General features: G+C 41.4%; 1 protein-coding gene across 4 annotated transcripts; it reads right to left on the minus strand.

The window, feature by feature from the left end:
• Window positions 1-16,561: 16,561 nt before the first annotated feature.
• On the minus strand, window positions 16,562-28,323 carry LOC100135231 (uncharacterized loc100135231). 4 transcript variants are annotated; one of them, XM_012964255.3, is made up of 5 exons: window positions 28,144-28,323; window positions 24,384-24,606; window positions 22,282-22,433; window positions 18,593-18,649; window positions 16,562-17,635 (listed from the first exon to the last, which is right to left on the minus strand). In XM_012964255.3, the coding sequence occupies exons 2-5, from the start codon at window positions 24,536-24,538 to the stop codon at window positions 16,956-16,958; spliced, it is 1,044 nt and encodes a 347-aa protein (XP_012819709.1). In that variant the 5' UTR covers window positions 24,539-24,606; window positions 28,144-28,323; the 3' UTR covers window positions 16,562-16,955. The 4 variants fall into 4 exon arrangements, with proteins under 4 accessions (XP_012819709.1, XP_017950019.1, XP_012819710.1 ...); XM_018094530.2 differs by having other exon boundaries at window positions 24,384-24,625; XM_012964256.3 differs by lacking the exon at window positions 18,593-18,649 and having other exon boundaries at window positions 28,144-28,320.
• Window positions 28,324-53,287: the final 24,964 nt, after the last annotated feature.

The following is a 53,287-nucleotide window of genomic DNA, read 5'->3' on the forward strand; positions in this document are numbered from 1 at the left end:
GGGAGTATACTTTAATAGGTAAATCTGTTGGTTAAGTATTCATTCTGGAGGTATACAGTATATACCTCTCTCAATGGTATCTAAATGTGGCCATACACGTTAAGATCCGCTCGCTTGGCCAAGTAAATGCTGTCCCTGATCCAACTAAATTTTTTAACCTGCCCCATTGATATCTGCCCGATTTCAGGCCAGATGTTGGTCGGGCAGGCCCGTCGTTTGTGCCCCCTACATGGGCTAATAAGCTCCTGAATCGGCAGCTACAATCGGCCCGTGTATGGCCACCTTTAGAAAAATCATTATACCACTGCAAATCATTCTAAAACATGCCTAGTATCCTTTACATACAAGGGGAATCTAAATGGCTGTAGATATACATGTAGAAATAGAGAAAGTTCCTCATAAAGCGGTGGGATCTCTCTCACCAGTGGGATGGCATGTGCGTCACTTCAGTTTCCTGAAGTCGTCCGAAGTTTTCTTGTGAGGCAACTTCGGGCAACTTCAGAAAACTGAAGCGATGCGTATGCCACAGGTCTTGAAGGTCTTGTGAATACTTAGAAAAAGGACTCAAATTTAGATAAGAGCCTAATTTGTGCTGCTGTCTAGTTCACATTAGGGCTATGACACACAGAGCTACTTGTAGCCACATGTCCCTGTGTTTCAAATAGGGGTGGGCATGTTCTAATGGTCCCTGTCAGAATCACAGTAGAAGGGGGATAGCCAAGCACAGCCCTGCAGTCACACAAGCAAAGACAAGCTTCAGTTCCCTATCTGGTCAATATCTTCCTTAGCTGCTGATTGGTTCCTATTCTACAGAGCAGTTGTGCTAAGTGCCACCAGCACCCCTGCAATAGCCTGGAAAGTAGCAGGACTGGATTTCACCTGTGCATGCGTGTGTGTGTATGTGTGAGAGAATTGCTAGGAAGCCACGCCTACTCCCTCCTCCCCTCAGCCTGTGCATGGCTCCACAGGAGAAACAGGATCCATAAAAGGGAAAGCAGGTGCACTGCATGCTGCCCACTTGACCTTTTTTGATAGGGAGCTCTATTGGCTGGTCAAGTGGGCAGCATGTCACCCCTAAAACTTTGCCACTCTAGGCCTGGGCTTTGTGGCCTTTCCAAAAATCCAGTCCTGCAAAGGAGGCAGCAGAAAGTGGAACAGATGGATGGGACTAATAGGATTTTTGGGGAAATTTTCAATAAATCAGCCTGAAACATATTTTTAAGCACATTCCTTATATATACAGTATTTAAAAGAGTATAATGCACTAGCATATTTCTTTTACACAATATGCCTAATTAAAGGAGAAGAAAAGGTACAATCACAGTGGGGTGCCAAAATGTTAGGCACCCTCCAGTGATTGTGATCACTTTCCCGATACCCCGGGCTGGTGACTCTGCCAGAGATCCTCTTTCTCCTGTCTTCTTTCCTCATGATCCCGGTCTGACGAACGAGCACTAAAGTGAAAAAGTGGCTTTTATGTAAAGGTTTGGATTTTCCCTCTACATCTGCAAGCGGTGCAAAGACAGAGAAGGAAGAGGATCAGTCGCTCTCAGGTACCCCAGGCTGCTAACAGAAAAAACATTTATCAAAGTGATAGGCAAGGGGGTGCCTAAAATCACTATTAATCACTATTAACCCAGCTGTTATACTTGAGACCCAGTAAAACCCAGCAGACCAAGACCCAGCAGGGCATGTGTTACAGATCACTCTTTCCTCGGGTGGGTTCTTGCTTTCTGTTGAAGAAAGGGTTTATCACACTGTATCTCCGCCATTAACCAGATTCTCCAAATAAACCTGGGTATCGGTGGTTTTTTTAAAACTCTTATGAACTCTTAATTGAACAGATGATGCACATTAGAAATAGTGAGTGCTGAGTTTGATTATACAATATTAATAAGTAAATGCATCAAATACTTTCTAAACAATTGTTACTCACACAGTTTCAGATAGTGTTCACAAAACCCCCAAGGCAAAGCTCACAGTGGTGTATTACTCCAGGAATCTATTCCTAAGCCTAACTGCTTTTAGTACCTATACCGGCAACATTAACACCGCAGGGTGCTAACCCTTGCTGGCTTCCTCACTGGAACCTCTGGCTGCAACTACCCTAATCCTGCCTCTCACTTCTAGAGTGAGCTGTTACAAAACTAACTTGGCACTTTACCATCTGGAACCTACCTTATTTCCAGGCCCTCTGGCACCACAATACTCCCTCCAGGAAGTGGGCAGAACAAAAGAGTCAGAGAACCACTTGGTACCTTTTCTCATGAGAATTCTAAATTGTTATTTCAAACACCAGTGTCTCCTTAAAGAGATAGTTATACAAATACATTTTACATATAGAGTACTTATCCCATTTTATACCCATACTATCTTTCCTGTACATTGTTCAGCCTTTCAGATGTACATTCATGTTACTGTACATTGTTCAGCCTTTCAGATATACAGTTATGTTACTATAAAATGCCCACCAGAACATGCCTCAAAGAACATTCTTTACTGCAAAATCATTACATTCTCTACAGTTCTAGCCAGACAGTGGCAGAGGATTGCTTGCATATAAGCTAGTGTGGCTGCTCCCTCCACCTCATGCTGAATTAAAAAATCCAGTGAGAGTTGCAGAGCTCAGTGTGGCCAGGGGCAGACCAGCCCAGTCCTTACCATCTGATATTTGTCAGGTGGTAAGTAAAGGGCCCTGTTGCAGCCTGCATCTGCCATCACTCCCTAATTGTCTCAATGATGTACAAGTTAGGGGGCGGGGGATGCCTACATGCCTCCAACCACTTATGAATACAGTGCTGCCATACACAGGAAAGAAGAGAGGATTCAGAGACACACAAGCATTCTCTTTGATTGTGTAAGTAAAATTCTTTGCACCGGGGGAGGTTAGAACTAGCGGTATTTAACCATAATCGATTCCCTCTTTCAGGTGTCATAACATTGGAAGGAGAGGACATTAGGAGATATGCGTGTAGAAAGAAAGGTAAAAACTAAGTAAGCTTTATCAGAAAGGTAATGTAAATACAGCCATAAGCACTCACAGAAACGCTGCACTGACTTCTCTGTCAAAAGATGTCTCTATGTCTGTAATTCCCTTAGGAATGTGGATCTGAGCCAATCAGCAGGAAGCTGACTCATAGGGAGAGATTTACTAATCCACGAATCTGAGGGAAAAAATCGGATTGGAAATAAAAATGTTGCCGTCTTTTCGTTTACCGCAACTTTTTCGTTGCTGCCACAACTTTATCGTATTTTGCGCGTCTATTTTGTCGCCATCTTTTCATATTGAGCGATTGTAAACAGCGGAAAAAATAATCCGATTTTTTCGCTACGCCGACGAAAAACTCGCGGAAAATATACAAAACAGTTGCGACGGCAACAAAAAAGTCGCGGAACATACGAAAAAGTCGCGACGGCGATGAAAAAGTCGCCAAAATACTGATCATTATGAAAAAAACGCATTCGGACCCTTCGTGGATTAGTAAATCTCCCCCATAGTCTAACTAACTGAGCATGTTCACTTGGTCTGGGCGTCTGTGCAGGAGTGAGGCATTATGGGAACTTTCTTTACACAGCTCAGCGTTTTTTCTTCCTGTTTGGCTTCTGATCATCTGAACAGGTGAAATATGGGGAGACTATTGAGACAACTGAAGGTATGCCTGCAGCTTGAGATTAACTCTTTATTAGCCTTTCCTTCTCCTTTAAACCAAAAATTGTAAGTAGGATACATGAGTGTATGGTAGCCGCTTTTACCATTGGTATTTTTACTATTGTGAGCACAATTTCTTTCAGATACATCCTAAAAAAGAAACACTGTACATCAGAGAGCATGCTAAGATTTTGTATTGTTATTAAACACAGGTAATGCTGCATTTGTGGCATTGACTGCAGGTCCACAGGATGATTTTATCCATTTTTGCCCAGTTTTCCTATTCATAAATTACCCATTATGACTTTTTGCTTGCTAAAGTAGAGAACAACTGATAACATATTGCATAATCACCCATAACTTGCAAGCTCCTTCCACTTGCCAGATCTTACAGGCAATAAATATGACAGTACGAAAATCCATCCAGGGTCTGACCCTCACTTGTTCATTGCATTATTGGGGTAATTGATAAAAGACTTGCCCCTCTTTCTTGAGATATAAAATAGACCTGTGTAACCTAATCTACCTAAGCATACTATATTTTAATGCTACCTTACAATTGCAGATTCTGCAGTCCTAACTGGAGTAGCTATATATTCCTTTTTGTTTTTCTACCTATATATATTCTACCTCTACATAATTTTAGGTCAGATTACTTTTCTGCATTTAAATGTATATCATGTCATAAAAGCTCTTTCATTTCTGCATTGAATCAATTTTTGAACAACATTGTGCTTTATGTATAATTCATACAAATATGAGCCTAGAAATGCTTTGCTTAGCAATTTTTTAAATAAAGCTTCAATTTAGAGAGATACACTTTTAAAGATGTAAATGTTCATATGGGCTCAGAATACTTATAAAGAGATGAAGGAAGATCACTGTTTCAGCAATATGAAAATTAAATATAATTTATTATTTACTAAAAATGCTTTCTTCTACCTTTGAAGGAAACCACAGCAGATCCGTATTTTGTATATTATCTGCCTGGCACAAAACTCACCAGTAAAGGAGGGTAGGATTCAGCCTAGCAAAAGCAAACATTAACTAATTAAATGCCTCAATTCACTGAAAATATTCTGTATTTTTTGTTAAGCACTTTGTGCTACTGAGAAGCATATAATTACTTCATTACAGGCCTCCTATAGCATCAAAAGAAATTTAATAAGAAGCTCCATTACTAAAGAAATGAATAGCATTCATTTGCATTGACATAGCAATTACTCCTATCAGGGGACAATAAAAATGTTCTGTTTGCAGCAGAAGTCCCGGTTTTCATTCTACGGGTACTGTTTTTGAATGCTTCTGTGTCATTTGAGCACACTTAGTTTGTTGTACAGGAACATGTAAAAAAGGTATTAATTCAGTGTCTGAGCCATTATTTTAAGCTGTGCTGTAGATAATATGCATGACTTCTACAATGTATAATTAGGACCCTCTAAAGCAGGGTTCTGGGAATAGCACGAGTAGACCTGGGCAGTTTTATGAACCTGTAAGTGAATCAATGTTATTTATCATTTATGTGATTTGCAGGATTGCTTTAACAATGAAACAAAAACATGTATTTAAGAATTATGCTTAAAATATTTATATAAGGGGTGCTAGAGCACAACTTCTAATATTTGTAGATTGTAAGCTCTTTTGGGCAGGGCCCTCTTCACCTCTTGTATCGGTTATTGAGTGCTTTATATGTTACTCTGTATGTCCAATGTATGTAACCCACTTACTGTACAGCGCTGCGGAATATGTTGGCGCTTTATAAATAAATGTTAATGTAATGGCCACTTCATAGAAGAGCTTCAAACCGACTGGGCACAAATAAAAGGGAATCCCTACATAGTGAATAGGAAATAGCTGCAGAAGTTTCTACAGATACCTCAGCATAGATTTACACAGTCAACCGTGGCTTCACTATGCTCCATTTCAAGTCCCACAGACCTAGGCATTGCGCGGCCCTGCAAAAATACAGGTAAAGTACATTCTCCTCCACGTCTACTAAAAAAAAGAGGAGAAGTAATGAATGGCAACATACCAAAGGGGTTAGTATGGGACAAAGAGCAGGCCTAATCGATGTGACGTAGAAACTGCATATAAAAACTTTGAGCCACGTCACTTGCACCTATGGTCTACCTAACGCTTATCTATAGTACTTACGGATGGTAATCTTACAATATAAAAGCAGAGATACTAAAAACTTAAAGCCTTTTGACCTAGCGGATTGGAGCCTATACAGGCCTATATTTTATCAAAGCCTTCTTATTTGGTGCAACCTCTGCAGACTGTATGCCTATTGTATAAAATTCTGAAGCTGCCTGCGACTAGTCTTGAGCTCCTTGCAGTGCGCCTTACCAGCAAGGAGCAATATTTTGATTTCCACACTCAATGCCATTTTAAATGTTAAAAAAAGCCTATTAAGGTTCTACATAACCAGAAGGAACTGGGAACAAAAACACTTACAGCAATTAGGGTATAAATTTAACAACCTATGAACAACTGCACTTACACCTATACAAATGGGTAAACTCTCCAAACCACAATCTTCACATTTATCAAGCCAGACACCTATCTGGCTAAAATGGCTCAACAACCATCTCAGGATCTAGACTCATCCTCTGAGATGAAAACTCAGAACATCATGAACCACCGCAACCTTTATCTTGAGGCTACTTCAGACAAAATTATGAAGTCGATTTCCAAAGAGATTCAGGAATTAGGCAAAGAACCAAGGCCCTGGAAAATAAAATGGACAATGTGATCACAGTCCTAGACGGACATGAATCGGATATCAACAAACTGATTGAACAGGTAACAGAAAAACTGGACGACTTAAAAAATTGTTATTGCAGATCCAATCTTTGCATTTTCGGCCTTTTAGAAACATAGAAAAATTTGGAACGAGATATTAAGGACCTGTTCCAACTTATAGCTCCAGAAATTCCACTCCAGAGGCTTGAAATGGACAGAGTCAACCGCTCACTGGGCAAACCAATTCAATTAGCCCTTCCGCTAGATATAATAGTGAAGCTACATTATTTTCAAACTAAAGAACAACCATTGAGAGCATCTTGTGAAATGGACCAAATACTATTCCAAGGACACTCCTTACAAATATTCATGGACTTAGCTCCTCAGACAATACAAAAACACTGAGCCCTTATTCTTTTTTTTGTATTCAACTCTTATTTCGTGGTATCAAATACATGCATTTACATTTTCATAAACATATATAAATGCTTTATCCATTTTGCTTCGCATTCTTGTTCATTTGTTACATAAATAACATTATGCTTAACATTTGTTTTGGTTCACTTATATAAAATTGTATCTTTCTGAGCCCTTATTCTTATCTATCCTACAACAAGTTAACATCCGCTACAGATGGGGATTTCCATTTCGCCTACTTTTTACCTATAAAAGCAGACAACACTCAGCAACTACTTAAACGGAGGCCATGGAAATACTACAGAGGCTACAACAGTCCCTAAAGAACAGCAATCCCCAATCACCTCCTAAAGCATATCGACTTCACCATCGCTGACCCCATTATTGAACCACCGAAGGACACCCAATGCCTCACGTTTAACCCACTCACCAAAACCGGACTGAGAATCTCACAGAGCAAAGATAATATGGACATTGTTCAGTCATTAACAGGGATTTTGAGATCCCCCCCCCACCGCCCATTCTGGTCTTAACATATCAACACAAAGTGGTTACCACTTGTTTCTGCATAATGCTACTTGGGGACTAGGACCTCCATTCAGAATAAGTTTAGCTATTTGCAAACGTAGTGTTTCGTAAACATTTAGCTTTCTTTTTTAGATGTTATGTTTTTGTTAAATTTTGTTATTATGATGACAGCAACTGTGGATGAATACCAGAGAGAGGCTTCTCTCTTTCAGATTGTGTGGCTCTGGGGCGGGAAAGTGACTCATGTAAGTATATTACATAATCTATTGTTTCCCTTCTCTGCATGGCTAACCATCTAAAGCTTGTTTCCCATAACGTACAAAGCTTCAACTACACAAATGCTCAAAGGCATTTATCTTTTATAAGTCCACTCACTTCAGGAGACTCATTTCTCCTTAACATCAAGCTCAAAATATCTGTCTATATCTATTTTCCCAACTCACGATTTGTTTTGACAAAGGCCCAGTCTGGGTAGCCACAAGCTTTCAGTGCTCCTCTGTGATGTTTGCGTTCCTTGTCCTTGGACTCTGTATTGGTTGTCACACTTTCCGCCCTGTGGTGTAGAGTTCTAATAACAGGATCACGCAACACCCTCCCCACTGCTTTGAACTGAACTAGACATCCTGCTTTCCCTATCCATTGAAAAACAAATGCAATGGTCTATCTAGTATAATTAAATCTAAAGCAACTGGACTTGTTGAGTAATCATTGAAGACATTTCACTACTCATCCGAGCAGCTTCTTCAGTTCAACTGACTGGTATGGGAAGTCCTCAGCATATGTACTCTTCCACTAATCCAATCACAATGGCACTTTGTAACTCTTTAGAAAGGTGACATCTGAAACTCACAGAGGTGTGAATGCTGTGGAGTTACTTTAAAAGGATTACCAAAGTATCATGCAACTCATCCAAACAGGTGTTACTTGTTAGAGTTGCATGAATGGATGTGTGAAGAGTTCTGAAACTGCCGGGGTACAGATGTTAGAACAGCATTTTTATGTAGCAGACAGATGGTGTGGAATGCCCCCGCCTCTATTTAGTGATGGTTTCTCCACTCTAACATGCATAGCCTCTTTTACACCTCTTTCAAACCAGCGGTCTTCTTTGTCCAAAATTTGGACGTTGCTATTTTCAAAGGAGTGTCTCTTGTCTTTTAGGTGTAGAAATACAGCAGAGTCCTGGCCTGTAAAGTTCGCCCTCCTATGTTGAGCCATTCGCTTAGAGAGCAGTTGCTTTTTATCCCAGATGTAAAGGTCTGTGCACTCCTCGCTTCACTGGACTGCGTATACAACATTAATTTGTTTTTCCTTTGGTATTGGATCCTTTGGGTGTACAAGTTTTTGTCTCAGTGTGTTGCTAAGTTTGAAAAACACAGGGATGTGGTGTTTGTTGAAAATTCTCATGTGTTTTTTAGACACTCCTGCTACATATGGGATGACTATATTGTGCCTACTCTCTGTCTCTGACGGTTATTCCTTTTGGTGTTCCTGCTGGGTTTAGTTGCTGTTGTTTTGCCAAAAGTGCAGTCTGTGTAGCCACAAGCTTTCAGTGCTCCTCTGTGATGTTCGCGTTCCTTGTCCTTGGACTCTGTATTGGTTGTCACACTTTCCGCCCTGTGGTTTAGAGTTCTAATGACACTTAGTTTGTGTTCCATCGGATGGTGGGGATTAAACAACAGATATTGATCCGTATGAGTGGCTTTCCTGTATACTTCTGTTTTCATGTTACCCCCCTGGATGGATATCAAACATCCCAAAAATGCAAGTTTGTTCTCATGGACATCCTCCCTTTTGAACTTGATGTTATTGTCCATTGAGTTAATGTGTTCTGAAAACCGCTGCTTGGGTCTCTCCTTAAAGGATCATATGTATTGCTATCCCTGAGTAGCTTAGTCATTTTGCAGTGATAGTCAGATATGTTGAGCACAACTGTGCATCGTCCTTTATCTGCTGGCAGGATAGTGATTTTCGGGTCCTTACTAAGAGATGTGAGAGCTCTCCTCTCTTGTGTAGCAAGGCTGGGGGGGGGGGTGTTCTGGCACTTGACAAGGCAGCTGACACTTTTAGTCAGAGTAAAACGTCAAGTCCAGTGGCTTTAGATTTAATTATACTAGATATACCATGACCTGGACGAATAAAAATCTTCATAGTCAAATGCAATGTCTGAAACAAAAATTCTATGCCCAAAGCAATAAAATAGGAACTGTCTTCGCAAAGAAACTTAACCAATTAACACATAACACCCCCCACTGATTAAAATTCAAACCAAAACAGGAAAAATAGCAAGCAACCCACACAATATACTTAAAGAATTTGCCACATATTATTCTTCATTATATGCCAAACCTAAAACCTTTCCTATAACTTTAGCACACAGACGCCTCTCCTCTTTACATCCCCCTAAACCAGAGGTCGGGAACCTTTTTGGCTGAGAGAGCCATAAACACCACATATTTTAAAATGTAGTTCCGTGAGAGCCATACAATATGTTTGGCCATGGGTGCTATGGGGCAAGGTAGGGCGGGTCTCAAGGATGCCGATGCGATGCAGAGGAGGGCGTGGCCTGCGCTCGGCGGATAGAAGACGTGTTCTAAGTCTTAAAACTTCTTTCCAAAATTTTGGCAACACGACTCAACAGGATTCTCCCTGAATTGATAGACCTAGATCAAAACATGCTTGTCCCTAAAAGACAAGCCTCAGACAATATTAGACAATTAATACATTATTTAAATAACTCAAACCAGCAAGGGATGTTATTGTCTATCGATATACACAAAGCATTTGATTCCATCTCTTGGGATTATTTATACTACATATTGAAGTGGGGTTTCAGACCATCTTTGAATTTAACACTTTAAAAAAATTTTTTATCTCCTAAGGCACTACCCAAATGGGACCCATATATGGCTGAACCCATTAACATTGAAAGAACCACCAGACAGGGTTGCCCTCTTTCCCCTATATTATTCACTCTAGCGATAGAACTCCTAGTGAAAATGTCAATTTAAATGGAGAACTTCCTTTATCCATTATTTGGACATAGACACCTCTACCCAGACTTACACTTAATATAAACATAATTATCCGCAGTTGTGGAAAATGGCAAGAGACTCTACAACACTGGTCAAAAATGGACTTATCCTGGTCCCTACTCCTGAAGATAATGTATTTCTATAGCGTATTACTGATCTCCATTCCAACTGCAGATCTGAAAGCCATGCAGAGAAGGATACTCCAATTTATTTGGGCACATAAACACCTCAGGACCACTCAACAGACCATGTACAGATCCAAACAACAAAGCAGCTTGGTAGTTCCCATCCTCCAACATTACTACACTGCAGCACAATTAGTCCCCTTTATCCATCTACACGTCTAAATGGGTAGATATGTATATGTGCTTTGTTATGGACCTCATACAGTATGCTCACCATCCAGACATTATAGAGCCTTAGATGTCCCACTCTCTAACTATACTCCCAGCAGCTTCAATCCTGGAAAACCCCCTGTTTTCCCCGGATTGTCACATAAAGTGTTTAACTGGTGAGCAAAAACATATATCGATTTATTTATCACTATTACTCATTAAAGGGTTTAAAATCTTGACCTGGTTTCTAGATAAGCACAACCCGCCAAACCAAGAAATCTTTCGGTTCCAGCAACTCATCCACTTTATCCAATCAATAAATAGAAATACCCTTCCCACCACCCCAACCTATTTCGAATCAATTTGCATCAAATATCCATTCTCAAAGGGCATAATCTCGAAATTATACAAACAGCTTCTCAAACAGGTAATAAAGCTCCCCTATCCTATACTTTGCCATGGAAGGATCTCAATACTAATATAACAGATGAAACCTGGTCCCAAATTTGAGAATCCACAGTACATTGTTCCAGAAATATCTCCCTCATGGAAACCTCCATAAGGTTCTCATGCGTTGGTATATGGTTCCATCACGTCCACACAAAAAAAATATTCAGTAAAACTGCTTCAGGAAATGCAGTCAACCTGTAACCATGCTACATATTTGGTGGTCCTGTCCAAAGGTACAGCGATTTTGGACAAGAACATACAATGTAATATACTCAGCAACACAAATAAACTTGAGAAAGGATATCCAGCTTTACTGAATAAAAAAATACAAAATATTAACAGCTCTACTAGAACATTAATAACTTTTTTCTTAGCCGCTAAGATAACCATTGCAAGATTTTGGTCCATTGCATGTGCATAATGATCAATGAAAGACTGCCAAGCATATTAAATGCTAAATATGGAATGTTTATTAAAACATGGGAACCTTGGTACATTTATGCTTTTCCAAATTCCACACATTTATTATTACTGAAATAACAGGTCTATAAATTTCATATGTATACAATAATCATAGATTGTAATATTATGCTGTACATGATAACTGACTAGACAAGCCCATGTCTGAAATCTTTGTAAACAGTCATTTAGTTGATTTCCCCATCCCTTCTTTCTATCTTATACTCGACTCTCTGAATTTTTCTTTCTTCTCCCGTCATTTCCCCAAGGACATTGCATTTCAATATACCTATTTGTAAAATGTCCATCCAGTTTAATATGAAAACCAATAAAAAATAATTGAAAAAAAAAAATATTTATACAAGTACTAACACATTTGACTAGTTCATTGATTAGAAAACACATTACGTTTTCATTATTTTGGTTTTCTTCTCAATTCAGTGTGTATTATACCTGCCCATTCTCATTTTCAAAGGGACAGTATATACCTATATGCACTTAACATTATCAAAATATATTGACCCTATCCTGAAAACAGGACATTGTTAATAACCTGTGCCTTTTCTCCTTTGAATGGCTGCCCCCATGGCTACACAGCAGCTTACTTATATAAACTATAGTAGTCTTTCGGGGGCAAACACACCAGTTGTACCAGGGCAGGGTAACAGTACATTATATTGTTATACCTTCTATACACTTACATTTTTGTGTTGGGTTGAAAACCCCAACATACTGTTCTTCAACTTTGGCTTATTCTTCCGCTTCTTCTTATTCTTAGCGCCCCCCATTTTTTAAACGCTACTCCTCCTACAGTTTTAGGGGTACAACACCCAAACGCGCAACACTTCTTCACCCTATAGCGGAGCAGGTTGTTTGTGCTTTTCTAAGTGATCCCACTCCCTGTCTTTTTGTGACGCCGCTCCGAACCCCCCAAGTTTCCCATTGACTTTGACAGGGAAGATTTCAAACTGCTGCCACCCTTACAGCTTTGAAGCTACACCCCCCAAAGTTGAACAACATAATAATGGGGTCACCCAGAATGAAACAGCGACATTTGTTGGATGACCCCAAAGTGGGAGGGGCCAACAACAGCCAATCAAATTTTACCCATTGACTTAAATGGGGAAATTGAAACTGCTGCCAATCTTACAGCTTTGAGGCTCCACTCCCCAAACTTGAATCACACAGTCATGGGGTCAGCCTGAATGAAAATATGATGATTGCTGGATGCCCAAAAGTGGGGGGAGCTGTGAACAGCCAATCAGATTTTATTTATTGACTTGGTGGAAACCCAACCTGTTTTGCATGGTAAGGCACCAGGTAACTGTGTTTCAAGGTAAGAAAAAGTGGGCAGAGCCACCAACAGCCAATCAGAGTTTACCTATTGACTTTCAATGGGGAAATCCAACCTGCTGCCATTCTCACAAAATTAACACCAGGGTCCCCAAACTTTTCACAGTTGGTCACTAGGGGACTGCAGTTTTAGTTTTTAAACATGGACAGAGCCACCAACAACCAATCAGATTTCACCTGTTGATTTTTATTGGTTTGTTGCCAGGGTTCCCAAACTTTGCATAGTCAGACACTGGGTGACTACGCATTTAAAGGAACAGTAACGCCAAAAAATAAAAGAGCTTTAAAGTAATAAAAATATAATGCATTGTTGCCTTGCACTGGTAAAACTGGTGTGTTTGCTACAGTAACACTACTATAATTTATATAATAAGCTGCTGTGTAGCCACGGGGGCAGCCATTCAAGCTGGAAGAAAGGAGAAAAGGCACAGGTTATATAGCAGATAAAAGATAAGCTCTGTAGAATATAATAGTGTTTTATCTGTTATCTGCTAAGTGCCTGTGTGCCTTTTCTCCTTTGAATGGCTGCCTCCATGGCTACACAGCAGCTTATTTATATAAATTATAGTAGACTTTCTGAAGTAAACACACAACTTTTACCAGTGCAGGGCAGCAGCACATTATATTTTAGTTACTTTTATACACTTTTATTTTTTGGTGTAACTGTTCCTTTAAGGTTTTTTGTATTTTTGTAAGTGGGTGGAGCCACCAACAGCCAATCAGATTTTACCTATTGACTTTTAATGGGGAAATTAAACCTGCTGCCATTCTCACAGAATTAACACCAGGGTCCCCAAACTTTTTACATTTGGTCACTAGAGGACTGCAGCTTTAGTTTTGAAAAAGTGGGCGGGTCACCAACAGCCAATCAGATTTCACCTTTTGAATTTTATTGGTTTGATGCCAGGGTTCGCAAACTTTGCAAAGTGACTGCGTGACATCGTACTCAAGGTTAGAAAAAGTGGGCGGGGCTTCCAAAAGCCAATCACATTTCTTTCATTGTTTTCAGTGGGGAAATTTTAACTGCTGCAATTCTCACGTTTAATGTCAGGGTCCCCAAACTTTGCACAGTTTGTCACTGGGTGACTATGTTCCAAGTTTAGAAAAGTGGGCAGGACCAACAACAGCCAATCAGATGTCACCTATAGACCATTTAAACTGCTGCCATTCTTTAAATATTAATAAGGACTCCAAACTTTTCAGCGCTAGTCACCAGGTAACTGTGGTTCAGAGTTAGAAAAAGTGGGCGACTATTGATTTTCAATGGGGAAATTTAACCTGCTGCCATTCTCACAGTAATAACACCAGGGTCACTAGGGGACTGCATTTTTAGGTTTTAAAAAGTGGGTGGAGCCACCAACAGCCGATCAGAATTTTTTGGTTTAAATTTAAAATGCTGCTTTTCTCACACTATTTATGTCAGGGTTCCCAAACTTTGCACAGTCAGTCACTGGATGACTACATATTCAGGGTTAGAACAAGTGGGTGGAGCCACCAACAGCCAATCCATTTCCACCCATTAGATTTCATTGGTTTATATTTAAACTGATGCCATTATTTAAATATTAATTCCAGGGTTGTTAAAGTTTCCAGAGTTAGTCACTGGGTATTTGCCGTTCAGTTAGAAAAAAGTGGGCGGAGCCACCAACAGCCAATAATATTTCACCTATTTACTTTCAATGGTGAAGTGTAAATTGTCAGTCTCACAATTTTTATGCCTGAGTCCCCAAAATTTGCAAAGTTAGTCACTGGGGGACTGCAGTTCAAAATTAGGAAAAGTGGGTTGGGCCACTAACAGCCAATCAGATTTCATCCATTGAATTTTATTGGTTTAAATTTAAAATGCTGTCATTCTCACACTATTTATGCCAGGGTGCCCACTGTTTGTCACCAGGTGACTTCGACTTCAAGGTTAGAAAAAGTGGACACATCCACCAACCACCAATCACAATTCATCTATTGACTTTTATTGGTTTAAATTTAAACTGCTGCAGTTCTTTAACTATTAATCCTAGGGTCCCTAAACTTTGCAGAGTTAGTCACTGGGTAACTGCAGTTCCAGGTAAGAAAAAGGGGGTGGAGCCACCAATCGCCAATAAGATGTCACTCGTTGACTTTCAGTGAGGAAATTTAAGTTGCTGCCATTCAGACACTGTTAAAACCAGGGTCCCCAAACTTTGCACAGAGGTTTTTACTATATAACTGTGGTCCAGAGCCCATTCATTAACTTCATGTTTTTCAACCCAACATGAAGTTTGTTCTCAAACTTCCCTTTCTAGTTTGGTATTACTGTTCCTTTAATAAGCAGAATATACCACAGACTGCAACACTTTTCTCTCAAATTTAGCTTCTTGGGAGCCCAAAACTTATAACTTGTTGATCGCCAACTTGGAGATCTACAAACACTTTCTAGCAACGCCCTGGCTTTTGTTGCCCAGGAACTTGCCAATTCCCTGGTAGAATGTGCTTTTAACCCATTGGGAACCCTTCTGCCTACCACATTAAAGGCCTTGGTAATAGTGGCAACAATCCTACCTTCAACATCATATTCTATAGGGAGACTTCTTCCAAAGGGTTAAACGGAACATCATTCAGGACTTTTAAAACAAAAGGAAGGTTAACTAGTAGACAAGCTCTATAGAATACAATGTGTTTAGTCCTTACATAGAAATCTAAGCAATGTAAAGCACAGTAAACAGGCCTGCAAAATGGATATTGTGGCAAATGTCGGGGGGGGGGGGGGTGGTTGGGGCTGATATAAGCTGCCATACACTGACACTTATTTCACCTGGTGGAGGCTGTTTGGGTTTCAGGGAGTTTAAAATGCCAACGCTAATTCTGAATTTCAGTATGGGCATCTCTGGGGAACAGAAAATTCACTGTATCAACCCAACACACAAATTACAGCTACTACTAGTTGCACTGATAGACTGTATTAGTGTAATAGTGTAAAAGATTATTTAGTAACATTCACAGTGTAATAAACCATTTTTGTTTTTGCAGAAAACAATGTTCTTAGAGAAACAAGTACTCTTGTACTCTTCTCACCTTGCTCAGCAAAATATGAAGCTGCACCTAAAAGAACAGAAGGTAGCCAATAAAATTTACTTTTGCAAGGCAATGTAAATTTCACATAGTGGAAAAAAAATGTAGTTACAGTAAACAGTTTTTGTTTAAGAGACTTCTCTACTGCCACTAGTGGGAGCACAGTCTAAAGGTGGCCATACACGGGCCGATTCTAGCTGCCACTATCTGTCCCTTAGACTGATTCGGCGCCTAATCTGTGTAGGGGCACTAACGACGGGCCTGCTCAACCGATATCTGGCCTGAAATCAGCCAGATATCGCTCGGGCAGGTTAAAAAATGTAGTCGGATCAGGGACCGCATTAGCTCATTGATGCGATCCCCGATCCGACTTTGCCTATTCCCGCCGTTCCTGGATTCGGCCGATATCGCCCACCTGTAGGTGTGGGCTACCTTTAGTAATTGTGTGGCACTGATCTATTTCTAATATCTGCACATCATTACTGTTATGTTGAGGGTAGTGGGGACCCTCAACAATGCAATTAGCACAACATCTTCACTAGGAAAGATTTAGAGTGACACAATTTGTATTTATTTTGTTACGAAGCATTAAGGTTTTATACAAAATACAAATGAAGTGTTACATATAGCTGTACTAGTTTTGTAATAATCTTCTTCATAAAACCATATATTTTACAGACTAAACATATGAACTTTGCCCATATAGACCTGCATTCCAGGGTATAGTGATGTGCAACAACACCTGCTAATGCCCCACTTCTTAACTGCACTTGGCAAGGACAGGTTTATTCCAGTCTGAAATATATGATTTTTTTCACCCCAGTGGAATGCAGCTAAAAAGTCCTGACACATCCAAATATGTACCTTCAATACTAGTTTATTAAGAAACCATTGTAAATTCAGCGTTGCAGAGAGGGTCAGCATCCTGTACATAACAAATTGTTACACTAATGTACTTGGCTGAAACAGCTCCTCTTCTGGATGAGGACTGCCATTGTGGGGTCTCTCTTTAAAGGAGTTACTTGGGTATCCACTAGTTAAGTAGTTCCTTTTAAACTCACGTACTGATCTGATGTAAAGAGCACACATAATAGCACTTGGAAGGTACAAACAAGCAGCTATAACACCGAACAATGCCACAGCCGCATCTCCACCCTGCACATCACAGTTCATCCAGGTGTAACCACGGCCTGCATAAAGACGTTCCCTTGTCTTGCAGACATCAGTAGAGTTGACCTGCTTAATAAAATATAGATAAAGACCAACTGCAACAATGTAACCGATGCAAGCCACTATATCAAAAATAAATTCTGCATACAGGACACAAATGTTTAACCTGTGTATTGGTTTTGTCCCCATGAAAAGGAAAACAACTGTAAGTCCACAGATCACTATAGTAAAAGGCACTCCACCGTAGATTCCAGGTACTCTTAACTGACTGTATTGCATGTCCAAGTCCCGCACCTGCCGCAGCTCATTGCCTTCAAAGGGGCTGTATGCAGATTCAATGCTAAATGAGCCAAAGCCAGCTGCCGATGTATAGCCGGTTATCACTGCATAAGATGCAATCACACAAATGAGGACCAGTATGCCTGTCATGATTTCCACAATCTGCAGGATTCCTGGAAAGAGAAAAGCAACAAACATTCCTGACTTTTTGACAAACCTGAACAAGTAATGAACTTGCATAAATAAATTAATTCTACAATTTTAGAGGGCAATACATCTTTACAAATAAAATTGATAACGAATACAGAACAACCAGAACAGAAATTATTTGTGACTTAAAATCAGTGTTGGACTGGCCCACCAGAATACCAGGAAAACTCGTGCTTCTAGCTTCTAAGAGACTAGGATACTAAAAAGTTTAAGGTAGGAGAGGAGGAATTTTTCAGGGTTTGTCCAGGGTTTTCTGGTGGGCCCCTGCCATCTTAGTCCGACACTGCCTAAAATTACCTTAATCTCCCATAAAACAACAAATCCAACTACCAGTATTCTTTCTAGCTGGTTTATTAGGCACTATTATGTATACCACATTGAATGGTGTAAAAAGGCATGTATTTTAAAAGATTTAATTAACGTGAGTTGAATTACACATAAAACTATTTACACTCACCAAAAGGATTATTAGGAACACCTGTTCAATTTCTCATTAATGCAATTATCTAATCAACCAATCACATGGCAGTTGCTTCAATGCATTTAGGGGTGTGGTCTTGGTTGTTGGTGCCAGACGGGCCGGTCTGAGTATTTCACAATCTGCTCAGTTACTGGGATTTTCACGCACAACCATTTCTAGTGTTTACAAAGAATGGTGTGAAAAGGGAAAAACATCCAGTATGCGGCAGTCCTGTGGGCGAAAATGCCTTGTTGATGCTAGAGGTCAGAGGAGAATGGGCCGACTGATTCAAGCTGATAGAAGAGCAACTTTGACTGAAATAGTCATGCAGCAAAGCATTTGTGAAGCCACAACATGCACAACCTTGAGGCGGATGGGCTACAACAGCAGAAGACCCCACCGGGTACCACTCATCTCCACTACAAATAGGAAAAAGAGGCTACAATTTGCACGAGCTCACCAAAATTGGACAGTTGAAGACTGGAAAAATGTTGCCTGGTCTGATGAGTCTCGATTTCTGTTGAGACATTCAAATGGTAGAGTCAGAATTTGGCGTAAACAGAATGAGAACATGGATCCATCATGCCTTGTTACCACTGTGCAGGCTGGTGGTGGTGGTGTAATGGTGTGGGGGATGTTTTCTTGGCATACTTTAGGCCCCTTAGTGCCAATTGGGCATCGTTTAAATGCCACGGCCTACCTGAGCATTTCTGGTTTCTGACCATGTCCATCCCTTTATGACCACCATGTACACATCCTCTGATGGCTACTTCAGCAGGATAATGCACCATGTCACAAAGCTTGAATCATTTCAAATTGGTTTCTTGAACATGACAATGAGTTCACTGTACTAAAATGGCCCCCACAGTCACCAGATCTCAACCCAATAGAGCATCTTTGGGATGTAGTGGAACAGGAGCTTCGTGCCCTGGATGTGCATCCCACAAATCTCCATCAACTGCAAGTTGCTATCCTATCAATATGGGCCGACATTTCTAAAGAATGCTTTCAGCACCTTGTTGAATCAATGCCACGTAGAATTAAGACAGTTCTGAAGGCGAAAGGGGGTCAAACACCGTATTAGTATGGTGTTCCTAATAATCCTTTTGGTGTGTGTATATAAGCCAGTAAAAGAGTAGTATGAAAAAAATATGGATAAAATCCTAAACTCTCATTTCTTTTGGAAGTGGGATAATTTGTTAGCCAGTAGAGCAGGTCAGCCTTTATTCACCAGTGAGATTGATGTCTATGTTCACAAGCCTATATAGCCAGTTACTTTTCGCTTTTTCTATAAACTCAGGACTTTAGAATACATCCTTAGTACCCCATAGCCTAGCAGGGAAAACCAAGGTCCAGTTAGCCTACCACATTATTCATCTTGCTAATTACATTCAGTGATGGAGGTTACCTTTGCTTATGTTGTATTATATAAAAGCAGGAAGCAGGGGAGGCATAAGTTATTTTGTGCAGAGACTTTTTTCCTCTGCATGTTTAAATTGGTTTCTTTAAGAATTTCCTAGGCAGAAGCATTTCCAATTGTCTGGACAGCAAAACACCTAGTACTGTTCTTTTGATAAAACTGTATACATGAAATGCCTCAGACAATGCAATCCTTATGGCAGGTTCTGCTTGAGTATAATATATAAAGTGCTGCTCGCAATAATCTGTGTTGTCAAATTACTATCTAGGTTATTGATCATGAATAAAATACAGTTAATAAAGTGTCCTGTTATTGCATTTGTATTTTCAAATATTACTCTATAATTCAGATATGAAAGAATGATCATCAACGCTTGTCTTATTATACTGTAATGCTGGGCATGCACAAGGCCCTCTGTTTTAATGCACGCTCTACATCACATGAGATTATAGTGATCACACATGTGATGCTGATGGATAAGCACATGTTTGAATTAGAAGCCACGTTTTATGCCTCTGAGCAACCTGGCCTCAGCTGTACTGGGCTACTCATCTGCTATATTTAACATTTAAAATAGGGAGAGTATTTTTGCAAGGTAGCTGAGGAGCAGGATAGATAAATGGGAGAGAAGGGGGTCCATGCGTGCATTTGAAATCATGTTCCATGAAATAAACTTTTCTAAACACAGGTATGGGACCGGTTATCCAGAATGCTCGGGACCAGGGGTTTTCCGGATAAGGGATCTTTCCTTAATTTGGATCTCCATAACTGCTAAAACTCATTTGAACATTAAATAAACCCAATAGGATTGTTTCGCCTCCAATAAGGATTAATTATATCTTACGTAATTGGGTCTATGAGAGGTGGCCTTTCCATAATTCAGAACTTTCTGGATAACAGGTTTCCGGATAAGGGATACCATAACTGTATAATCAATTGAAATTCTGTATTGTTACTGTAATAATCAAGGGGAGGAGGGGGTGTTCCTTTTGCCTAGAAGATTTATCAGAGATCACTCTAACTCAAACAGTTCAACATTAGTCTTCCAAACAATATAAATCTTCAGTGTCATTTCCAAACCTAGGATCACAGAAAATTAGACTGACTGTATAATATAGCATGGTTTACTAGTACAGGTATGGGACCAGTTATCCGGAATGCTCGGGACCTGGGGTTTTCCAGATAAGGGATCTTTCCATAATTTGGATCTCAACCATTTAAGTCTGCTAAAACGCCCCTGGAAAGACCTTTGCTTCTAAATTCATGTATGTGGGTTTCTGCCTTAATGTATTTTTTAACATTTTAATACTAGTGTCAAGTAGGACTGGAATCAGTTATTTGAGTGAGCTCTAATCTACTAGGAAGGGGAGCCCCCCAAAAGATATATTAGCCATATACCTAACCATTAATCAAAATTTGACACCCGACTCCTGCATGAAGATAGAAAAACTAGAGTGGGATATGGAAAATAAATCTTGGTATTTTTAGAAATTGAATTGATTATATTTAGAACATTTATTTCAATATGATGAAACTAATTTTCATTTGTTCAACAGTTTGTTACTTGTCTACTAACGCATAGCAACCACTGAGTAGGTAGAATTTAATGGCCAGCTGGGTAAAAATAAGGATCTTAATTGCAGGGGTTACTAATTAAGACTACAAACATCATCAAGCAGTGTAATGGTTGTTACATTTAAGCCAAGTTGCTGTTGCTTTCCCATTTCCCTTAATTATTAACATACTACATTATGAAATCATTTTAAGCATTAAAGTTTCACACAAATTTACTCCATTTCAGAATAATTACAGCCAACATCATCTGTTTAACAGCCATACAATATCTGGAAATGACTGATGCCTGCCTCTTAAATTAATGCAAGCATAAACTGCCATGTGTTAACCTACCCAGTGAAGCATTTGTAAATCAGAGCATGAAATATGCACTTCCAATATTATATATTTGCTAAAGCAGATGCCCCAAGGTAACATCATAAAGAAAAACACTAGATATCTCAAATCATAACCCTCCTGCTCTTGAACTATAACTCCCATGTTGACATTTTGCAGAGTTTTAGATAGAGAGTAGCTTCCTATTAACACTTAAAGGAGAAAGAAAGGTAAAAACTAAGTAAGCTTTATCAGAAAGGTCTATGTAAATACAGCCATAAGCACTCACAGAAATGCTGCACTGAGTTCTCTGTTAAAAGATTTCTTGTGTCTGTAATTCATGTGCCACAGACACGCAGCTCTCTTCTCTCTCCTCTCTTCTGCTCCCCCCTCCTCAAGAATGCTAAGAACTCACCCCCACCTTAGGAATGTGGATCTGAGCCAATCAGCAGAAAGCTGACTCAACTAACTGAGCATGTTCACTTGGTCACGGTCTTGGTGCAGGAGTGAGGCATTATGGGAACATTCTTACACAGCTCAGCGTTTTTTCTTCCTGTTTGGTTTCTGATTATCTGAACAGGTGAAATATGGGGAGACTTAAGGGCACTATTGAGACAACTGAAGGTATGCCTGCAGCTTGAGATTAACTCTTTATTAGCCTTTCCTTCTCCTTTAATGAGTCCATTGGCAGGTTACATTGATCATCATTCCCTGCCATGGAGAAAGAGTCCACAGGGAATAAATAAGCATTGCTCTTTCCATGCAAAGAAAGTGCCAACTTAATGCTAAACGCTGGTGAATTATTTTACAATCGTGGTAAGTGTGTGTGTAGGGAATACCTCTTCTTGTGCAAAACTGTAAACATTTTCCAGAAGTAGGCTGATCTTCAAATTGATGAGAAGGATGCCTGGAGTGGCTGGAATATTCCACAGGCAATCTTGAATGTGATTGAGCAGTGGGAGGCCGTGAATTCTTTTGTTGTGGGGTAAGCCTGCAAATAAAGGATGGGATTGACAACAGCAAAGAAGATGCAAATTTAATAGACACATAATAAATATTTATTTATATATTTTTAGGAATGAAAAGAGCTCTGCAAAATTAATAAACAATAAGGCAAGCAGGGCAGAATAAAGAAAAACAAAAACTGAGCAAGGAGGCACATGTGGCTGTTCATGCATAATGAACTAGCTGCCACCAATGAGATCAGACACTTTGCAAGCTGTTAGTCCTCAGTTTGGCTCTTCATCAACAAGTGCCTTAAATGACAAGGAAAGGTTAATACAAATTTAAAAATACGTCTAAAGGCATTCTTTTTAAGTACTTACTGCATATCTAAATTCCCAGATCCCTGCTTGCTTCTCTGAGATATGGTGCTGGCAGCCTACAGCAGTGTGAAGACTACAGTGACATCACTGAAATCTCTCTCCCCTTCCTGTAGGCTGCCAGCGGCTGCTTTCAGTAGCAATGCACATGTGTGTAACTTGATCCTGTCTCCTGTTCTGAGCTACACATGCCCACCAGCCAATCAGAAGTGGATCTGGAGGGGAGGGGAGGGGGGGGGAGGGAGGGAATGAAACACATGTGCAGTATGAAGCAAGGAGGGTAAGGAAGGGAGAAAACCTTTTTAAAGATGGCTGCCTGTTCAAGAAAACAGATAGAAGTAAGGGCTCTGGTACACGGGGAGATTAGTCGCCCGCGGCAAAGCTCCCTGCTCGCGGGATGGCAGACGCGGCGGCGCGATTTCGGGAAATCGCGCCGCCGCGTCTGCCATCCCGCCGGCGACTTACATGTTCGCCGGTGGGATGGCAGAGGGAAGGCAACTCGGGGAGATTAGTCGCCCGCGAGCAGGGAGTTTTGCCGCGGGCGACTAATCTCCCCGTGTACCAGAGCCCTAAGTGTGACTGAGTAAATATTTGATTAGGTGAGCCAAAAGTGTGGCGTTTTTACTAAACAATAGGACGACTATTGGGCAGTATGCTTTTTAAATTTTGACTTGCATTCTCCTTTAATCACACACTTGTGAACAAAGAGATCACAAATAAATGAGCCAGTGTGCAGCCACAGTCAGTTTTAATCATGAGATCCCTAAGAAAAAGCACAAATGGGTTTGATCTACCTGACAGAGATTCTGGTCTGAACCTGTCATAGCAAATAGTCCACTCATCTAAATCTGCTGTACAAAGGGAGAATTATATATAATAATTCTTTTGAAGGTTATTGCCAGGTTTGGACAGATTCAGCCCCTCCGAAATGTGCCAAAATCTAAAGATTGCCAGTCTATGTCTAGTTATGGATATTACTGTATATTACTGTCACCTAGTAAAACTCATCAGAAGGAAAATTAGTTAATTAGTAGTGCATCATTTTTTCAATTTATCAGAAAGTCTTTATGTATTTCAATCATTATTAGGGAAAGAAGAAAGTGTAGTTCACCTTTAAGTTCAATTTTAGTATGTTCTAGAAAACCCAGTTCTTTGAAACTTTTTAATTGCTATTTATTTTTCATTTGTTATAGAGTTTTTCTAGTTTTCAAATGGGGGTCACTGACCCCAGCAACTAAAAAAAACTGTTGCTCTGCGAGGATTAAATTTTACTGTTATTGTTGTTTATCTTTCTATTCAGGCCTTCTATTATTCATCTAACAGTCTGTTAAACCACTGCCTGAAATGGGCAATTGCAAATCTCAGAATGTCACTGTCTGTATTACACCAAAAGTATTTTAAGGTGAACTTCACCTTAAAAGAAACTTAGGAAGGTCTACATGATCATTACTAGCCCTTCTTTAGAGTGAAGCAGGGTATTTGCAATAAGCAGTATGCCTTTAAACTCCCTATACATCAACATCTAAGTCACAAGGACTTGCTTAGCTGTTCATTTCTGTGTACAGCAATATATGTAAACATTAGCTCTGCATAACAAGTTAGTAAAATCTGGGCTTTACCTCGCGTTTGAAGCTTGGGATCTTCTGTCGTGTGCTGAATCATGCTGGTTCCTTTGTGTTGGTCTATGAGGATTAGAATGTTCCTGCCTTTCACGAGAGGATCTCTGGGATGGCGGTACCTGGTTACTTTTCATGCTTCTCTCTGACCGGGACATTGCTTTACAAAGGGAGGCTAGGTTAGCCTTCTGGATTCAGAATACCAGCAGTTCCATACTGCTTGCGGCTAAATAGAAAAATGTGTTCTATTAAAAAACAAACTACGTCGGTAACCCAATAATTAGCAACACTACAGTTTAGTTGTAATTATTAATACCATATGTAGGGAGACAGTTTAAATCACATATGGCTTATATTATTTTTTATGATTTCATCACTTCAGTCTCAGCTAGGCAAAAGGCAAAAATATGGTCCTATGGTTATACTGCTATACTTTGTTAGTCACAGACTCTATTATAGCTATTTTGTACAGGAATATTTAAATCTGACAATCTAAAAGCTTATGCCTTTTTCTAAAGTTGTATACACTCACAGGCACATAAATCTGGACAATTTGGCCAACTGTTTATGAAATTGGTAGACTTTCCCCCATGTATTTGGATTCAAACAGACTAATTTCCATTCAGAATAGTCTCTGTGTATGTACCAGTATGTGTATCCAAATTGGCAAATGGGGGCTATCAAGCAAAGTGTTCTGTGCCCAGCTTTAAAGATACAAATACCAAAGCAAAAAATGGAAAATCTTAATATTTGTATATGTGATTTTGATGGTTTGTCTTTCATTAGATCCTTGCAACCATACACAGGCTATCCAGTACAGTAGTTCTACCAATCTTCCTGCAGGCCAATCAAATGGAAATGGTAGGAAAGGCCATACAGGTATATGGGCACCTTTCTATTGTTCTGTTTGTTCAGGATCACTACCACAAAGACCAGAACAGCAGGAAGCAGGTCTGGACTGGGATTAAAAAAAAGCCCTGGTATTTGAGGTACACAGAGGCCCAAATAGCCCCCATCAGCCTAATAGTGAATAGTCTATGGCATCTTACAGCAGCCCCTCTGGTATTTGACAAAATCCACACATTGCCAGTCTGGGACCTTGCAGGGAGTAAAGATGAGTCACAAAACTCAATTTTGACCAATTGGCAGAAATTTTCCATCAAGACTAATAATCTTTGATCACTAATAATTAGTCTGAAAAGCCCCAAGTTGCTATTGCCTGATGTATAGATGTATTTTATCTATACATGAGTCATAATAATACACTTAAGCTGGCCATACATGCCCAGATTTGGTTGCAAATTTTGACCATGCTGCATGTCCAAATCTTGGCATTCATGACCATCTTAGTTGTATCTACTATATAGACATAATATAATTAGCAATAGAAACATTTGTGATAAAGGTCAAACACCCTTTTAAACTTATGATCCATTTAACTATCAGACTCATTGCACTCAGTGCAGATTTCTTTACTTATAAGACTATTCTTATGCTAATGGTAGCCTGGGCATTTTGACCACTGAGGTGTTTAGGCACATAACATCATCTTTAAAAATGTTCCCTACTCCCTGACAGTTGAAGCACTGCTCAGACAGAGCTCCATGTGGTAAAACACAAGTAGGACCACCAGTTTAGCAATTATATTAACATTTGATTAGCTCAGATGCAGAATTTAAGATATTGATTTGTGTTTCTGCCTTACTACCTTCAGAAAACAGGAAACAGTAATGTAAGTAAAGCAAGATAATAGACTTTCCTCATCTAGCGTTAAAAACCTGATATAATAAAAGCATATTTCAGGGGTGGGAATCTGTAACACATACTTCTTGGCATGGTCCAGAATTAGCTTATTAGTGTGACCCATATGCTCTTCTTTTTTTGTGTATTTTACACTCCTTTGGAACTCAAACAACAATGCTGGAACAACTGAAAATAAAATTCTATAGCCATAAATATCCCTCTCTTTGTTCCCATTCTGAGTATCCTGTATCATTCAGTTAAACAATCCCTACTTGGGGTTGCATTGTGGAGCATTCAAGCAGTGAAGGGCAGTACTCAATGTGAAAACATGACACTGTATTTATAAAGGTGTGTTCATATTACACCTTGTACACTAGTAATAAACAAAGTATCAAAGGATCCTCCATTGGGCCCAGCCTCTATATGGTACTGTCTGTCTCTATTTAAGTGTTGTGAGTGGGCCTTGAATGCCAGGTTTTCTAGTGGGCCCACTAGAAAATATGGCATTCAGGGTCCAGAAGTGTGCCCAACACTGGGATAGGGGAGTGTTTCAACAACCACATGGGTTCAAGTGCTCTATAAGTAAGACTTTTATTGCTCCTGCATTTGCATTCGTAGGGTAAGTAAATGAGCCCTATTTATGTCACTGTTGCATTCGCTTGGAAATATTGAGTAAAATTGATTATGTTTATCCAACAGTTACGTTTCCTGCATCCCTAAACACTGCAGCTTGTAGCATCAGCTGGAGAATTTTTAGTTGGGCATCCCTGATTTCAATAATCCCTAAACACTGCAGCTTGTAGCATCAGCTGGAGAATTTTTAGTTGGGCATCCCTGATTTCAATAATCCCTAAACACTGCAGCTTGTAGCATCAGCTGAAGAACTGCAAGTTGGGCATCCCTGATTTCAATAATCCCTAAACACTGCAGCTTGTAGCATCAGCTGAAGAACTGCAAATTGGGCATCCCTGATTTCAATAATCCCTAAACACTGCAGCTTGTAGCATCAGCTGGAGAACTGCAAGTTGGGCCTCTCTGATTTCAATAATCCCTAAACACTGCATCTTGTAGCATCAGCTGGAGAACTGCAAGTTGGGCCTCTCTGATTTCAATAATCCCTAAACACTGCAGTTTGTAGCATCAGCTGGAGAACTGCAAGTTGGGCATCCCTGATTTCAATAATCCCTAAACACTGCAGCTTGTAGCATCAGCTGGAGAACTGCAAGTTGGGCCACTCTGATTTCAATAATCCCTAAACACTGCAGCTTGTAGCATCAGCTGGAGAACTGCAAGTTGGGCCTCTCTGATTTCGATCAAGAAAAGTCTGTCTTTGGATTTTTACTGGCAATTACTTGCTCATATATTTATCATGTCCTTCCATGAAACCATAGTTAAGAAATGAGTCGTCCAAATTATGTTTCATATGGTACTAATAAACTGGGTGGGTGGTAGATATGCTGGCCATACTGGACACAGACATGAATAGTCCCAAAGGGGAAACAGATGAACAGACAAGAACCTGGCTAGAATGGTTAGCAAAACTATTATTTTAAACAAAAGTAAAACTTGCCTTCTGCTTGTGTATGAACATAAAATGTTCACACAATGTGACACAATCAGAAAGAAAATCCATGAAGATGGTTGCAAACTTGTACCAGAGCAGTAAATCTTAGCAACCAATCAGCAGTTCTCATTGTGCAGTTTTGCTAGACACATCTAAAAAATACATGTTGCAGGGCAGTACTGATTGCATTTAAATTAAACAGCAATCGGCAGCCCTACTGACTGGATTTTCTAGATATGTCCCTGATTTTGATACTGTATGGATACTGGATTAGTAGAAAGCCAGCAGCATTGGTGCATCCCAAGGACAGTTTTGACAATGTTAAGCTTAACTAATGCCTTATCTCCTTGCTATTTTCATAAACAAACACAGCAAGACAGTTCTCCCCCCATGGGGGATAAAATATTCTTCCATATGTTCTGTTCTGCCACATAATAGTCATAATTGAATATTTACCTTTCTCCAAGATTTCAAAGTACAGCCTCAATTATTGTTCCCATCCATGAGAGTATGTCCTCTTCCTTGCTAGACGAATGTAAGTGAAACTCCAAGTTAGAAGTAGTTTCAGGGGAACAGGTGAGACTGGTCTTGCTGCAGAGGAGGAGGAAGAGGCAGTGCAAATCTTGTTTACTATTACAAAAAAGGTAAAGAAGCACCTCCTGCCCCTCCTACCTTGCAGTTGAAGTATGCAGAGAGACCGCACCTCATCCTTCCCTGCTGCAGACACGCAGGTTGTGGCAACTCGGATATTACTCTCTTTCTGAAGTTCAGCATCATGGCACAAAAACTGAAGCTGTTCTTTCCTTTCACCAATACTATATTCACTCATATTAACTTTCAGTCCAGTTAATATCCCAGTTGCATTAGGTAAGAAAAGTTTCTTTAAGACTGTAGACTTTTTATGGTTTTTGAACAATTTTGTTTTTGCTTTCCAGTTCTGCAGTTTGTAATTTCAGCAGCTCACAGTTGCTTAGGTTCAGTTTAACCTAGCAACCAGGTGGTGCTTTGATGACAGACTGGAAGCTAAGTAGGACAGGGCCAGAACAAAAAGATTAGTGATAAAAAGTAACAATGACAGCAACATTGTAGCCTCAGAGCAATCTTTTTGTGGCCGTTGTTGCTTGGAATAGGATATTATGTTTAAGGGTTCTGTAGCAGCCCAAGCTAACCACAGTGATTCTGATACACTGCATATGCACTGTGCTGTCGTTAGATACCTGAGCTTAGGCTGATGTCAGACGTGGCGTATTCTCGATAAGCCGAAAAACGCTTGCCGAGAATACGCCCCACTACTGTAAATGCGTCCTACCTGTGCCTGCACCCGAATGAATGAGATAAAACACACAAAAACACATAAAAATGCGAGAGAATGCAAAGTCTTGTTTTTATGTGGCTTTTCAGCTTGCCGAGAATACGCCACGTCTGACATCAGCCTTAGGGACTGACCCACAATATACTGTATATAAATAATATAAATGTCACAATATAAGGCTAATTGGTAATGAATTAAGATTCTCGTTACTATCTGAAACCAGTGCAATTTGTATCACAATGTAATATTCAGAGCTGCAGCATTAGCATAACCTTAGCTTCTCACTACCTGCCCAGAGCACACCAAGTAAATTCTCTCACCTGTGCCTGCTATTGGCCAGCAGGGGAGCACTTCCAGAGATGAGCTCTTTTCTCTCATTAACTCTTTTACTGCCAAAGACGTATGGGATACGTCGTGGCAGTAAAAGGGCTTAACTGCCAACGACGTGTCCCATACGTCGTTGGCATTTAAGCACCGCTCTCTGCAGCGGCGGCATGTGCCCCCCTGGGCAATGTGCCAGGGGGGCTGTCATGAGGGTCCTGCGAGCCGATCGCTCGCAGGACCCTCCAGGAAGCAGCAGACGTGATCGCATCGCGTCTGCTGCTTCCTGCTTCCTCCTTCCCCCCCAGCGCCGGTCCAACTGAAGAGGAGCGATCGGGTCTTCAGGACAGGTAAGGACTTTTTTTTTATTTTTGCATTTACACACTTATACACACATTTACACACACTTACAGCACACATTTTAGCATTTTTTTGTTTTTTGTTTTTCCATTTTTCACACTTTTATACACTTATTTACACTCATATACACACTTACACAATATCACACAACTTTTACACATGTACAAACATGTATACACAACCACTTTGGGGTTTTTTTTGTTTTTTTTTTCATTTTACCACTTTGTTTTTAGTTTTTTTTACCTAAAAACTGTTTATTTTGACAGCGTGACTATTGGATGAGATATTCTGACCACTGATTACACTGTCATGTGACTTATTTTGTTGTTTCACTGATTTGCACAATTTTTGTGGTTTTATCACATTTTATCCCTGTATAAGTGTTCCTGATCTGTTTTTAGCGTAGCTTTGCCAGGTGTAACTTTGGTCTACAAAAATAACTTTACCTATTTTGAATTCATCAGAATGTGTACTTTCCAAAAATATATGGTTTTCTGGGGGTCTCGGTATAGTTAGGGGGATTACTGCACATAATACACTGACAGGGGGCTCTGTGTGCAAAAGCTGAGTTGGCAGGCGAGAAATCCATATGCGCTATTTTCGTTTTGGGGTCAGTACATACCGCAGATTTTGGTATATCTATGCATATTGGGCATCAAACTGTTCAGTAGACCTCTGGTGTTCCTATTTGGGGTGACTTGCCTTTGTACGCAAGAAATTGTGTGAGATAAATGCGGCAAATTGCAACATTTTTAGGCGATTTTCTGAAATGTCATAAAAACCAATAACTTTAGGAAAGCTTTGCAGATTGATACTTTGGTGTAGAAAGGACTCTTTACCCTTGTTGGATTTGTCAGAATGTGTACTTTCCAAAAATATATGGTTTTGTGGGGGTCACTGTATAGTTAGGGGAAGTTTTGGCACATAATACACTGACAGGGGGCTCTGTGTGAAAAAGCTGGCAGGCGAGAAATCCTTATGCGCTATTTTCATTTTGGGTTCAGTACATACCGCAGACTTTGGTATATCTATGCATATTGGGCATCAAACTGTTCAGTAGACCATAGGTGTTCCTATTTGGGGTGATTTGTATTTATCTGATCTTTATCAAGAAATTGTGAGAGATAAATGCGGCAAATTGCAACATTTTTATGCGATTTTCGAAATGTCAAATAAATCTGCAAACTTAGGAAAGCTTTACAGCTTGGTACTTTGAAGCAAGAAGAAATGTTTACCCATTATAGATTCGGGGGGATGTGTACTTTCCAAAAATATATGGCTTTCTGGGGTGAGCATACTTTTTTGTAGCATTATCCCATATAAAGGATGTAAATGTGTTGATTTTGCAGGAGCTGAAATGATAGATCATATGGGGGTATGTTCCCATTGGGGCCCCTACATGCCACATACTTAGGTAAACCTATACATATTGGGCATCAAACTGTTCAGTGGACCCCTGGCGTTCATATTTAGGGTGTTTTATCTTGGTACCTAATGCTATGTGGGAGATAAGATGCTGCAAAGTGGAAGCTTTGAGGGGATTTTTGGAAATGTCATCAAAATTGCTAACTTTAGAAAAGCTGTGTGGCTTGGTACTTTGGAGTAGAAAGACATGGGTACCCATTTTAGATTCGGGGGAATGTGTACTTTCCAAAAATATATGACTTTCTGGGGTGAGCATACTTTTTACTAGCTTTATCCCACATATAATGATGTAAATGTGTTGATTTTGCAGTAGCTGAAATGACAGAAATGACAGTACATATGGGGGTATGTTCACATTGGGTCCCCTACATGCCACATACTTAGGTAAACCTATATATATTGGGCATCAAACTGTTCAGCGGACCCCTGGCATTCAAATTTAGGGGGTTTTATCTTGGTACCTAATGCTATGTGGGAGATAAGATGCTGCAAAGTGGAAGCTTTGAGGGGATTTTTTGAAATGTCATCAAAATTGCTAACTTTAGAAAAGCTGTGCGGCTTGGTACTTTGGAGTAGAAAGACATGGGTACCCATTTTAGATTCGGGGGAATGTGTACTTTCCAAAAATATATGACTTTCTGGGGTGAGCATACTTTTTACTAGCTTTATCCCACATATAATGATGTCAATGTGTTGATTTTGCAGGAGCTGAAATGATAGAAATGACAGTACATATGGGGTATTTTCACATTGGGGCCCCTATATGCCGCATACTTAGGGAAACCTATACATATTGGGCATCAAACTGTTCAGTGGACCCCTGGCATTCATATTTAGGGGTTTAGATACTATAGACTGGAAGCTTTGAAGCGATTTTTAAAAAAAATCACAAATTTTGATAAAAACCAATAACTTTAGGAAAGCATTGCGACTTGATAGTTTGGAGTAGACAGACAGTTGTGCCTATTCTGTATTCCCCAGAATCTGTTCTTTCCAAAAATGTACAATTTTCTGGGATAAACCTTCTGTTAGTGGAATTTTTGGCCTTGAAATCTAAAGTATGCAGCTTTCTGGAGCAGTGCTTTGGGAATTTGGTAGTGCACTGCTGGGAGTTTTTGACCTATACAAGTGAGAAATCTCCATAAAACTATATATATTTGGTATTGGCACGTTCAGGAGACATGGGACTTTCCAAATCAGTTGTATATTCGTGCATAAAATAATTTTTGTTTCTAGTATGTGTGATTATATTATGGAAAATTTGATTTTTTTTGCATTTTTAGACATTTAGAAGCCTATATCTTGTTACAGAATTGGAATTACACAAAAATTCTACCATATTTTGAAAGCTTAGGTTGTTCTGAAAAAAACAATATATTGTTTTCCTGGGTAAACTAAAAGTCCCCCCGAGGAAAGGACCCTAAAGTGAAACAGTGCAAAATGTTCAAAAACTGTCTGGTAATACAAGTTCCGCTTTGACCAAAACAGCTGGCAGTAAAAGGGTTAAAGCACTTGTATATACATTATATCAGGGATCCCCAACCTTTTTTTTACCTTTTGAGCCACATTCAAATGTAAAAAGACTTGGGGAGCAACACAAGTATAAAATATGTTCCTGGGGTGCCAAATAAGGACTGTTATTGACTATTTGGTAGCCCCTATCTGGACTGGCAGCTTACAGAAGGCTGTCTTTGGCAGTACACCATTTTTCATGCAACCAAAACCTGCCTCCAAGCCAAGAATTAGAAAATAAGCACCTGCTTTAAGGCCCCTGGGAGCAACATCCAAGGGGCAGGAGAACATCATGTTGCTCAATAGCCAATGGTTGGGGAGTTATATGCATGCTTGCATTACTGGAAATGATTGGGACCTGGGGTTTCCAGGTAAGGGATCTTTTTTATTTGGGTCTCTATACCTTCAGTCTGTTAAACATCATTTACACATTCAATAAACCCAATATGATTGTTTTATCTCCAGTAAGGATTTATTAAATATTTAAACATTTAAACAATGTACTGTTTTATAATGACAGAGAAAAAGGAACATTTAAAAAAAAAAAAAAATTAGGACTATTTGCTTAAAATGGACTCTATTTGACATGCAACCTCTGGTTGCTGTCTCAATTGGAGATGACCTTCCCATTATTATTATTATTATTATTTATATAGCGCCATCAACTTTACAGAATAGAGGGGTACAAAAGACAACAGTTAACATGTACATATAAACAATAAACAAAAATGGTTTGCAGTTACATTGGATGAGGATCGGAGACACTAGGGGGAGGGCCCTGCTCACAAGAGCTTACATTCTAAAAGGGAGGGCTGAGACATAAGGTCAGGGTAACTAGGATGGTGTTAGAGTTCATGTAGGTGTGTAAAGTGACAATAAGTGCGGAGTGAGAGGTGAAAACCAGTGGTTAGTGAATGTTTGGGGGGTTTAGGTTATAGGCTAGAGTGAAAAGGTGAGTTTTAAGAGACCCTTTAAAGGCTTGGAGAGTCTGGCAGTGCCTAATGGGACAGGGAAGGGCGTTCCAGAGGATTTTTTCTATGAAATAGCTAGCAAAGTCCTCAGAAGTGATAGAGGAGGCAGCAGTAAGTTGGGTGGGTGGATGTAGAAGGGAGTTGAAAGTGTTGAACAGTTGTTTGGGGTTGCGAGATTGTGTGGTTATGAGAGTGGCGAAGTAGGACTGCTTTGCAGAGGACAAAGCATCCCTGTAGTTGTGTAATCCATTTTTGTAGTGGTAGAATTTAGTCCTGGAGTTGTTTTTTCTCCAGCAGTGTTCAAGCCTGTGGGACTGCCTTTGGAGCTGTTTTGTGTGCTTAGTGTACCAGGCTTGTCTGTTGGTGCGATGTGGGTGATGCGTAGAGAGGGGAGCAAAATTGTAGAAAGATGCAGCAGGTTCATGGTCATTGAATGAAGAGATAGAGGACAGGCTGTAGAGTTGATGAAAAATGTTGAAGGTTAATGTGATGAAGGTTCTTTCATCTGGCGGTAGGATTTGGAGGAGGAAGAGTGGTATGAGAGAGAGAGAGTGTGAGTGCAGGGCTGCCATCAGGGGGGCACAGGGGGAACAATCTTCCCGGGTCCGGGCATTTTTAGCTTTAAAGGGGGCCCGGCCGTGCTAGAGTTTCCTTAGCTCGGGCCCCCTTTAATTAAGTCCAGGCCCTATCTTTAGTTGTGTCCTCTGCTATGTGCTGCGGCTCCCCGCTACATCTGTGCTTTTATAAGTTTGCACCCGTGCGTACTGACGTCACACACACAGGGCGCGACCTTATAAAAACACAGAAGTAGCGGGGAGCCGCGGCACATAGTGGAGGACACCACCAGAGCCGGAGGCTGCTGGGGGGAGGGAAGGGGGGAAGCTGAAGGATGCTTGGGGGGGCCCTGGGGGAAGCAGGAGGATGCTTGAGGGGGGTCTGGGGGAGCCGGAGGATGCTGGGGGTGCCCTGGGGGAAGCAGGAGGATGCATGGGGGGGAGCAGGAGGATACTTGAGGTGGCCTGGGAGGAAGCAGGAGGATGCTTGGGGGCCTGGGAGGAAGCAGGAGGATGCTGGGGGGGGAGCAGGAGGATGCTTGGGTGGCCTGGAAAGAAACAGGAGGATGCTGTGGGGGAGCCGGAGGATGCTGGGGGGGGAGCCGAAGGATGCGTAAAGAAGCAGCGGGGAGCAGGCCATAGTATGAGCAATTTGGGGGAGGACCACCAATGTTTTAGGAGGCCCTGGGCTGGCTAGAAATGATTTAGGGGGTACCTGTCCTGGCTCCAATGCAAAACCTAACCCCTGGCCACCAATGTTTTAGGGGGTGCCTGGCTACCAATGTCTGTATGTCCTTTGTATTTAAGGGAGCGGTCACTGGGGGAGGGGCAATTGGGGGTGTGGGAGGATGGGGGGCCCAGAAAATTTTGTTGTGAGGGGCCCCGTGATTTCTGATGGAGGCCCTGTGTGAGTGTAAGGAGATGGTGATCAGAGAGAGGGAAAGGAAAGTTTAAAAGGTTAGTTAGAGAGCAGAGGTGATAAAAGATGAGGTCAAGGGTATGGCCATCCTGATGGGTGGGTTCTGAGACCCATTGTTTGAGCCCATTGGAGGAGGTAAGATTAAGGAGCTTGGAGGTAGGTGACCTTTTGGTGTCAATGGGGATATTGAAGTCACCCATAATTATTGCAGGGATGTCAGAAGAGAGGAAGCCAGGTGAAAAATCATCTAGAAATGTAGAAGTAGTTCCTGGAGGGCAGTAGATCATTGCAACCTGTAAAGCAAATGGGGACTAGATCCTAACTGCATGGACTTCAAAAGAGTGGAAGGCGAGGGAAGGTATTTGAGCAATGGGCTGGAACAAGCAATGCACGGACAGTAAAATACCGACCCCACCTCCATGTCTATTGCCAGGTCTTGGGGTGTGGCTGAGCTGAAAGCCACCAAAGGACAGAGCTGCGGGGGTAACTGTGTCAGTGGGGCTTATCCATGTTTCAGTGATGCCTAGAAACTGGAAGCCCCTGGATATGAAGAGGTCATGCACGGCAACTAGTTTGTTGTAAACTGAGAGTGCATTCCACAGGGCACATGATATTGGTGCAGGAGTGGCTGGGATGATTGGGATGTTGATGAGGTTGTCAGTGTTACGGCCCTTTTGCAGGTGTGCAGAGTGAGAATTTGAAGGAGAGCAGAAATTGGGGGTAGGGAGGGTGTAGGAACAGAGTTTGGGTGGGGGGCATGGATTTGGAGAGAGATTCCCTGTTGCCAGGAGGAGAAGTGTAAGGGCTGTGGGATGGCATTTTGGGAAGATTAGTCACCCACGACAAGGGAGATTTGTTGCGGGCGACTATTCTCCCCGTGTGCCACAGACCTAAGGGAGAGGAGATGCGGGGGGGGGGGGGGGGGGGGGGGGGTTGAATGCTCTGGACTTGTGTTTGGTAGTGTGGGGTTTAGGAGTGAGATCTCAGTTTGTGAGAGCAGAGGGAGGTAGAGGGAAGAAGTGAAGGTGCAATCAGAACAGTGTCAGGGGCAATGAAAGTAGTAAATGAGTTTTTAGCCCTGAGAAGAAGAAGATAACATTAGACTGGAGTGATAATAGACTGAGCATGGAGGACAGATGGTTAAAGCAATAGGGGGTAGGTGTGAGGCTTTATCAATGGTGTTCAGAAGCTATGAAAAGCATACAAGTCTGAGTTTGCATGTATCAAGTACAAATATAAAGCATGTTTGGTATATGCAGGATGTTACCAAATAAAGTTACCTGAATGAAGTAAACATACAAGATAGTAATTGTACATTTAGGCTTTAGGAAATAAAGTTTCTTTGTACATTTTACAGAGAGATCCATAGCAGCTGAAGTTGTAAAGTCCCAGATTGAGCATGATCATTGCTGTCCCAACTGCTGCCTAACTCTGTCTAACTTTTACAGTATACTTAAACTTGCTATACTTTAAGTTGCTTTACTGCCGAGCTGCAAACCCCAGCTGTGCTGCTCCCCAGAGTGATCCCAAGGAAATAGTTCAAGAAAATCACATGATTCTAAGAGGAGGGCCCAATTGGTTGGACATCAAATACACCCAAATTCACACCTAGTGCCTATTATATGAAGATTTCTCGATCACAGGCTGGATAAAGGATCCTATACCTGCCACATACAGTCAATGTATCAGCAGTAGTCAGTACGTAAACCAAGGTGCGCCATTATTAGTTTTATTTTTCCTTAGGCCTGAAAATATTTGCAGTGACAGATCTTCCCAAGGGTGCAATAACAATATATCGTGTTTAGTTCACAACACGTTGGAGTTATGTGTTTGGCATGTTACTCACCAATAAACATGATTGCACTTGGGGTTTGTTATATAAAAGGCAAGCAAATTGTCTACATTACTGTGACATCACATTTTCCACACATTTGACACTGTCACATCACTGGTTTTTCTCACTTATTTTGCTTTACAGACATACTCCAGCTTAATTTACTTTAAGTTTATTCATAAACTGGAGAATCTGGGCACCCATAATATTTAGAATTTGAGTGCTCCTGAAATTGTTTGAGAGTTAGAGTTCTGCTCATTAGTTTACCACAACACACATGTGCACAGCATGTGTAGAGAAATATTTGTAACCCTTATTTACCCAATTTAGTTACCCAATACTGATAATAAATATTCTGCTGACTTAAATTTGCTATTTGACAGCTTGCCAGTAGGTGTCACTGTATCATCATTTCATTTATCAAAAAAACATTTTTGTGATGTTTACTACTCTCTGTGCAAGATGTAACTTTGCTCAAATACTCAATAAAATATGAGTAAAAAATAAATAAATAAAAAAACATTTTTGTGGATAATTTTAAAGACTAGGAAAAAGAGTTGCACGTCCTCTTGGGATATTCAGGAAACTGCTACATTCAGCAATTGAAATAAACTCAATCAATCATTAACTTGCATATGGGGTATCCTCTTTTAGTCCTTAGCTAGGTAGGATTAGCCAGCTTGTGTTATAGGAGTGGGTCAGCAACTCAGCACCCACTTAGTGCCAGTTAGGGTAGCCAAGCAGCCCAAAGCTCCAACAGAAGGTGAGTGGTAAAGTACCCTGATTGCAAACAGGTAGAAGCCTGGCAACCCAGCATACTTATAACTGTACACGACATGAATCTATGGGTTATTCACCTTTCTACCTACTGTATGGATGTCATTCCCATCTGCCAGTGGATTTACTATTTGGACTTTTGGGTGATAAAGAAACAGAACCCACAAGGGGCTATGCTGAGAATTGGGCTAAGAGGATGAAAGAAGCATATCAGATTGCCAGTGAAAATAGTAAACAGTCAAGTTCCATGGGAAAATCCTACTATGACCAAATGATGGGAGGATTGATTCTTCATCCAGGAGATCGAGTATCGGTCAGGAATAACAGTGAGCGAGTAGGACCCAGCAAGCTAAGGTCATACTGGGAGAAAAATATTTGCATAGTCAAAGAGCAGGTCAATGACAATCCAGTTTATGTCCTTTAGCAGGAAGCTGGGTATAAAACCAAGATGAGAACAATACATAGAAACATGCTGTGAATGATTTGCCTGTAGACACACCGCAGCCAAATGGTGAAACAACCAGAGAAAAGGAAAAGGCATTTAAGAAACAGACACCTGAATACAGAGACTCACAGTCCAAGCTACTAAGGAGATGAAGATAGTACCACAGGCTACTGGGTAAGAACACCTTCATCAAAACAATAACCAAAACCAATAGAAAGTTTATCGGAGTATGCGCCTGTTGTGAAACACCTAGTAATAGTAGTAATAGTAACATTAGTATTGGAAGTACTAGTATGAGTATTACTGGTTGAAGTAATAGTATTGATGTTAACAGCAGTGGTGTTAGTAGTAGTCATAGTAGCAATAAAAGAAACCACAAAATAGCAGCAATAGTAGTGTTAATAGTGGTGATAGTATTAATGGTAGTAATAGTATTAATGGAAATAGCAGTAATGGTAGCAGTAATAGTAGCAGCAGCAACAACATTAGTGGTAATAGTAACAGTAATAGTAGTGATAGCAGCAGCAGTAGTAGTAGTAGCAGCAATAGTTATAGTAGCAATAGTAGGAATAGCAATAGGAGTTATAGCTGTGATAGTAATAATAGTAACAGCAGCACTAGAATGAGTAGTAATAGTAGTAGTAGCAGCAGTAACAGTAGAAATTTAAACCCTGCTGATAAAAAGACATTAAACCAACATCTTGCTTATGTTCTAAGGCAATATTGGTGTCCCACAGTCCTGTACTAATATAGTCACCTTTATCCTCACCAGGATGCATCACAGGTCTGTGACATGTTTGAAGACTTTCCTTGCACTATCAGCAGCAGAGTATTTTAATTGACGGAATCTCTCTCTGTAAGTCTCTTCGCTGATATTATAACGTCACCAGATCATATTGGCACACAGTTGACCTTTCAATAAGTCCTTAAACCCAGGAGTGGTTCTCCTAAGTATTACTGGAACTTGTAGATTAGGAAAAACAGCAGCTTTTAATGTTGTTCTTTTCCGGAACTTGTGAATTCATGTGTGAATTTGAGTAGGTTTTTGTGTCCCCATGTACACAAGTGATTGGAATTCTTGGACATTCTTTGTTTTGAGGGACCATATCAGCCTTTACCAAGCTGAGCTTACTGCCAGTATCCAACACAGCATTTACAGTGTGTCCATTCATAGTATCGGCATGGTATAGTCACTGTAACCACAGAAAGATGTGTGTGTTGAAGCCGTTCTACTTTTCCTGGGACAGAATTTAGCTATGTGCCCTCTGTTATGGCATTCAAATCACACTGTTCCACATGTATCTGATTTTGCTGGTGACTTTGCACTTGTGATTGCTGGAACCTCCTTGTGTGTCTACCAGCATCTTTCTTGGCTAGTAAATAGTCCTCAGCCAATGAAATAGCTTTCTCAGCCATATTTGGTCTTTGTTTCTGCACCCATTAGCTTCCATCCTCTGGCAGAATCTTAATAAATTGTTCCATTACAACTGTCTCTGTAATTTGCTGGTGGAATTTCAGTTCTGGCTTTATCCATTTTTTTATACGAGTCTGTGACATGTTTGAAGACTTTCCTTGCACTTTCTCCTTCCATCAGCAGCAGAGTATTTTAATTGACGGAATCTCTCTCTGTAAGTCTCTTCACTGATATTATAACGTCTTAGAATTGCCTCCTTCACCAGATCATATTGCCCAGATTCATGGATCTCCATATTACTGTAGGCCATTTGGACTTGACCTGTGAGGTGTGGAGCAAGCCTTATTACCCACTGTTGTCTACATTGTCACATCCTCTTGTGGCCTGCTCAAAGGGGGCAAGTACTCGGCAGAGCTGCTTCATCTGCTGCAACTGCTCTGCGCTAAAGTACCCCAAATGTGCCCCTTGAGTACCCCTGGCACTGTGCTCCAGCAGGCAATTGCTGACCACCCAGCACTGCTCTACAAGGCACTCCGCCATGTGCAGAGTCGAATTCCAGCACGTCGGCAGGTCACAGATCAGCTGGTGGGGTGGTAGACTATGCTGCCGCTGCATCCGTGCCTAAGACATGCTGTCATTGGACCTGCGGAAGTGGCCGCATACCCTAAGTGCCTTCTCCAGCATGACTCCCAATCCTGAGTAGCTCTTCAGGAAGTGCTGAACCACAAGGACATGTGCAAAGCAAGGCACATGGATCAGTTGGCCTAGGTGGAGGGTGGCCAGCAGGTTGCAACCATTGTCACATACCACATTCCCTGCTTGGAGCTGTCGGGGAGTGAACCACCGTTGCATGGAAGGTGGCATGGAGTTCAGGTGCAGTATGACTGGTAGAGGTGTTGCAGCACAGCCTGGCAGTGTTTGTGCTGCACTGAAGCGGAACTGTGGGGACGCTTCAGGTGTGGCTTATCCATAGTGGAGGAGGAGGAAGTGGCTGTGTGGGGTTTGTTCTTTACCCCATGGGGCGGCACCTCTAGTCTGAGGGGAGTGCACCTGCCTGCACCCTTCCCAGCATTCATCAGAGAGACCCAGTGTGCAGTACAGGATATATACCGGCCCTGCCCATACCTGCTGGTCCACGTGTCTGTGGTGCAGTGCACCCTGCCACCAACAGCATATTTGAGGGACAGGGACACATTATCCACCACCTGCTTGTGGAGGGCAGGGACGGCATTCCTGGCGAAATAATGGCAGCTGGGGATCTGCCAGTTAGGGACAACGCAAGCCATCAGCTGTTTGAAGGGGGCTGCGTCAACCAGTTGATAGGGCAGCAGCTGCACTGCCAGAAGCTTTGCCAGGCAGGCATTGAGCCTCTGCACTTGGGGTGGCTCGGGGAAAGAGGTGCGTTGCGGCCAAGGAACCGGGAGAGGGAAACCTGGTGGGACAGGGGCCATGCAGGAGATGGCAATGAGGACAGAGGGAGCTGCAGAAGAGGCAGAGCTGCACAGTGGCTGCCTCCAACTGTGAGCCTCAGAATCTTCTTCCCTTGCTACAGGGATTGGGGAGCTAGCACCTGTTCCAGAGCTGACAGAGCTGACACACTGCTACAGATTGGTCCTGACTCTGGCATGTGAAAAATGCCCACACTGCTGAAGTGCGGGCCACCACCTTGCCTGCTGTGGAGGGCTGGGGATCTGAAGGTTGATGGTCCCTTCCCGTACGCCCAGAGTTTTTGGACCCAGGTGCAGTGCTGTCCCACTGCCTACCCCCTCTAGCAGTGGTTGGTGGGGTCTCCTGTCTCTTTGGGGCTGGCTCTTCATCACCTTCATCAACAACACAGTTTCCCCTCTGAACTGCTGCTGTTATCCTTCTGAGCCGGCACCCAGGGTCTGTCCCCATCACCCTCAAGATCATCCCCCAGACCAGACCCTGCATCATATGTGGCATCCACACCCACACCCATATTGCTGGCGTTTGACTTATCACCAGCCTGCTGCCCTGTCATTAGGGAACCCTGCCCAACATCCCCTACTGCTGATGTGGTGGGCTGTGCCACATACTCCTCCTCCTTTTCAGACAGGAATGTCCCCCCCACATACCTGTCTGCCCATCAAAAAGATCCTGGGTGTCTGGGCTCAAGTCCACCTCAGGATAAAATAAACCCCTCAGCAGTAGTGTGCACACACAAGGGATACACACAAACAGACAAAGACAGACAAACGTAGTAGCAACAGTAACAATAGTAATAACAGTTGTAACAGTAACAGCACTAGTAGTAATAATAGTTATAGGAATAGTGGTAATGGTAGTAAAGGCAATAGAAATAGTAGTAATAGCAATAGTAGTAAGGCCAATAGTTATAGTAGTACTTACAGTAGTAATAGAAGTGATGATAATAGTGGAAATAGTAGTAATAGTTACAGCAATAGCAATAGTTGTGATAGTAGCAACAGTAGTAATAGCAATAATATTAATAATAGTAGTAATCGTAGTTGTAGTATTAATAGTAGTAGTAGCAGCAGCAGCAATTATAGTAATAGTATTAATTGTATTAGTGGCAATAGCGACAGTAATAATAGTACTAGTAATAATAGGAATAACAATAGGAATAATAGTTGTAGTAGTAGTAATAGCAAGCAGCAGCAGTAGAAGTAGTAGTAGTAGTATTAATAGTAGCAGCAACTGCAATAGCAGTAATAGCAGCAATAGCAGTAATAATAGTGATTGCAATATGAGCATTAATAGAAATAGTATTAATAGTAGCAATAGCATTAATAGCAATAGCCGTAATAGTAACAATAGTAACAGTGGCAGCAGCAGCAATAGTAGTAGTAATAATATTACTACTAATGGTAGTAATAGTATTAATAGCAGCAACAGTAGTAATAGTAATAGTAGCAATAATAGTAATTGTAACTATGTAACAAGGAAACAGACTAATATTCGCCTTAGCTCTAACTTTCTAACTCTCCATTAGCTAATGTAAATAGTAGTAATCTCCGCTGCATGCTGGCTAATGCGCAAAGCTTGTCGGGTAAATTAGGGGAGCTGCAGGCTATTGCATGTATTGAAAATTATGATTTAATTGGTATCACTGAGACCTGGTGGGATGATAAATGCGACTGGGCTGTGAATTTAAATGGTTATACACTTTTAAGGAGGGATAGAGAGATTAAAAAGGGTGGAGGGGTTTGTCTATATGTAAAGTCAGATTTAGACCCAGGTAGTAAAGACATTACCAATGAAAATGTTGAATCTCTTTGGGTAGAAATTTCAGTAGGGCTAAAGGTTACAAAGAAAATGATCATTGGTGTATGCTATAAGCCACCCCGTTTAGATGAGGGGGATGAGATCCAGCTACTTTTGCAAATTAAGGAGGCTTTACAACTGGGTCAAGTTGTTATTATGGGGGACGACGTACATCGTTGCAGGAAAAGGTTTTATCTGCCAACGACGTATGCCATACATATACTGTATAGTTTGGGGGTGTTACAGCACATAATACGCTGACAGGGGGCTCTGTATGCACAGACTTTGGTATATCTATGCATATTGGGCATCAAACTGTTCAGTAGACCTTAGGTGTTCCTATTTGGGGTGATTTGCCTTTGTACACAAGAAATTGTGTGAGATAAATGCGGCAAATTGCAACATTTTTAGGCGATTTTCTGAAATATCCTAAAAACCTTAGGAAAGCTTTGCGGCTTGGTACTTTGGAGTAGAAAGACATGGGTACCCATTTTAGATTCGGGGGAAAGTGTACTTTCCAAAAATATATGGCTTTCTGGGATGAGCGTACTTTTTTGTAGCATTATCCCACATAAAGGATGTAAATGTGTTGATTTTTTTGAAATGACACATCATATGGGGGTATGTTCCCATTGGGGCCCCTACATGCCACATATTTGGGTAAACCTATACATATTGGACATCAAACTGTTCAGTGGACCCCTGGCATTCAAATTTTTTTTTATCTTGGTACCTAATGCTATGTGGGAGATAAGATGCTGCAAAGTGGAAACTTTGAGCGGATTTTGGAAATGTTATCAAAATTGCTAAATTTAGAAATGCTTTGCGGCTTGGTACTTTGGAGTAGAAAGACATTTGTACCCATTTTAGATTCAGGGGAATGTGTACTTTCTGGGGTGAGCATACTTTTTACTAGCGCTATCCCACATAAATGATGTAAATGTGTTGATTTTGCTGAGCTGAAAAAACAGAAATGATAGATCATATGGGGGTATGTTCACTTTGGGGCCCCTACATGCCACATACGTAGGTAAACCTATACATATTGGGCATCAAACTGTTCAGTGGACCCCTGGAGTTCAAATTTAGGGTGTTTTATCTTGGTACCTAATGCTCTGTGGGAGATAAGGTGCTGGAAACTGGAAGATTTGAAGGGATTTTTGGAAATTTGCCAGCTTTAGGAAAGCTTTGCAGCTTGGTACTTTTGGAGTAGATATACATGGGTACCCATTTTGAATTCAGGGGAATGTGACTTTCCAAAAATATATGACTTTCTGGGGTGAGTGTACTTTTTACTAGCTTTATCCCACATATAATGATGTAAATGTGTTGATTTTGCAGGAGATGAAATGACAGAAATGATTGATCATATGGGTATGTTCACATTGGGGCCCCTACATGCCACATACTTAGGTAAACCTATACATATTGGGCATCAAACTGTTCAGTGGACCCCATGCGTTCATATTTAGGGTGTTTTATTTGGTTACTTTATGACCTGTAGGAGATAAGATACTATAGACTGGAAGCTTTGAAGCGATTTTTTAAAAACTTCACAAATTTTGATAAAAACCTATAATTTTAGGAAAGCATCATGACTTGATAGTTTGGAGTAGACAGACAATTGTGCCTATTCTGTATTCCCCAGAATCTGTTATTTCCAGAAATATGTAATTTTCTGGGATAAACATTCTGTTAGTGGAAGTTTTGGCCTTGAAATCTAAAGTATGCAGCTTTGTGAAGCAGTGCTTTGGAAATTTGGTAGTGTACTGCTGGGAGTTTTTGACCTATACAAGTGAGAAATCTCCATAAAACTATATATATTTGGTATTGGCACTTTCAGGAGACATGGGACTTTCCAAATCAGTTGTATTTTTGTGCATAAAATAATTTTTGTTTCTGGTGTGTTTATATTATGAAAAATATGATTTTTAAATTTTTTTTAGACATTTAGAGGCCTATATCTTGTTACAGAATTGGAATTACACCAAAATTCTACCATATTAATTATCCCGACATTGACTGGAGTAATGGGGTGGCTAAGTCAGAAAAAGCTTGTAGGTTTGTAAATATGCTAAATGACAACTTTTTATTTCAGGCGGTCCAAGAACCCATACCCCCCAACTGTCCCGCTTTCTGCGGGAGTATCCCGGTTTTAATAGCGCATCCCGCTGTCTCGGATAGTTCAATAAATGTCCCACATTTTCGTAACATCTGGGACAGCGGGGTGTGCTGGCTGGAGCCAGGCGCTCCTGCTCCCTGTGTGGCGGCCACAGGCCCGTTTATAAGGTTGCGCAATGTACATATTTAAGTCACACATACACACGGGGTACAACCTTATAAAAGGGCCTGTTGCGGCCGAACAAGGAGCTACAGAAGGGGCAGGAGCCGCAGAAGAAGAAGGAGCATCTATGGGGGCACTGTGTATGGGGGGTACTGTCTATGGGGGCAATTGGGGGCACTGTGTATTGGGGGGTACTGTCTATGGGGGCAATTGGGGGCACTATGTATGGGGGGTACTGTCTATGAGGGTACTGTCTATGGGGGCAATTGGGGCACTGTCTATGGGGGCAGTTGGGGGCACTGTGTATGGGGGGTACTGTCTATGGGGGCAATTGGGGACAGTTTCTATGGGGACATTGTGTATGGGGGTACTTTATGGGGGCACTGTGTATGGGGGCTACTGTCTATGGGGCAAATGGGGGCACTGTCTATGGGGTCAATTGGGTGCACTTTCTGTGGGGGGGCACTGAGTATGGGGGTACTGTCTATGGGACACTTTCTATGGGGGGTACTGTCTATGGGGGCAATTGGGGGCACTTTCTGTGGGGGGGGAAACTGTGTATGGGGGTACTTTCTATGGGGGAAATTAGGGGCACTTTATCTGGGGCATTGTGTATGGGGGTACTTTCTATGGGGCACTGTGTATGGGGGCTACTGTCTATGGGACAATTGGGGGCACTGTCTATGGGGTCAATTGGGGGCACTTCCTATGGGGGGCACTGTGTATGAGGGTACTGTCTATGGGGGCAATTGGGGGCACATTCTATGGGGGGCACTGTGTATGAGGGTACTGTCTATGGGGGCACTGTGTATGGGGGGTATTGTCTATTGGGCCATTGGGGCACTGTTAATGGGGGGGCAAAACTGGTACATAGTTATAACTCTCTTATAACTGACTGCCTTCTCTCTATATTTGTATTTTATATATTGCTTTATTGTTTTCCTTAGGTAGTACAGTATGAGGGTATAGCACATTTTGCGTCTGAAAAAATGGGGTGTGGTAATTGGGGCATGGCCAAAAAATTGCTGCGCTGTGCACAACAAATATTTTTGTCCCTCTTTTCATTTTTCGAAAGTTGGGAGGTATGAAAGAACCTACTAGGAATGACTCTATTTTGTACCTGGTAATGTATAAAAATACTGAACTCATCTCTAACATTTGTGTGGGTGAGCATTTGGGGAACAGCGATCACAACATGGTCTCCTTTGAGATAATGCTGCAGAGACAGCTCTATAATGGAGTAATTAATACGATCAATTTTAGACGTGCAGACTTTGCCAGTATAAGGGCATCTCTGCAATGTGTCAACTGGGAGAGGCTTTTCATAAGGTTAGACACAGAAGGAAAATGGAACATCTTTAAAGGAGAAGGAAAAGCTAAGTCACTTGGGGGTGCCAAAATGTTAGGCACCCCCAAGTGACTTGAATTGCTTACCTTGTACCCCATGCTGGTGCCCCTGTATGGAGAGAACAGCACCAGCCCTGGGTACCTGCAGTGCTTCCTCCTTCCTGCTTTGCAAGAGCGCATGCGCAGTAAAGTGAAAAGCCGAACTTTAACAGAGAAGTCGGCTTTTTCACTCTACTGCGCATGCGCCTGACTCACAGTCAAGGCTTAACGAAGAAGGAAGCGCATCGCCCCAGGTGCCCCGGGCTGGTGCGGTTTTCTCCTAACAGGGGCACCAGCCCGGGGTACGAGGTAGGCGATTAAAGTCACTGGGGGGTGCCTAACATTTTAGCACCCCCAAGTGACTTAGCCTTTCCTTCCCCTTTAAAACATTGCTTTGCAAGTATACACAACAGTATATTTCCCTTGTAAGTAAGGAGAGGCATCGCAAAGCAAAACCTTTATGGCTGAATAAAAGTGTTAGTGTCGAGGTTGGTAAGAAAAAACGTGCTTTTAAAGCATTCAAGTTAGCTGGGACAGCAGAAACTTTCATCAGGTACAAGGAAGCAAATAAAGCATGCAAAAAAGCTATCAGGCAAGCTAAAATAGAAATGGAAAGGGGTATTGCAGCTAGGAGTAAAAAGAATCCAAAATTATTTTTTAATTATGTGAATAGTAAAAAAATGAAGCCTTATTATCACGAGGGGGTCAGTTGGTTGATGAGAACAGGGAAAAAGCCAGCTAATGAAGGCTTCCCTTTTAATATGCCCAGTTCTAGTAATTTAGCTACTGACGCAAAGGTCCCTCGGGAGGGAATTCAAAAGAGACTTGAACATGTAAAGGTAAACAAAGGTCCAGGACCGGATGGGATTTATCCCAGGGTATTAAATGAGCTGAGCGCTGTAATTGCCAAACCTCTTCACTTAATTTTTCAGGATTCATTGAGGTCTGGCATGGTGCCGAGAGACTGGGAATTGCTAATGTGGTGCCGTTATTTTAAAAGGGATCCCATTCTCAGCCTGAAAACTATAGGCCTGTTAGTCTGACATCAGTAGTAGGAAAGCTTTTGGAAGGGGTAATAAGGGATAGGGTACTTGAATACATTGCAGTTCACAATACTATTAGTTTGTGCCAGCATGGTTTTATGTATAACAGATCCTGACAGTCTAATTTAGTCGCATTTTATGAGGAGGTGAGCAGGAACCTCGATGCTGGAATGGCAGTTGATGTCATCTACTTGGACTTTGATACAAGTACCTCACAGAAGGTTAATGATCAAATTGAGGAATAGGAATATTGGCCTAGAACACAATATTTGTAATTGGATAGAGAACTGGCTGAAGGATAGATTACAAAGAGTGGTGGTAAATGGAACATTTTCTAATTGGACCAGTGTGGTTAGTGGAGTACCGCAGGGGTCAGTCCTTGGGCCTTTGCTTTTTAACTTGTTTATTAATGACCTGGAGGTGGGCATAGAAAGTACTGTTTCTATTTTTGCTGATGACACTAAATTGTGCAAAACTATAAGTTCCATGCAGGATGCTGCCGCTTTGCAGAGCGATTTGACAAAATTGGAAAACTGGGCAGAAAACTGGAAAATGAGGTTCAATGTGGACAAGTGCAAAGTTATGCATTTTGGTAGAAATAATATAAACGCAAACTATCTACTAAATGGTAGTTTGTTGGGGGTATCCTTAATGTAGACCTCTACAGTTTATGGGTCTGATCTAGTGGGGTAGGGGGTTAAGTAACTTGGTTGTGTAGGGACCCATAGGGTTAATGTGCCCCTATGGCTTTAAACCCTACCTTTCCTTTCCTCCTTGTCACTAGGCAAGGATAAATGTATCTATTTGGTATTAGCATATACCCTGTTATTGGCCTGTAGGGACCCAAAGGGTTAAGCACCCCTAGGGCTTTAAACCCTACCTCTTCACATATTGGGCCCGATTCACTAAAGTGCGATAAAAATTATCGCACGCTTTTTTGCGTTAAATAAGTCGCGATAATTAGCACGCAATTCACCATAGTATTATCGCGTGCGTTAAGTCGCCATTTTCGCATGCGGTATTTTTCGCGCTAGTTTTAACGCATGTGTTAATTTCCACGCTGAAAAGAATACGATCGCACAATTCACTATAACTTAGGTGCGCTAAATATCGCATTCGGCTATGCGAAAATTAACACCTACTACAGGCAGGCGAAAAATTATAGAAAAGTACAGTAAATGAGTTTTTGCCAATAAAATATGGACTTACAGTGTTATTTATTCAAGTATGTGTCTTTTTACTCAATTTTACTAAAGTCTTGGCATGTATGGAATTTCGCTACTAATATACAGTACTATAGCGGTAAAAATTTAGTCGCCAAAATATACAGTACAATAGTGGTAAATATTTAGTCGCGATATTATACAGTACTATAGCGGTGAATATTTTGTCGCGATAATATACAGTACTATAGCGGTGAATATGTTGTCGCGATAATATACAGTACTATAGCGGTGAATATGTTGTCGCAATAATATACAGTACTGTAGTGGTGAATATTTTGTCGCGCAAAATACATTACTATGTATATTTTGACAATTTTTTTTTGTCGCGACTTTGTAATCTCGCGACTTGCGGACATTTTGTGGCGATTTTGTAATCTCGTGACATGTGCGACTTTGAGCCTGCAGTCACAATACAGAGAGGATCATGCCTGGGGTTTCTTATCTGCTACCAGGGGAGAGGCGCTATATTATCAGCATGCTCCTGCGCTCAGGATATGATGACCCGCCACTGGGGGACTTAGGGGTCCACGAGAGGAAGAGGGCAATCCTGCGCGAGCTAAGAGAAGGTTTGCTCGCCGGGTTTGCCCTTGATGTGGACCTCCGCCAGCTCCAGCGTCTGTGGTCTGACCTGAAGCGTAGGAGTTCAGATCTGCTGGCTGAAATTGCGGAAGGTAATTATTGTACTTTATTATGCTTTTACAGTATACGTTCAGTAAAAGATTTAGCAAGTAATTTGAACTAAAGGTACAAATGTAAGAAATGTCAGGGATGACGAAAGTCAACCATAATGCCAGTGGGGAACTGAAACGTTGGTCACAATAAACCTCTGAATATTATTTCACATCTTCGTGACTCCTTGCAAAAATACTGTGTGTGCCGTCACCCCATGCCTGTCTAGATTTTGTTTTGCCACAGGCACCCAGGTATTATTGTTCCTTATGGTGTGCAGCTTCCCAGCACTTCTTTGTGTATATATATATATATATATATAGAGTAGCTGTAGAGAGAGTCTGCACTCACAGGTCTTACAGAAAATGTAGAGGTGTTTATTCAAATCAACATCTAACGTTTTGGCTGCATCCACAGCCTTTCTCAAAGGCTGTGGATGCAGCCGAAACGTTAGATGTTGATTTGAATAAACACCTCTACATTTTCTGTAAGACCTGTGAGTGCAGACTCTCTCTACAGCTACTCCATCTATTATTTTGGGACTGCACCCAGGCTCCCTTGGACCTACTTATACGTGAGTGCCTGTCTTCTTGCAACATATATCTATATATATGATGTGTATGAATGTATATATATACAGTGGTGTGAAAAACTATTTGCCCCCTTCCTGATTTCTTATTCTTTTGCATGTTTGTCACACTTAAATGTTTCTGCTCATCAAAAACCGTTAACTATTAGTCAAAGATAACATAATTGTTTTTTTTTTTAAATGAAGGTTTATGTTATTAAGGGAGAAAAAAAACTCCAAATCTACATGGCCCTGTGTGAAAAAGTGATTGCCCCCCTTGTTAAAAAATAACTTGACTGTGGTTTATCACACCTGAGTTCAATTTCTGTAGTCACCCCCAGGCCTGATTACTGCCACACCTGTTTCAATCAAGAAATCACTTAAATAGAAGCTACCTGACACAGAGAAGTAGACCAAAAGCACCTCAAAAGCTAGACATCATGCCAAGATCCAAAGAAATTGAGGAACAAATGAGAACAAAAGTAATTGAGATCTATCAGTCTGGTAAAGGTTATAAAGCCATTTCTAAAGCTTTGGGAACCACAGTGAGAGCCATTATCCACAAATGGCAAAAACATGGAACAGTGGTGAACCTTCCCAGGAGTGGCCGGCCGACCAAAATTACCCCAAGAGCACAGAGACAACTCATCCGAGAGGCCACAAAAGACCCCAGGACAACATCTAAAGAACTGCAGGCCTCACTTGCCTCAATTAAGGTCAGTGTTCACAACTCCACCATAAGAAAGAGACTGGGCAAAAATCCTGAAGGAGAATGTCCGGCCATCTGTTCGTCAACTCAAGCTGAAGCGATCTTGGGTGCTGCAGCAGGACAATGACCCAAAACACACCAGCAAATCCACCTCTGAATGGCTGAAGAAAAACAAAATGAAGACTTTGGAGTGGCCTAGTCAAAGTCCTGACCTGAATCCTATTGAGATGTTGTGGCATGACCTTAAAAAGGCGGTTCATGCTAGAAAACCCTCAAATAAAGCTGAATTACAACAATTCTGCAAAGATGAGTGGGCCAAAATTCCTCCAGAGAGCTGTAAAAGACTCGTTGCAAGTTATCGCAAACGCTTGATTGCAGTTATTGCTGCTAAGGGTGGCCCAACCAGTTATTAGGTTCAGGGGGCAATTACTTTTTCACACAGGGCCATGTAGGTTTGGATTTTTTTCCGGGCGACTAATCTCCCTGAGTTGCCTTCCCCCTGCCATCCCACCGGCGAACATGTAAGTCGCCGGCGGGATGGCAGACGCGGCGGCGCAATTTCGCGCAAATCGCCGAAAAAGACTCGCGAGGCTTTTTCGGCGATTTCCCGAAATCGCCCCGCCGCGTCTGCCATCCCGCCGGCGACTTACATGTTCGCCGGTGGGATGGCAGGGGGAAGGCAACTCGGGGAGATTAGTCGCCCGCGAGCAGGGAGTTTTGCCGCGGGCGACTAATCTCCCCGTGTACCAGAGCCCTTAATAATAAAAACCCTCATTTAAAAACTGCATTTTGTGTTTACTTGTGTTATCTTTGACTAATAGTTAAATGTGTTTGATGATCAGAAACATTTTGTGTGACAAACATGCAAAAGAATAAGAAATCAGGAAGGGGGCAAATACCACTGTATATATGTATAATATATTACACAAAATAACATCTTGCAATACTATCTCACAGAACTTCAGCTGGCGCCTCCGCCCCAGGCACAACCCCAGGCCCTCCAGGCTCCTGTGGCCCACCAGGTTCCACCGGCCCCAGAGGCCCGACCATTGGCCCAAGAGGCCCGACAAGCACCGGCCCCAGAGGCCCAAGCATTGGCCCCAGAACCAGCGCCCCCGAGGCCCAAGGACCTTCACAGGCCCCAGAGGCCCCATGACACGCTCAGGCCCCTGAGGCCCCAGCAACACCAGAGTCCCCAGAGGCTGAGGACGTCCCCGAGGCCGAAGAGGCCCCAGACACCCCCCCCTTTACTCCTCCCCCAGTTTCCCTGGCCCTTGAGTTCTCCCCCCAGCCCCCCGGATCCCAGCCACCAGGTTCTCCTGCAGACGAGGGAACATCACGTCGGTCCATGCAGGAGGACCTGGAGGACATGAAGGCCGAGCTGGCCCAGCTCCGGGGAGAAGTGGCCCAACTGAGGAGGGACATGGATGAACTCAAGGGCAGCAAGCCCTAAGTTTTTTTTTTTCCCCTTTTTTATTTTTATATTAATATTAAGTAAAAGTTTTTATTTTTCTACTTTTGAACTGAGTAATGTCTCATTATTTTTCCTTCCTTGATGGTATTCTATACTTTCATGTAGTTTCCCCTACACTCTTACATTTATCAGTAACAGCATCAATATGCTATATGGGTTAAATTTTTGCAAATATTCTGGCAACAATTTTGTCTTTAGCCCATTTTGCTGAATAGTAAAATTTGCGTTAATTAGTACGTAGCGTATTTTCTGGCGAGTGTGATAACTGCCAATCAAATGTTTTGTTGCCAGAATAATTGCAATATTATATTTGTTCCTGTTTAATAAAGTGCCCATAAAATATTTGCCATTTATTCTGTGTCTAAAATCTCCCACTTAATTTAAGCCACTTTAGCAAACGAACCCCTAAGTATTTGGCTAAATATTCTTAAATGCCCCACCCTATTTTATTATCTCTAACACTTCTTTTTTTTTCTTACTTATATTTGTATTGGTTTTTTGTGGGTTTTTTTGCAAATAAAATTTTTACAGCACCTCTGTAGCACTCTGTGCTCTCCCAGGGCAAAATGTCACCAGTTTTATACTGCTGATTGTCGCGTGCGTAATGTTGCGACAATTAGCGCATGCGATAAATAGCATGCATGCGAAAAATACCGTGCACGCTATTTATCGCGACAAAAATATCACATGAAATACCGCGCGTAAAATAGCGCAAGTATGCTTATAGTGAATCGTGCGAAAAGTCGCGAAAATTAAGACGCGATAAAATTTTTAACGCACGCTATAAATAGCGCAAGTTTTATCTCAATTTAGTGAATCGGCCCCATTGACTGTTACTGGGCAAAACCCTTTGTATCAGTTTTCAGTTATGTCACTTATACCTGTTGGTTAAACATCCTGTTTAAAATGTCAAAATGTGACCCATGCTCTAACTCTAACACTAGCCTGGGTTTTGTCTAAATATAGCCAAACAAGCGTTACAAGCCCAAGGCTAGACTACACACTACCACACTTTAATATAGTGTTAGGAAAGGGGTGGTTCTGCCTTCTGGGCCTGCAGCAACTGTTCTCTGTGGAAGTTCCTTGAAGCCTGTTATCCACACCGACCCAGAAGTTTAGGCCCCAAGGGAGACCAGCACTCTTGGAGAAGT

Source organism: Xenopus tropicalis, chromosome 6 (assembly GCF_000004195.4).
Source record: "Xenopus tropicalis strain Nigerian chromosome 6, UCB_Xtro_10.0, whole genome shotgun sequence".
NCBI classification, from domain to species: Eukaryota; Metazoa; Chordata; class Amphibia; order Anura; family Pipidae; genus Xenopus; species Xenopus tropicalis.

What these genes read in the sequence shown, in the direction of transcription:
- LOC100135231 (XM_012964255.3), bottom strand. Translation starts at nt 24,538, where the DNA reads ATGTCCCGGTCAGAGAGAAGCATGAAAAGTAACCAGGTACCGCCATCC. An exon ending in TCCCAAGCTTCAAACGCGAG is followed by an intron (nt 22,434 to 24,383) that starts GTAAAGCCCAGA and finishes CTTTATTTGCAG; the next exon opens with GCTTACCCCACAACAAAAGA. An exon ending in TCTTCAACTGTCCAATTTTG is followed by an intron (nt 17,636 to 18,592) that starts GTGAGCTCGTGC and finishes TTCTCTTTCCAG; the next exon opens with GAATCCTGCAGATTGTGGAA.